Source organism: Mytilus trossulus, chromosome 3 (assembly GCF_036588685.1).
Source record: "Mytilus trossulus isolate FHL-02 chromosome 3, PNRI_Mtr1.1.1.hap1, whole genome shotgun sequence".
NCBI lineage: Eukaryota > Metazoa > Mollusca > Bivalvia > Mytilida > Mytilidae > Mytilus > Mytilus trossulus.
Window position 1 is genome coordinate 17,766,157 of NC_086375.1, and position 72,089 is coordinate 17,838,245.

A 72,089-nucleotide genomic window follows, 5' to 3' on the forward strand; every position below is an offset into this window, starting at 1 on the left:
TTTGACATATTTCCAAACTAATCATTAATGATGGGGAAAAAAATAACCACTGTTAAACTCGTTCAACATCTTGGAGTGCAAGAATAGTATAAACAGCGCAAAATAAGTTTAGTTTTGCATTTATTCAAACAAAAAGAGAAATGCATAGGTATCAAAATTGAATGCTGCTATTAGATCTATATCTAAAATTGGTTTTGAATGAAAGACCCCAGTCTATACTATACTTCGGTAATGTAGTAAAACAGAACTTATGACCTTTGATCATTATGTACGTTCTACAAGTTTCATTCTTCAATGTAACACAAATGTATTCAATATAGCGAATAATGATAGTGACAATTCAAATAATCTATTTTGCTTTATTCATAAAATAGAAATAAAAGAGACAAATATGACAAGAAAACATATCATGTAGACAACTTCATGCCTAAACAAGAAAAAGAAAACAAAATAGAACTTAAGAAAAACTCAGTAAACTAAAGATTTAAACACATAATAAACCAGGGCAGTTGATAGTCTTATGTAGACGAAACGCGCGTCTGGCGTACTAAATTATAATCCTGGTACCTTTGATAACTATTTACACCACTGGGTCGATGCCACTGCTGGTGGACGTTTCGTCCCCGAGGGTATCACCAGCCCAGTAGTCAACATTTTGGTGTTGACATGAATATCGATAATGTGGTAATTTTTATAAATTTCCTGTTTACAAAACTTTGATTTTTTTCGAAAAACTAAGGATTTTCTTATCCCAGGCATACCTTAGCCGTATTTGGCACAACGTTTTGGAATTGGATCCTCAATGCTCTTCAACTTTTTAATTGTTTGGCTTTATAGATATTTGATGTGAGCGTCACTGATGAGTCTTATGTAGACGAAACGCGCGTCTGGCGTACTAAATTATAATCCTGGTACCTTTGATAACTATTGAAAGTAGTTTAGCATTATTTTCGATCGGTAATGAAAACAAATAACATTTCCATGCGCAAACACGTGTTACTTGATTATCCTTTATATTATTTATCATCTTTTACCAAATGTAAGGCCTCAAACTACTAGTTTACACAAGAAATATTATAAAAATGTCTCGCAGTGATTAAGATTATAACTCACTGTTGACTGCTGCACCCCTTTTTTTGGACATTTTTACCTATTATGTCTGTTTGTTTGATAACACATCGTTGACAATATAATGAAAGGAGTAGGTCCGGTAAGGACCAATTTTGGCCTCAAATTTCAGGTTCATCTGACGAAAGATTTTGACCACTTTTCTAACACTTAGGTGTCTATTTCATTTGAATCAATTAGTTGATGTGAAAGATTTTAACTGATTTAGTCATTAAAAGCTATCCGATTCAAGCTCAAATATGAAAAATCTACCAAATATGCCAAAACCTGTCACTTTTCAGATGGTTTTTGTCAAAAATGAATGTGGCCGCATCCGTGTTCATCCTCAACCTTTATACATGTTATGTATTATCATAAAATACAACTTACATTTCAATGTTAAGGATGAACACGAATGCGGCTACTTTCGTTTTACACGAAAACTGTCTAAAATTTAACTAAAATGCTACAAATGTGAAGATTTCAGTAATTTAGCATGACTTAATGGTGCTAGTAACCGATATATATGCATTGTATTGTCAAAATCAGTCCATATTTCTGTAGCAGGTGCATTCTACTGTCCAATAAATAACTAAAAAATTACATTTTAATAATTTTGTAAAACTGCTATATTTTGGGGCCAAAAAGGGGTCTTACTGGACCTACTCCTTTGATGTGACTGTTACTCAAGTTGAGGGTTTAGGTAGCTTTAAAACAGGTTTAATCCCCCATGTTATACATAAGACAATGACTGTACCAAGTCAGGGATATGACAGTTGCAATTCATTTGTTCGATGTGTTTGAACTTTTGATTCTGCCATTTAAAATTAGAGACTTTACTTTAGGAATTTTCCTCAGAGTTCAGTATTTTTGTGAGTTTACATTTTTGCACATTGAAATTGACAGAATACGTATACGTATCAACTCTTTGTCTGTACTTTAATTCGTCCATATGATGCTGACAACCCGTCCGATACTAAAGTCACTTTATTGTTTGGTATGCTTAGTTTTTAGTTTTCTATGTTGTGTCTTGTGTACGATATTTTGTTTGTTTGTCTTTCTTTCTTAGCCATGGCGTTGTCCGTTTATTTTCGATCTATGAGTTTGACTGTCCACTCTTTTTTTGTATAGTAATGAAATTAAAACGTTAGTGTGTGCGATCCTGATGATATTTCAGCTAATAATTTACTTATCGGTGGCAACAAAATGAACATCGAATAAAGGATAAACTCTAATGCACCATCTTGGATCTTTGATAACGATTTGCACAAATGATTGTCACGTGTTTTATAAAAACGAAAGACAAAGAGCATTTGAAGATACTAACTTACTGTACTTTATGTCGTAACAATATCTTAATCCTTTCCAATATAACAACTTGTGGCCAAATATGGGGAATTTACCAAATGTAAACATAAGTTAATATACAGCGAAACAGGAACTGTCTTTTGCTATAATTATGGAATAACTAATCGAAGAATTCAAATATTAAAATACAAAAATTGATTTTTATATTCTACAAGCTACAAGTACAAGTTTAATTCATATTTTATTAACAAATAAATTAAGGCCTTGCGTGGCTTATAGCAAAATGCTCATTTAGAAAATTGGTCTGACATTTGTATAATTTTAAATTATAAAATATGAAATAAGAATCGTTTGTCATCTCAAATTCCCAAGAGTTATGAATAAATAAGCTTCAAATGTGTGTCCAATAAAAGAGTTTGTTTTATAATCAGTAAGATTCACCTATTTATAAAGAACTTTACAAATACTTTAATTACAATATAGTTAAGTGCTCATAACAACACTAATATGAATTGTTATTTTAATGACAATAACATGAATTTTAAAGATACTGTTAAAGAGTGTATCATTTTAATTGAAAATGAAAAATATACCCAGGGAATAATCAGAATCATAAGCTGAAGAAGTGTTAAAAAATGGTCAGAAGCAGAAATGCAATGAAGAACTAAAATACCAACTAAAAAACTCATAAGATAACAGGGGTATTGTTCTCGAATATAGTTATCAAAGGTACCAGAATTATAATTTAATAAACCAGACGCCCCTTTCATCAAATGACGACCAGATCAAAATAGTTATAAAACCAAACAAGTACAAAGTTGAAGAGCATTGAGGACCCAAAACTGAAAAAAAAAAGTTGTGCCAAATACGACTAAGGTCGATGCCACTGCTTGTGGTCGTTTCGTCCCCGAAGGGGTATTACCAGCCCTGTAGTCAACACCAAAATAAATATCAATTATAAAGTCATTTTTATAAATTTCCTGTTTACAAAACTTTGATTTTTATTGAAAAACTAAGGATTTTCTTATCCCAGGCATAGATTACTTAGATGTATTTGGCACAACTTTTTGGAATTTTGGATCCTCAATGCTCTTCAACTTTTTACTTGTTTGGCTTTATATAAAGATTTTGATATGCGCGTCACTGATGAGACTTATGTAGACGAAACGCGCGTCTGGCGTACTAAATTATAATTCTGGTACCTTGTAACTATTTGGTTGGGAAATTGTGCAAAACAATATACTGGAGCCAGGTTTCTTTAAGAAACAAATGGCATCAGACTTTTTCACGCGACTAACTACATCTGAAAAGTTCCAGTTGAAATTCATTTTATGAAAAAGACCCGTGACATGTTGAATCCTGGAAAACTGAAACGAAATTTTACATGACTGCAAATTTTGTTTGATTTATCAACAATGCAATTGGAATACTTTTTTGAAATCTTTTATCAGAAAGTATTCCAGAAATGCTATTTGGGCAGGTAAAATATCAAAGAATTCTATTACTTTTATTATTTATGCTTTTATGCGTGAAGATGAGCATGAAATGAAACGCACCATTGGTTATTAACTCATATATAAAGAAATTGAACATGATTAAAAACTTTCATTTAACTTCGTGTTTCACGATAAACAAATTGTTTTCCAGTTTAGATTACAATCCTTTTGATATCATTTTATAATTACATTTGAAATCATCATATTTTCATTGATACATGAAATCATAAAATTAGTAAACAATTTTATTAATTGGTTTCGTCTTTTACAAAAAAAACACTTTTAATACTTTATCATTTCGCACTTATGATATGTTCCAGACGTCCTAACATAAGAAGCGTCTCAGATAGCTTCGAGTCACAGATAAAGAGTGTCCTAAGATGATCCTTAAACCATCATTAAATTGGTCCTAGGCTGTGACTTAGGACGATTCTTATGATACTTTCGAGAACACAACCCCATATTTATAATTTTACACTCTCTTTCATTCTTAACAACAATTTTTGGTATGAATGAGGTTAACAGAATAGAATTGATTATTGTAAAAAAATAGAAATCAAAGGAAAAAAACATCAATTGAAAACAATAGTGTTCTAAAATAAAAAAAAATAAAAAAGAAGCAAAAAATGGGTCAAATAATAAAGCTAAAGAAACGAGAACACTGAAGCATACACAAATGGTAAGTTCCCTACTGTTCCCAACCAGAACCTCATTTAAACACAAGCTTCAAAACTAAAACACAATCTTGTTCATCATTTGATGTGCTTTAATCTTACTACGATGTTATTTAACCCTTTTATGATGTTGAAACCATCTTATATTTTGTCGAAACGACATATTGTTATTCGCACTCTGTTAAAAAGCTTGCAACTATTCAAAAGCTTGTTACGTTACCTTGTTTTGTGATCTTTTACTTCAACATCTACCTCGATCTTTGTCACACAGCTCTACTTCTGTATCTGATGAAATATATATACAGGTTTGAGTTTTTACATCTCCGTTTATAAATTTGATTCAACTTTTATAACAATATACACATCCGCTAAATAAATTTACTGCAATTGCTCAATTCTGTGTTACCTGTTAGACCACGAATTTCATTAACTGTCGAAATTGAAATTGTTCAGGTGCACCCTACCTAAATCAACTCCATTTAGGAATCAGACGATTTTACTCACGAAACTAAAATTGCTTCATATTTAGATCATCACTTTGTATGACAAAGATAGATAAATAAATTTTTTGACAAAGATAGACAAATTAAAAGTAGAATCAATGACGAACTTGATAATTGATTTTTTTTCTCATTGGCATTTTCAAATTTATAAGCAGACGCAAACTCTCTGGCTCATCGTATTACGTTACATGCTTTCAATTTTACGTGACGCACTTGCATGTTCACAGCAGATGCCTTGCATTTACATTAAATAACTCCTCCACTAAGGGATAACAAAATTAAACAACATTACTCTCCAATTCTACGGTAACCAATTGTTTGACCAAATTTAAGTTTGTTTGTCTCGACTCACAACAGACATATATAATTGCACCATTTGGAGTATATGGGATTATTCACTTAAACATTTTCTCTTGATTTGAATACTAGAAATAGATCTACTTTTTTAAGTACATCGGTTTACTGCTGTTGTCTTATACTATGGACGCTTCCTGAACAGTAATTAGTTGTTCTAGTTATGAAATAATTTCTTTTTACAAATTTCCAGACACGAATTACAAGATATTGATCCAACTTTTGAAAATTTTAATGAGAATGGTCCTCCAAAGACGGCAGAAAACATAACCTGAAGTTTAGTTGAGTTCCCTTATCTTATAAACCTTTATGATATTTTAACTAGTATATAGTTATGTAAATGTGGTATGCTAGCACTTATTATCTTAATGAGACAAAAACTTACCATATAGTAATCTTTAAAATTTATTAAAAAAAACTCCGCTTTCAAAAAAAAATGAAACAGTTCAAAAGAGAAACCAAAGTTCCTCTTCTCTTCATTTTTTTCTTGAATCTACATTGTCAAAGTGAAAAAAATAAAGCTTAGAAAAAAGCAAGTTGACAATATAATTTCACATTTGCCGGAATAAGGCATCCAGCAACTATCCTATCGTTATTCTATAGCTCTTAATGGGTCTAAAATGTTATTTAACGTTAAATTATCTTGAAGTGGTTTCTTACTGACACAAGTAGGCTACCATGCACAAATAGAAGTAGGATATAATAAAAAGGAATGCCAAATAAAGGATGTCATTTAGATAAATAAAATTAGAAAATTTGTTTTTCGATTTTAACTGTACCTAGAAAGTTGCTGTTAAGTATTAACTATCAATAATGCGTAGAACTTGTATAAAACGTCAGATATAACAATACATAATAATAAGTATTTAAATTAATGATAATAACAAAAATAATATGAATAGTAATATTAATAGGAGTAAAACAAAATAGACAGTTTAAGATTGAATTAAGATCAAATGAATGAACACTGAATAAAATAAACAATTAAACAAAGCAAGATGAAATAAACACCGATACTCACAAATAGCGTATAATTCACTCTGATACAATGTTTTGTCAAACTATGTATTTAAAAAAAAGGCTTGGGAAAAACGTTGCATATTTTAATATGCGATTTTTTAAAAGTTTAACCGCAATAGTAAGGGATACTCTAGAGGCCAATGTATATGCCGTTGCATGTTTTACAGGATTATAGTAATGGGAGATTAAGCATATTAAACATTAAGAGAAATAATCATATATGAATCTCCCTTCCCGGTCGTATTGTTTCCTTTTCCGTTGTTTGAGGTTCTCAAATATAGAATTGAGATCATAATTTAATTTTTGTTTGAAATTAGATTTTATAAAATCTCAAATACTTTTAATATCTAACTTACCTAAAGCTGTCGATTCCACATCTCATTATGAAAATATATATTGTAAACTAGAGGTTTGGTGCAACAATACGATTTATATTCACTTTTCATCACGGAATGGAAATGCGAAGGCTTGTTGGAAGTCATAAATACCACGTTCGATAAAATAAATCCCTATGTCTCCAGAGTTCGGTGACTTATTTTTATTTTGCAAATTTTCCATGTTAAATCTTCTTAAAACGATTACTCTTTTATTCCTAGTCGATTAAGCAAATATTTTGTCAATAAAAACTGAGTCTTTATACCCATTTAATTTTATGTTTTGTATGGAAAGATGCCAATAACTTGTAATAAATCTGAACTTATGAATCCACCAAAAACACAACTCATTTATGCATGAGATCTTCAAGAATGAACAGACACAATACCGTGTAGTAAGCATTAAAAAAGACCTGGGTAACAAATTTATAACAATACAACAGAGAAAACAAACAAGCTGATCTATGTTAATAACGCAAAAAAACTTTTGATAGACGGAAACCAACGACTAAAGGTTTTAGGTTTGAACAGGTACATAAACAACTACATTTGTTATTTGAAATATCCCCTTGATGTGTATACTTGATATTTTTTCTTACTTTTCAAAGACTTTGTAAAAATATTCGTCAGATATTTATTGTCACGATCAGACTAAAATAAATATAAGTTAGTTTTATTAAAACGTACCTACTTAGTCTTAAAATGGTAAAGTTAATTGCTGATTACAGATTTTATTCGCTGACATATGCATGTTTTGATGGATTAAAATGAATAGATAAAGGTTATTAAATTGTAAACCAAAGAAAAATAATCATCATGAAACAATAAATTCAACCTTATTTTCGTGTCTAAATTGATTATTGAAAATCCCCAAAAACATGGAGGTGAAGATCAGCGTCAAAGTTGATTTTTCTTTAAAATATGTACACCATTGCCTCTTTTAATGATCTAAGATAATTATAACATTCTAATGGTCTTTTTTTTGTAAAGTAAGCAGATTAACAAAACAGAAATTAGCAACTACTGTTATAAAGCGATATCTTTAAAACGAATTAATTAATTGCAAAACATTATATCGCATTGATAGATAGAAAAAAAGGAAAAATATTGTTCTTAATTGCTGGAAAGATTTCCTAAAATATATGAAACCAGGACGTTATATTTCATTTCATTTTTACTGCTTATATATCAATACTTATCGTTCAACTATATTCAGGTAACTAAACGTGGATTTAATTGAACGAAACTGAAATTAGGGTTTTCTGTATATCAAAGAGAATTTTTTGTCTTGAATTTATCTCAAGATATGAAATAAGGAAAAAAAAGACAACAACCTAATGATACAAATAGACAAGATACCGTTTTGAAATGATATACAGTTTCCATAATATACAGGTGTCTCATAATATTACAGTCTCTCAAATATCCTGCGTATAAACAGAAGTAATGTAATGAAACCAAAATGATCAAAGATCTTTTACTGCGACTGTTATGCAGGTAAGAGGTTAAGCTGGCTGTGCAGTCGGGTTTGGTCCGCCATTTTTTGCGTAAAGGGGTGCATGTAACGGGTCGGAAATTAGACGGTTGTTGTCCGTTTGTTTAATGTGTTGGCTTTTGTGTTTGCCGATTAATTACGACTTTTTGTTTGAGTATTTTGCGGAGATACAGTTATATATAATATGTAGTTATGATAGCACTTGATCACTAAATGAGCAAAAAGGAAACCATGTAATAATCTTTAAAATCTATAATAAAAAAAAACACAAAAAACATGGAACAATTCAAAAGAGAATACCAACGTTCACCTTCTTTTCATGTCTTCCTTGAATCTATTTTCATGTCAAGGTGAAGAAAAAATCAAACTTGATAAAAACCAAGATGTTGATATTCTTTCACCTTTGCCAGAATAAGGCATACATCAACTACACTATCGTTATCCTATAGCTCTTAATGAGTCTAAACTTATATATAACGTTTAATTAGCTGGAAGTGGTTCCTACCTGACAAAATAGGCTACAAAGTACACATAGAAGTAGGATATAATAAAAGGAAAGTCAAATGTTGGTTACTAGTATTTAATAATCAAATTGATAACTAAGATTCATTTTGTTACATCTCGTGATAAGTTTATTTAACAATCGCCATGGTAGTCAGCCAGAATTAAGAACATCAGTTGTTCGACCTTTAAGTCAATTGCGTTTTCTTAAAGTATGCCTTTTCACTGATTTGATCATTTGACAAATGTTGTTTGTGCTATAATTAGACCCCTCTACCAAGGAACTTGTTTTGCATGAACGTGTATACAAAATGCGGTTTTTATCCAAAGTTATCATAGCTTTGAATGCTTTTTTTTAATATATGCTATATGCTTGTATATATATATTTCCTTATATTAAAACTAAATAAAAGTCATCAGTGTCGATCGAATGAAAACTGCTGGATTGCGTTTAAAAAATGAAATTGTTATCACTGTTTATATTCCTGGTATCTCAGATGAGTTTTATAAAACTAATCTTCATAAAGTAATCATTAAAAGCTGGTCTATGTAGATATTGCTGTTATTAAATATCGTTTCTTTATGAACCTACCCAAACCAATAACCTAGAATATTGCATTTGAGGTTGGTTTCTATCTATCATAGCTGTTTTGTATGTTATTAACATAGATCAGCTTTTTATGAGTGTTTTTATGAAGATTAGTTTTAACTAATGGGATTATCCTCTTGAAAGAAATATAATTTATTTATTTGATTTTATTTATTTATTGCCAACAAAACAATAATCAAGGCCATTAATGCCTAGGGATATGAAGTGTTTTGAATCATTTCAACCTGTAATAAGAAGGCAATTTATAGAAATTATTAGATACATCATAGTATGATATTACCACATGAAGACTGACAACTGTTCTTTTGAAATTCTCGTGGTACAAAACGTTCAGCAGGAACAAAATAAACTTAGTGGTAGAAAAAACTCATTTTGAATACCAGGAATATAAAAAACATAACCTAGACCCCAATTCTCACTTTTAAATTACGATTAATGGACTAAACAACGTACAATAAATCTAATCTAATTGAAAAACATTACAAAAAAACAAATTTGACTGTTAAATTAAGACATCATAAATAACAAATAACAATTAACACATATACAAGTATAAAGAAATACTAGTACATATAAACAAAGTAACGAAACACCAATATCTAAATAACTATAACTTCAATTTTTATAGGTGCCCATTGTATTCAGCTTCCTTATAGAACAAGTAAAACCAAAAGGTAAAAAGAGTTATAACTATGCAAAATTCGTAGATTTCATAGGTTTCCATGAACAACGCATAATCATGACAATATCAAGCATTAAACATGCACATGAATACACTTTTGTTTTTCAAAAAATCATTAACACATCAACAAGCATAATATACATACATGTATTCTTAGACTATTTGAATTCAGACCAACACACGTATATCTTCTGGGTACTATAAGCATTTCGAAATTTATAAATCATTTCATCAGGGAACAATACAAAGACCTATAGGATATACGATCAACAGCTATGATGAACAACAACCAATGTCTATGGACAGATTTTTATTTTAATTGCACCTTTGAAATAAGAACTTATTTTTATCCCCGCCTGAAAGCATTATATGATTGTAAATTATAATTTCACATCCAAACACCTGAAAAAACTATTTATGCATAGCGTATTTGCGTATTAACACAAAGTAACACCACAAGAAAAAAATATAAGCACATAAGATATAAACGTTGTTCTTCTTATGTTGGAGAAAACTGATTTCTTAACCCAAGATACCTACCTACAAACATAATAATGATATATAATGATTCAACTTTAAACAATAGAACTACAAAAATATATTTTAACAAAATAGATAGGAACCGCATTCAGAGGACTGCACACATTATATATGTACAGACATATTTCTTTTCCGAGAAACAAAACATACAGAACAATAAGCAGAACAAATATACAGATCGTTTCTTCAAACAAAGTTATAACCTCATTGAACGGCAATTTCATTGTTACCTCCAGAAAACCACAAACCACCTATACAACACAGCCTGAAGAAACTATAAGCAAAGTCAATCTATTGAGCTGGTCTTATTATAAACAAACTGTAAACAAAACTTTGAGTTTTTCTCGAAAAACTAAGGATTTTTCCCAGAATCAATCACCTTAACTTTTCCCTAATCTGATGAGAGAACGAAGTAACATGATACTTAGGTACGTAGATTGTTTCCACTGGTAACAAATACTACACCTTTTAGTTCGAACTAACCCCCCTACCCACAAAAACAATGCTTCTTAAACTAAAAATTAAAAAAAAATGAACTTCGAAGCAACTTTCAAAACCGAAATACAATTTTTTTTTCTTTCTAAAAGGCATACATTATCCATGTCTTTGTTTTGATTCACAGTAAAATAAGATATAACTAGATTTGTCATTGCAAGCAATAGCGGATGACACCCTTCCCCCATTTCTGCTGTTTCCATGATAACAGCAGCCATCTTGAAAGTGCCAACCCCAAATTGCAAATCTTTACATGGTGATTAACATTATGGTATAGTTCCATCAACTTGGGTCCATTTAGTTCTGAGATCCAGAGTGGACAAAAATGTGTGGAAAAAAAAAGAAACGAAGAATAACAATCCATCACTCCAATTCCGTTCAGGATGTCACAATTATCCCAGTCTGTATTTGTTTTCATTAGAAATGATGGACGATTCAGACATTTGTAATTGTTTCCATTTCCGAAAAAATATTTCTATTCCTATTCCTCAATGAGTGTGTCATTTCCCTAATTCAGTATTGTAAAAAAACTCTGATGTTGTGTTGATTACTAAATTCTCAATGATTACAGACCTAGGGTGTTTCCTTTGGAATAATATTACTCATTTCTTCCTGTCTACCTGCCCCCTAGTAAAACTCGTTTAGTTCGCTGTGATACCATCTCTCAATAATAAACACTGCCTATATAAATAGATCGTTGTGTTATTTTTAAAGGACATTAATATCAGATTGAGGACTGGTCAATTTGCGTTAGTTTCTAAAATATGAAAAGACCATATGTTTATGTTTGTTTACGATGATAATTAAAGCACAGATGATGTTACTGTTCCTAGCATTTCTTTCTGTTTGTGTTGTTTTAAACAAAATAAAGTATAGATGCATGTGATAGTGCATTGTTTCTCAAATAAAATTAAACAAATTCTCTTCGTTTGCAAGGAAAATAATTATTAAATTTACGAAATTTCTTTTGTCCTTTTCCCAAAAATTTAGAAACAGAATTATGATGATATGTTTCGGTGCCGATTAAACATGGTCTATTCTAAAAACATGAGAAAAAACTATCAGTAGGACTCTATTATGCGTTTTCCTTAGATAAATATGGTGATATGGTACATAACTTATCAATATGTCTTCGTATTGTTCCTTAATGAAATATTATGCATCTCGACTCATCGGCTTATTGTAGAAATTATGTACTGTCTCATCTCTGTATCATTGTATATTGTTTCTCTGTTTCATGTGATCAAGTCGTTTCTAGATATTGGAGTTCTGGGCTTTGGCAATACCTTTTCACTAAGGAAATGTGATTCGGATCCATTTGTTTCTATTTTTCCTACGGAGAAAATTGATATATATATATATATATATATGAGAATATATATCGTGCTGTTGACATTGTCAATATCACAATATTGTTTAGATTGTATGACCATTCCCTTGGTATACTGTATTCATTGCTTAGTTTGCATTGTTCACTTTGAAAACAATGTATGTGTTTCTGATGCAGTACCGTATTCTCGTGAATAGTTTCGTCTGTTATCTGTTTGTTTATTTAAAGAAATATAATATAAATGTATATATTAGTATTTGTTCTAGGAATTTAAATTATTCAAATCCCTGTGTGTCTTTTAGAAAGATCTTTCTTCTATGAATTAATTTTCTCGTGAAAAAAAACCAGCTTTCATGTTGTAAATAAAGCATTAATTTTTTTTTGTTTCAATGTACAAATCGATGTCTTTAGATTGTTTCTAAATGTTTGTTTCATAGATTAAATTTGTGTGTCCCTTTTCATTAAGTAATTATAAGACAATACTTCTAAATGTTATTCTACTAAAGCTAAATTATGTATGCATCTTTTGTTGTTCCAGAAGGGATATAATGATTAAATCGGTTCCATTTCTTTTCTTTGACAATAATGTGTCGATCTTTGTGCTTTTTATTTTGTTTCCATATTCATAATATAAAAATCCGAGTTGGTCATTGGGATGTTGCATGCATTTTCTGATTATGTGTTCTCTATGTTAAAGATTATTATATGCAAACGTGGTTAATTAAGGAATATTAAAAAATGTCTTGTTTTTGCTTTAATTGCAATAGGACGTGCTGCATAGATTCGTGTGAATGTGTTTGTTAATTATAGACCTTTTTGGGGATATGGTTTCCTTTGGTATAAGGTTTCCCAAAGGAACGTAATACAAACCAATGTGTTTCGGTTCTACTGGAGAAAGATATAATTAAGTATAAATAAAGTATTTTTGTTTAAGCTGTTGTTATCGAGATGATGTGTGTAGGTCCATACGTGTATATTTGGACAAAATCGTGAATAAGTGTGATATTTTAATTCCAATCCAGACGCCTTTTCATACTCAAATTAAGTTTTAATGTTGTCTGTCTAATCATGCCAACATGCAATCAAAAAATTGCAAACGTTTTGACGTATAGAAGTTAAAATGTTTTCAAAGATTTTCACATAAGACCTTTAGAATTATTTTTATCTGATTATAATTTGCAAACAAAGAAATAAAATGTATTGTATGTGTACTGTTTGATATGTATCCGTCGGGAGCTGATTGTGTTTGTTAAAGCAAGAATAGCGATTACGTGAATACCTTATTTGGTTTGTTTTTCTGTTTGGTTCGACAAAGATGAGTCGATAAAGGACTTTGCGTTTTTGATTCCTTTTTTAGAAGTTCTTAAAGTTAAAACTGTTTTGATTTAACTTTGTATATCTTAAATCCAAGCTCGTAGCCCGTTCTGGTTCAGACATTTCATTGTGTACAAAAATTGTTGATTAAATTTGTTTTTATAGTTAGCTCTAACTTGTTTAACAGTCACATACAATTCTTGTATATTTAAAACAATGTTTTATTTAGAAGATTATAATTGACTAATTAAAGTTTTATGATTGCTAATGTTACAATAATCCACCAGAGTCATAATGATGTAGATATAAACTACAGTCAGCGTTATTCTCCTACAATGATACGTACTGCTATACCATCTATAAACGGGTCCGAATTTAAAATTCTCAACAATTCCTTTGGGAAAACTAAAGGCCTAGTTTATAGTTATAATTTGTGTTGCTCACTCTGTAGCTTTAGTGTTAGTTGTATTGTTGTTTGTCCTTCTGTTGTTTTTCGTTTTTTGCCATTATATTGTGATTTCGACTGATGTGTTTCAATATTCTGTTGGCGATTTCCCCATACTTTTATAACAAAACAGTTCACTGAAAATTAATACGACAGACAACCTCAATAGACTAAGCACACAAACAAACAAAATACAAACAATAGACATAATGCACCGATATAAGATTAAGAGTTCTCGCAGTAAAAGCTAGTTACAATGCATATTATATCATTCTTCTACACTTTACAGTCAACCAGAAAACATCCAACGTATACATTGAAAGGACGCCATTATGCCAAAATATAAGTAAAGAGTATTGTTGAAGGATCATGAGTACTCAAAACTGTACAACTATACCTTTGTATTTACTAAAATTAACTGGATCTATTGCTGGCTGTCAGCATCACTAAAGAAATCAACATCAAACCGAGGTTTTGCCGCGATAGTTTGCAATATTTTAACTGAATACAGCGTTGACGGATACATTTGGTAGCCATTTTCAAACAGGCTGATATATTGATCATTTCAGGTAGATCAGATGTCATTCTGATCATCCTTTCAAGGCATTTTGCCAAAAAAAGTTGAGATTTGAAGTATTTGACCAAACATCATTTGAAGCACAACAGAATCATCCAAAACTTGAAATTTGCTGATTGAACTAGCTATATAGTAAAACATAAACTGTTGTAATACTATTTAAAAAAAAGTTAAGTGCAGCTAATTATCATGATTATATTGACAATGTGTGTCTCTTATATTCCTCAAGAGATAAAGCCTGTTATCCATTAATATACATAATAAGTCCCCTATCCTCAGCTCTACAGACTGTTTGATAAATGATCCTTATTTACCTGAATGTGTGATTTTGGGTGGAGTAATTAGTATGTGTGTTTTATCTATATCATTTAAATTTGTAAAGTGTATATTCTCATTCATCAAAAAATCTGAATAAACTTTTCTATTATTACTGTAACTATGAGAATATAAAGAGAAAAGAATTTCATCTTCAATTTTTTAGCATTTTTTGCATAATCTTTCTTCCATTGGTAGATCAAAATATCTTTTTCTATTAATAAATTCCAATAAAATGTTATGAATCATGGAAACTTGTGGATCCTCAATAGTTTAACTTTGCTTTGCTATTTTCTACCATCTCTCTTTATATCCTAAAATGGTTTTTACATTACTATTCACTATTTCAGTTAGGTTATAAATATGAACGAATTCGACATTTCTATGATGAAGCCGTAAAATGAAACCGCAAAACATTACGTTTAACCCTAGCTGGTATTTGTCAGCCTGTTTAAGATAAAAATTAAAACAACAAAAAAATACAAGGAAATTCAATATCTCATCATCAAATATTGAAGTTTCATGATCAAGCGATGCATGACATTTCATCATCAAACAGTGACATTTCATCATCAAACAGTGACATTTCATCATCAGATATTGACATTTCGTCATCAAACAATGACATTTTATCATCAAACAATGACATTTCATCATCACATAATGATTTTTCATCATCAAACAATGACATTTCACAGTCAAACAATGACATTTCATCATGAATAATTGACTTTTCATCATCAAACAATGACATTTCATCATCAAACAATGTTATTCAATCATCAAAACAGTAACATTTCATCATCAAATATTGACTTTTCATCATCAAACAATGACATTTCATCATTAAACAATGACATTTCACTGTCAAACAATGTCATTTCACTGTCAAACAATGACATTTCATCATCAAACAATAACATGTTATCACCAAACAATGACATTGCATCATCAAACAGTGACATTTCATCATCAAATATTGACTTTCATCATCAAACAATGACATTTCACTGTCAAAGAAGACATTTCACTGTCAAAAAAGACATTTCACTGTCAAACAATGACATTTCATCATCAAACAATGACATTACATTATTGAACAATGACATTTCATTATTGAACAATGACATTTCATTATTGAAAAATGACATTTCATCATCAAACAGTAAAATTTCACCATCGAACAATGACATTTCATCATCAATCAGTGACATCCCATCACCATCAAACAATTACATCCAATTACATTTTAAATAGTAACGTCAGAAGATTATATTAGGTATTGCATCATCGTCTATTCCAATCTTCTATTGACGACGAAAATATATTGATAACAGCAAGTAATGTTGCCAAATACATGAAATACTAGTTTAGACAAAATAAATAAAACTCATCAAATATACTAGGCTTATAATAGTGTACGCCTAACGCGTATTTCTAAGATACAAAAGATCACCAGTACAATGTTTTGTTTTGAAGATTGTATGACTTTGGTCAAAACTAGCCAATCAATAGAATATGGAAGTGGAATTGTGAGATTGAAACGTAGAATATATGTTGTTCAGTAAAAAGATGAGTTTGATCTGAATGCATTGATCATTTTTTTTCTAAAATGTCTTACCTTCATTTATCATTTATCATCATGTTATTTAATCATCGGAATTGAATAAAAACTATGTTTAAACATTCTAATAAAGTAAATATCGGTAGGCACCAAGTAGACCTTACCTAGTTATGAAACTCGCGTATTCCAAGCTATCACTAGGAAAAGTCCAGGTCACTTTCGGTATTTAATCATGTCTTAGATAATGGGAAATAGAACAAAATATTTGAACTCTTTATTATTAATTTATGTCACTCGAGATAGACAGTTTAATAGATTATTAGAAATTTCAAATGTTTACAACTTTTTTTTAATCTATCATAAATTCATCGCACAAATAAATAATGGCATCTTCATTAAAGTCGGCTTAATTACCATTTCTGTATTAAACGTCAAGAATGGAAATTATAAAACTTAGCTATATAGAAGGAGCTCATAAAATTCATTTTATTCGACGAAGAGCTCATCAGACCTCGTGTTTAAATACTGTTGAATATGTCTAATCAGGATAACTTTTAACTTACTTATTTTCTTAAAGCTAACAGCACAAGCACATAAAGTAGAAAAGCGGAAAAAAACAATAACAACCTTAGGGAATTAATTGTGTCACACTAAAAGCCACACAAACAATGTTCTTGGATAACTATACATTGGATTCCATTTAATAGGATTTTTTTCAGCTATGGCAGTTTCGCCATTTCAAATTTAAATCAAATATTAAACGACGTATTCTTTAAATATTAGCTATTTTAATCTTATTTTTTTATTACACTTATTTTGTTTTCATAAGGAGGAAAGATTTTGTATTCCCCAAGCTTAAGTTTTGTGCGTAATGTGTTGTTACGTTGTACTAAAGGATTGTTCGCCTTTATTTTGTCATGGTATTGTCCTACCTTCATTGACTGTTCATATTTGATTGTCTTAATGTTTATTTATTTAAAGCTAAGATCAAATGTGGGTAACATTAATGCTCCGATTGTGGTATATAGTTATGAGAAAAGAAGAAACGCATCAAGTTGCAAGACTGAAATGCGTTGGTCCATTGGTTGGGGTGGGGTATGCATATGAGGGAAGGTATGCCAGGTTCTTCCCAAATATGCACTATATGATTCATATCCGGTGACATTTAGGACAATGGTGATACATCTATGTTGTTTTAAGTCTAGGGAGATTATGTGCTGAACTAAAATCTGCTGAAGGTTTGAATTAATGTTGTGGTGCAAGTCAAATATTCGGCGTCCTTAATTTCAGTCAGTCATGAGGTCACAAATATCAAACATGTTTGAATTGATGCTGCTCAACTGGATTAACAATTTTTTCAAGAGAAATTACAAAGAAACAATGAAATAGTAACACTCAAATCTCATTTACTTCTTATTTGTAGCATGTTTAGATATAAAACTCGATGGTTGAACCTCTTAGTATATTAATATACTTATGTCACATGGTTGAACCTCTTTGTATATCAATATACTCATGTCACATGGTTGAACCTCTTTGTATTCCAATGTATGCATGTAACATGGTTGAACCTCATGGTATATCAATATATTCATGTAACATGGTTGAACCTCTTGGTATATATATCAATATACTCATGTCACATAGTTGAACCTCTTGGTATATCAATATCCTTATGTCACATGGCTGAACCTCTTGGTATATTAATATACGCATGTCACATAGTTGAACCTCTTGGTATATCAATATCCTTATGTCACATGGCTGAACCTCTTGGTATATTAATATACGCATGTCACATAGTTGACCGTCTTTGTATATCAATATACTCATGTCACATAGTTGAACGTCTTTGTATATCAATATACTCATGTCACATAGTTGAACCTCATGGTATATCAATATCCTTATGTCACATGGTTGAACGTCTTTGTATATCAATATACTCATGTCACATGGTCGAACCTCTTGGTATATCAAAATACTCGTGTAACATCTATCACCAACGACCTTGCTGAAACACCTGGTTTATCTCCATGACAAGTATGTTGTTGTTTCGCAGATACAGACCCAACTAACATTTCATATGTGTGTGTGTGCGAGTCAAGTTATAACCAGTATAATAACATAATTAGATATCATCACATCATCAATCAAGCCACGCCTCAGTCATAACAACAGAATGGACGTGCTTGGTCGGCTCCTTTTTACCGGCTATCTACGATGTTGGTTTACTGATGGATGGCTAAATGACTTACAACTTTCGATTACAGAAACCATTCCAACGCTGTACAGTTTAAATTCTTGTTTGTGTAAAAACCCGTTATTAAATGGAAGAATGTTATACCGACTGACGTCGGAGGCTGTATACTGAGTGTTAGATAATGGACACCGATTTAAATGTCTTATGACTTTGATAATGCTTCCTATCATCGTTATTACTATGTCCGAGACTCATCGACCAGTACTCCATCATCGTTGTAAGCGGGTTGCACATATGACTTATCTGACCCTGAAAGCAGCCGCTGTAAAGGAATAACACTACTTCAAAATACTAAACAAGACTAAGCATATTACCAAAACAAAATTGGCTACCATTTTTGTCAATTTTTCCAACATGACGTCAAGAAAATATTTAAATGCTCACAAAAACCCTTTCGACATCGATGCGACCTTGCAATGGCTTACTATTTTATAGGTAGCTAAACTTCTCACTTGTCTAAGAGATGCATCAGGTCCATTTTAATTGACAACGCTGTGAGAACAAAACAAACAGACATTATAGGTAAAAATGTCAAAATAGGGATGCATCAGTCAACATTGTGTTATAATCTTAATCACTATATAAACAAACAAATATGTAACAAAGAAACACAAAAAGCATTAAGACACAGCACATAAGCACAAAAGACAGACAAGAATACAGTAAGAAGCCGTGTCAGCTGTTCTTTTTATTGCTAGTTCTGTGGTTTATATTTATGGAACTCATTCAGATTCAGAAAAGTTTGGATTGTTAATGGAAAGAACATCATCAATATATCTGAATGTGAAATTAAATGACATGGCTTCAATGATCTTCTTGTTTTTGACAAGTGTTTGAAGAAACTCCGATTTATATGAAAATAAGAAGTCGGCAAACAGAAGCGTACAGTTCGCTCCCATGGGAATGCTGACAATATGACGACACACTCTACTTCCAAATTCAACAAATACTAGTATGCTCATTTCCTTCTTCCAGAAATTTCATCAGTTTCACTCTCATTTCATTTTCAGTATCTCATAATGGGTATCTTGGCAGCAACATTTCAATGCAGACCATTTTTTATTTTTAGTTGTCAGTGGATTGTATTTTGCCAATTTTTATTTTTTTCCAATTCTTTTTAGCCTTGTTGAATACTTTTCATCGTTTTCTTTTTTTCTTTAAAAAGAAAAAGTTGAATGCGATAATGAATCAAAGAAACAAATCTCTGCCGAGTATCAAGTTATATATAATAAAACATCCCTAGAAACAAGAATCATATTATCAATTTTTACCATGTTACTGTGCCAAAATCTTCACCGTTGTATACCGATTGAAATTGTCCTCGATAATCAAACACCAAGACTCTTTCTGTCATATCTTCATCTTGAACGTCTATAACATACATATTATCATCAAATGTTATGATCTTTAATGGCCACGTGAAAAATTTCTAATTGTTTATATCGCATTCGTATGTATGTTGTATATCGCTGTTTTGGTTAAGAATCACCTTTTTTTCTCCCATGAAAAACTTACAATAAACGCTTTGTTGGTGTTAATCAACAATATGCTAGTTTCAAGTTCATTTTTAGTTGTGTGGATTCTGGCTTGTGTTGAATCGTGTACTTTGTAAAGACATCTTACTTATGCTTATATGACATTTTAGTATATTTCCAGGAATAAACTTGACAGACTTCAATCTGCTCAATATGTGTTTCTGGTAAATTCGAATTAATGATATCCTTTTTCGGGAATATTCTTAAAGCTTTATGAGACATTAACATTTTCTCCATCTTTTCCTTTGTTTCTTCCCCTTCGTGTCTTATATTTGTTGTGCTAAGCATTTTTGCTGTAATCATTGCTCTTGTTGTATGCCATTCTGATTTAGTCTTTGTCAAAAGTTCGTCAGATTATCTTGTTACAGCCTCTTTTATTGCTGTATCTCTCTGGCAAATCTTGATCTTTACCATCTTTGTAATTCCTTGTCCTTTCCGAAAGAGGGACGAAGGATACAAAAGGGACAGTCAAATGAGCCTTGAGAGTTCGTCTTCAAAATTTTGTATTGAATAAATACAAGATTTTTACTTTCATGAAAAAACATTTCTTTTCAAAAATGATATCATTATATAAACATCACTGTGGTCTTTATGGGTCTCGATTAAACAATCCATACAAGCGGGTTTGTCTAGTCGGTGCAATATGCATAACATATTTGTAACGTTGGATTCCACATAGCAAGTTTTCAAGATCCTTTGTCATTATCCTCACTTTCACAGACTTTATCAACCAACAGAATGAATGGAAAACTGTATTTTTGACATGGTATTGGTATTTTCCAATGAAATGTGGGTTATACCTGTATAAGTTATGAATTTGAACTAAAAATACAAAATTGGTAAGGTGAACACAACCCCGCATCCTTATACAAAAATGTGAAGAATTTCATGTTATCAAAAACACATGCAAATAATCGTATATGCGCATCTATAAAAACAATTGTATATATTTTGAAATGTGTTTACAAAATTCACGTAAAGACGCCAATACTAGATGGAGATGAATTATGTTAGAATAAGAAAATTATCAATAAATATGATACAATATGTTATAAGCCGAAAACAAGATTATACAGACAAGAAAACTGTCGTGTCATGTCATCATTTCTTATGTTTGAGGAAGCAGAAGTTCGGTTTATTCGATTATCGATTAACAAAAAACGAACCTTTAGCGTACTCAAAATTTTGTATAGGAAGTTACCAATTTGTTCCAAGACGTGACCCTTAATCTTTTTCTCTTTTTTTTAGTAACTTATTTTAATTTTCTCGGCAGCAATGTTTGAAAGCAAGTCCCTTTATAGATTTGAGGATTATAGTTTGTCCAGTGTACTTTCTTAAAACATTTTGTCCTTCGCGACTACTGTTCATTGACACACGTACATTTGCTTTTAATATGAAACATGACCAGACGTACTTAATATACAAGACAGTGTCGTTTAAATCAAAATCAAGAATCGTATTGTTATCACATTTTTTCCATGTTGTTTGGACAAATATTCGTGAATCTTATTAGCCTGTTGTTCGTTTCTGTTACAAGTTCTCCGATCAGTCAATTTCTTCTATTTCTTTGTAACGACATTTATAGGTGTTGACAGAGGTCTTGAATTTATTTTATACACAAAAGAAATTATAATTTCAATGTTAGAAGTTTGAAAAGGTCACATTTTAAATTATTTATAGTAATAAATCCGATTAACTGCGTAATTTAAAAAGCCCATCTTCTACTTATGATTAAAAAAAACGTTTGACAACACTGTCCTATATTTGCAACTTGTTCTATCATTTGTAAGTGTGACTTTTTGACAAGTAAAATTAACTGCAATATGATAGAATTCTTTATATATGACATCGCTTTCAAAGTATATCGCCGCAATAATAGCTACTTGGTGGGCATGGACTTACCATAATTATGAAAGACGAATTCATGATAAAAAAAAATTGAACATGAAGGTTCAGTCACTTCTGTGAAATTGAAGAAAATGAGTTTTCTACAGAGTTATCGCACAAATATTTTGACAGCAGCCATACTGGTTGCTGAGTTGGAAATTAAAAAAATAGGAATGTGGCCAGTAGACACAGATCCCCACTTGAATATCAAATAAAGTTGTTAAAGTCATGCTACCCAAATTTGTACTTTATCTAAGATTTGTAGTATTAATCATTGTGTGTACGATTTATACCCATTTGTTGAGGCAAGCGTAAGTTATAAAACAAAATGGGAAATACTCTAGAAATGTAAATGTGACACCACCCAGGAACATATATGTTAGATATACTGTTCCCAGCACCACCAAAATTCAAGCTTGATCTGTATTTTGTGTTAGTAAGCAGTGTGTATAAGTTTCATAACATTCGTTTGATGGAAACGAAGTTGGAGAACGGAAAACAATTTTGGATGTATGGAGGGAAGCACAGACGGACAAGGGTAGAACTTAATGCCCCCTTCGCTCAAAGGCGGCTTAAAAACATTGGAAAATATTCTGGCTGTTTGTTTCTCCAAATGTCCTAATGATTTAGATTCTTTCAATGGTTTATGGATGACTAACAACACCAAGAGCCAATAGACAACTCGTCACTTAGAACATTAAGTAATGCTGTTCCATGTAGTTAAATAGTTTTATGTAGAAGAAGTTTAATGAAGTGTAAACATATTTTAAATCTTTATTTTCAATAACAACAATAACGTTTATCACATACACATCATTGCACAAACAATATTTTAATAACAATATATATAGAATAAATGAAGGATAGGTCTCACCTGCTTTCTTACATTATAACAACTATCATTTTTATCAATTACTCTCAAATATAGAAATAACAAGTCTTAATAACAAACCCTTGAACTGTCTCTATAATTCATTTACTATTCTCGAGTTATCATATGCCATAGGTCTAAAACTAAGTGTGCATGGTTTGGTACACTTAAAATCATTTTGATGAAAAATATGAACACAAAAAAGAGGTACATTGCTGAAATTGTATAAAACAAGATATAAGCCATAATTACACTGTAGTTCTTCATTAGTCAAGGTTATGTGTGTGTTTGTAAGTTATGTCCATTCATTTCATGCATTTGTAGCAACTAATTGTAAACACAAATTCTACTTGAAAACCAAATTAAGGTTATGTAATGTCATTATCTTCTGTACAATCACTAATAATTTCACTTAGTCAGTTCACTTGTTTGAGAACTGTTTGTTAATATGAAAATACAATTGATTTGACCCAAACAACACCTGACAACTTACTGTTAACCTTGGTATGTATTGTCAAGGAACACAAAAATACTGGAATGTTTACACTTATATACTGTTTCAAACCATAAAAACCAATACCATAACTTCAACATCATAACTGACACTCATGGTAATGTATGTACAATATTGCAATGATTCAGAAATGATTAAAATTACTGTCATGTTGATTATATTAGCTATAAAATTGCGCAGCATGCAACACTTTTTTCTTTATACAATGTACATTAATATGATCTTGACAAACAAACAAAATATGAGAGAGTGCAATACTTAAACATCTTCATTTTATCTTCCAATATCTCAAATATTTTGTAATGTCATTTTTTCCCTAACCAATGAGAAAAATTTGTAACAACAAAATTTAAACATTGATAAATGATCCAACTTAACCAGTATAATAGAGTTTCTCAACTAGATATAAAGCTTTAAAATAATTGTTAAATTCAATTCTATCTGTTGCAAGTAGCCAGAGCTTCTACATTACATTACATCTGGCTAACCCAGACTTTAATGTCTACCTAGATTTGTGAGATGGACAAATCTAGTTTTAAAATGATTAAATTGGCTAATTATGTTCAAATAATATAGGCAGATAGTTCATATTAGGACTTCTATTGCTAACTGCTTTCATTTCTGTTAAATAAAAATGACACTAAAAATGCCTTTTCTGTTAAGACACTAAAATTGTTTTAGCTTGTGTAAATTAGCGTAATATACAATTTTGATAACACAATATAGCTTACATATATTATAACTCTTTAAGTCCACAAAATGAATAAAAAGTAAATCGGAAACATATTAAAATGCAATTTCCAGTGAAACATTTCTAATCTAATGAGTATTTGCAGGCATGGTCCTAACAAATGTTTAACTTGATGTGCCAGTTCATACATTTTTTTAACTTTTCAAAATGAATATTTTTAAGTGACTTGAATCAAATGACAACAACAAACAACATTGCTTTGATCACAAACCCTACAAGGCCTTTTAAGCTGTTGAGCATACACATATAACACCATTAAAAATATCATTAAAAGTTTATAATCTGATCACAGGTACTAACCACTGTGTTTACACTTTCCAGTACCTGATCCCAATTAAATTGATTTGGTTGATAGGCATTCTATAACCTTCAATGTTAAGTGACACTTTGAAAATTTGTCAATCAGTTAATTAAAGCTCTTTAATCTGTTAAAAAGTTTTCTTGAATCAGATAATAAACTTTCACTGATATTTTCCACTTCATAAAGAAAAAATTTCAGGCATGGATTCGATATTTTATGTTTAATAGGAGGGCACTCCTAAAGGACTATATTTTTACCCAAAAAAATGCTCTAATCTGAATCCACACCTCATTTTGATTATGGTCAGTTTCTAAAAGCTCCTGATAATGCTGCTTTTCTAATGAACTCTTTGAGAATACATTCCTCCAGCTGACTAAATGCTTCAGTTTGTGTTACAGCAGTCATATGATTCAGGGCAAAGCGGAAACAAAAATCTTCCAATTCCTGTAAATACAAATATATCAAATGTACTTCAAATAGCTTCATGCCATATGTTATGACTGGCACTTGCTGAGAAAAAATGTTTCACAAATGTTTTACAGACAGAGGGGCAAAAATAATCAAGTATATCCCATTTTTCTGGGCTGGGAAATTTAAACAAATATAAACTAAAAAGTATTTCCAAATTTTTAAAACAAATGTACAAACCATATAATATTTCTTAGAATAGTTAAAAGTTTCATACAAGGCAATACTTGATTAATTATAGATTATTACATGGCATTTTCCATATGGCTCTGGTATCAGCCCTAGACTCCCATATCAAGCCAGAGGGCTTTAGCCCGAGGGCTTGATATGGGTCGTGGGCTGATACCATGGACTATATGGAAAATGACATGTTATAATCTATTTATCACATATTTTCAAGCAGGAGAAAACAAATAGCTTACACCAAATTATATTTGATATTTCATCAAAAATCAAAAAGATATTTAACGAAAATAATAAATAAATGTATCACTCTGCTGTTGCGTTAAAAAAAATGTTCTTATCACAGTAGGTTAAAAACATTTTGTGAAAAGTTTCAAAAATAAATTAACAATAAATATATTAATTCTAAGAATTGCAAGTATTAAACGATTTTAACATGGTTTAAAGTGTTACATTACAAATTCTTCTACAGCACATTTGTAACTTTCTACATTTCTTTTCATTGTGTTCAACTTGTTTAACAATAGCCTTAGATTGACAGGTTACCTGAAGTTAAACTCGGGGGCTTGATATGGATTTCGAGGGCTGATATCGATATCGGCCCCGAGGGCTGATAACCAACCTTAACTTCCGGCTATTATTATCCATGCAAAAACGTACATATCAGTACAAAATATGTGATAATTTTTGTTACATAATTGTTCTGATTTTTAAAAATGTAAATATTTTGTTTCAACAATAATAAATTTTGAATATGATGGGGAAAATTTCAATCAAATACATATGAATATACAGAAACACAAAAAATCAATGTGTGTGTCTTTTTCTTTATCATGTTTAAATTCATTTTTTTTTTATCTGTGACTAGAGTAAAATTTAGATTCATTGAAATAGTATTCATACCTTAGCTTCAAATTTAATAGCAGCTGCATACAACATTGCTACATTATCTGTTGTCATCCCTTTCTTGATGATTTGTTCACACATTTTCTTCAATATTGGTTCACAGTAGGCATTGGCTAAATCCAACAAACCTAAAATTATAATATTCTCCTATTGTTTGCATAATTCTGTTACTAATGTAATGGTATTGAAATTAAACTAGAGGCTCTTAAGAGCCTGTGTCACTCACCTTGGTCTATGTGCATATTAAACAAAGGACACAGATGAATTTATGACAAAATTGAGTTTTGTTGATGGGGATGTGTTTGTAGAACTTACTTTATTGAACATTTTTGCTACTTACAATATTCTATATCTGTACTGGGCCCTTTAGTTACAGAGGAAAATATTTTGTTAAAACTTAACCAAAATTTACCAAATTGATGAACATTGTTAAAAATTCACTCTAAAGGGCATAACTCCTCCAGTGGTCAGCTGATCATTTTGGTCATGTTATCTAATTTGTAGATCTTACTTCGCTAAACATTATTGCTGTTTACAGTTTTACTCTATCTATAATAACCAAAAACGGCAATATTTCCTTAAATATTATCAATAGGGGAGCAGCAACCCAACAAACAGTTGTCCAATTTCAGGACAGATAGATATTGACCTGATAAACAATTCAACCTCTTGTAAGATTTGCTCTAAATGCTTTGGTTTCAGAGTTAAAAGCCAAAATCTACATTTTACCCCCTATGTTCTATTTTTACCCATGGCAGCCATCTTGGTTGGTTGGCTGGGTCACCGCACACATTTGTTGAACTAGATACCCTAATGATGATTGTGGACAAGTTTGGTTAAATTTGGCCCAGTTTAACAACTTTTTTTCGCACGAACTTTGTGATTAGATTTTACGAAAAAATGAGACGAAAGACACCCATTTTTTATTTGATCATTAGGAAGATGAATGTCACCAGTTTCTAAACAGGTATCACTCAAAGGCATTGAAATTCTAGTTTGATCCAAATTTTTTGGGGGGATATGTGACATGTTCATCCCCTTTTTGCAATATTTTATGGTAAAAAATTGCAGAATGTTGCCATGGATACACATAAAAGGATTTTTTTTCACCCTTTTAACATTTGAAAATCAAATCTATGGAAGATACTGATTACATACATATGCACATGTTCAACACAAACAGTTAGGTTTATGTATTAGAAATACAGGAATAGGAGATGATAAAACATATTGTGGCTCATTTTTTATTTTTTTTTCTAACTGTGGAGTGCTACCTATAATAACATTCAAGATAATAACCGTAAACGACAAAAAAAATCCGTAAAATTACCAATTCAGGGGCAGCAACCCTACACTCAGTTGTCTGATTCATCTGAAAATTTCAGGGCAGATAGATGTTGACTTGATAAACAATTTTACCCCCATGTCAGATTTGCTCTAAATGCTTTGGTTTCAGAGTTATAAGCCAAAATATACATTTTACCCCTATGTTCTATTTTTAGCCATGGCGGCCATCTTGGTTGGTTTGGCGGGTCATCTAATTTATAAACTAGATACCCCAATGATGATTGTGGACAAGTATGGTTAAATTTGGCCTAGTTTTTTTTAGAGAAGATTTTTGTAAAAGTTAACGAATGTTAAATATTTGAATGTCAATATTTAACAATATTGGCACCTTTGGGCCAGGTGAGCTAATAAGGATAAAAGTCAGTCTAAATAGCTATAAAAAAACTGCAGTAAATCATGAATAGCATACTTTTTTTTTGCAAGTTCATTTTGTATATTTTTCAGCCAACAATGTATTATTAATACATAAAACATAGAACTTTCACAGTAAATTTTTTTTTTTTCTCAGACTACAGTTTTGGGTTATCCCCATTATGAAGGGCAAAGGATGGTGGAAGGTTAACTAAGCTTATTTAAAAAACATATCCCATTTGAACTGTTTTAATCTTAAAATATTTGACTATCAAAAGTTGCTTCAAAAGGTTGAAATAAAAAAAATCATTTACACCCAGTGCAAGTTAATGATACTTGCCTGCTAAAAGCTTATTTATAATTATGATTTTTCTTGTACATATTCACAGCGTAAATACAGAGTAAACATAATGACTAACTCACCTATTGCTTCCTCAGGTTTCAGGTCTACTCTGTCTGTATATAGATATCTAAGGAAAGCCTTGTATACTGTATAAGTATACTGACTAATTTCTATAACTCTGTAAACACAAATCAAATACCATTATTTACTGTAAAAAGTTCTGATAAAAACGATGATTGTAAAGAGTAATTAACTAAAGAAGCTGTTAAATATTCACTTAAGTATTTTTAACATTGCAACCTTCTGTCAGCAATAACATATTTGTAAATATAATATTTGTGGCTGGGGATTCACTTTTTTAACTCAATTTTCATGGACCGCGGAAATCTCTTTTCTGAAGGACAGTTGATTCAATAGTTTTAACATATTCTACATACAAGTTATAAAAACTTGTTCGACTACTTGAATTTGTGGTTTACCTTTACCCTCAAAATCCAGGAAATTAATATCCAAAATAGATAATGAATCTACATTTAAAATACATGTAAAACTGATTTAACATTTCTCAACATTGTTGCATTTAATTAAATCAATTATACAGTATACTGATCACTTGACTACCAATTATTATTATAAAAACATCCCAATTTTACATAATCAATCAGACCAGACATGACTATTAGCTTAGGCCAAAACCTGAAGTAAACATGACTACACAGTATAAAGTAAATATACAGTTGTTAGCTGAAACATTTAATCTTCAGTTCATTACTAACACTTTAACTTAGTAAATGTCAATCATCCCGATCCCCTTTATAGGTCAAATTTTAAACCAAATGCTAACATTTATATGACCAAACATTTGTACAACACCGCAGACATTGTCGATGAACCAGTTCATTTAAAGGAGTAACACCACTAATTTGGGCCCAGCCAGAAAGCACATACCAGAAAGAAGTACATATTTAACACAAAATAGTTCCTACGCATCAGTGTAACTTTCAAAATATGTAGAATATTTAGGTATTTTTGGTATCAAATGAAAGTTGAAAGACTGGTGATCATTGTAAAACACTTTTGGACTTTTGATTTTGAATATTCAAATAAATGCACCAAATTTTAAAAAGAGGGTACATTTTGAATGTTTGTCAGATCTGAAGTACCTGTTTTGGTACATCAAAAGTTCCAGAAACCAGTTCTTTCTTACATGCCATTGAAGGTATGTTTATTTTTTCAGTACACCATAAAGTGTTGCTTTGAAATGTAATGATTGCCACTTTATTTGAACTTAAAACAAAAGAGGTGTGCCTGCGCAAAACAGAGAAATTTAACATAGAAAGCAATGGGACCATGAATTAGTGGTGTACTTCCTAAAATGTTTTCATTAGACAAAACTGAATTTAGATTCAAACAATTTATAGCCAGAATTTCACACACTGAGTTGTTTTATATTTATAAGTGAAAGTTGTGAATAGTCAGCAGCAATGTGCTTTGTGTGAACTTAATTTATATGATGCTATGGTTTAAAAGACATAATGTAAATTTTCAAGAGTGTTTGTACCTCATAACATTTAGAAAATAACAATCAATCAATGAAGAGTGTTTCCCTTGTAAAATATTGACATTCAAAGGTCTAATGTCTGGTAATAAGATCATGTTAGAAGCACTTACTGTTTTTCATCTTCTTCCCAGCAAGATTGAAACATTGAACTGAAATGATCACATCTGAAAAACACACACATACAGGAATATAAACGTATATGTAAAGTTGTACCTGTATGTGTACGTTGAAGACACCAATTCTGGCTTTTATTTATGTTGTTGAAATATAATTAAAGGAAATCTTCAGCAATAATCAATGACAAACACTATTATTTCATAAACTTGTTATTTAAGGAATGAATGTAATATTTTTTCTGTCTATGAAGAAATAACATAAAAAATTTGGTGCACACTGAAAAACGTGCATAGCGGGTAGTGTGCACCACATTTTTTATGTTATTTCGAATAAACAGAAAAAATATTAGTCATTTCTTATAATGTAATTCTAAATTCCATTTTAAACCGTAGAAAACCATGAAAAAACGTTGATGACGTCACGGTCACATGACTAAATTATGGGTATGGGCTCATAACAAAATAACGTCAGCCATTCAGAAGACGCCTTACATCCAAAATTAAATTATTGACAATTGGAATACATGAAATCCTATTATAAGTTTGCTAATTCTCATCTAACATACTACTAATCTGATGTATTAAGGTGTTAAATGCTTGTCAACAACATTCATCTGAAAATCTATTCCATGTCTACTTTTGATATTTTCTTTATAAATAGTTTGTCTGTCTAAATTATTTTATCTCACTTCAAATCCTTTACCTGCAATTTATCTATTATGTTGTCTGCATATTAAAGTCACAAATGTGTGTTATAAATGTCACATATGTGTATACTTCAGATTTTTCATGACATTGATCATGAAAGTCAAGCTTACATACATTTATATACAACATAGCAATCATTAAAATTTACCTTATTTTAAGGATTGATTTGTGTACATGAATTAACCTTCCTTCTACTGAAAACTTTAAATCACTAGTCACCTGCAATAATAAAAAAAAGACTTTATGTTAACTTCCAATAATATTTTTGGATCTGGACATTAAGGAAACAACCATCAATCAAAAGTGTTTTTGCTTGTATTAATATTCAAAAGTCTGATATCTAAAAATTAAATGATTCTAACAAAACATTTAATTTGCATCTCAATTTGAAGCTTAGTGCACATGGTAGGTCCAAATTCCATGCAGGCATATTTTTTGCAAACGTCAGGTTATAAAATTTGTAAAGGTGGAGTCTTTTATTGCTGAAAAGGCTGCATGTGTTTTGCTCATTACTGAAGATTGTAAAATTACTATATAGTTGCTTAAATCTACATCACTTGTACTAAAATGGATAGTTGTCAAATTGGCAATCATACCACATTTGCTCATTTTTATACTTATCAGAAATTTAAACAGATCTTTAAAATGTTTATGTGAAGAAAAAAGTGACATGAGAATATGTCAATGAGATAATATGAGCGTAATGAATTTTTGTTGACTTACTGGGTCATCAAATGATCTGGTAATATCATCTAATACACTAGCACCTTTCTGTCGATCTGAAATTAAAAGTTTGTTCTATAGTAATGTCTCCTTTTTGTTTTAAGATATAGATTTTTGTCACTTATCCCATATACTGTCATATTTCCAGAAAGAATGTATTAATAAATGATATTTTTACATAAGATTTCTAATAATATTGCAAAATAAAATAAAAAGAAATAGAACTGTTAATCAGTATAACAAATCAAAGCAAATCAAGCTCAATAATATTATTTCAAATGATATTTAAAGACATTTCGTTAATCTTAAAATATACTCAGTCTAGTAGAGATAATTTGATGGGACATCAAGAAAATCTTATACGAGTCACTGATCTCATGTACAAATTAAAAAAATTGAAATTTTAATAATACTGTCATTTTTATAAAATCATTGTTTATCCTAATTATTCTCAATGTATGCCAAGTATAAAATGCATATTCAGGAAACAGATAAATATATGCCACCATTTCCCAAATATAAAGCCAAGAAATCTAGCATCTACTATATAGGTTTTGTCAATAATAGATTGTGCATTTCTTAAATTTACTTTACATGTATTTTCTCTATAATTGAATATTACATTACATTCAGTGTCTCAATTAAAAGACTTTTTCCAATCACCTATAGTCCTACTGTATATCTGCCTAAATTTTCTCTTGGATCAAACAATTTCAACATGGTAAAACTCTAGCCCTTTTTTTCAGATTTGTTTTTAAAAAAATTCTTTCGAAAAACAACCCAAAACCAATTAATGTCACATTACTATCAATTGATTTATATTCTATCACAAAGTCTTATCAATGAACTATATAAAAATTTTGAAATTCAAAATTCTTTTTTTAACCAAATAACTATAACAGAATATAAATAATTAGAGTCATGTTTTTTAATGATCCTTTCCTCATCATGTTAGTTATGAATAGTTCTGCTGTCAATCCATTAGAAATCTATAATTGTCTTTCCAAGTAATTTTTCTTTCAAAGATCATTTAATGTCGAGAATCAATGGCCTTATATTATATCGACTCCAAATTCATATGAAACTAGAGTTTATTTTCTCTTCAAAATCAATGTTATCGGACAGATCTAGAATGATATGCATTTTGGATTTTGAATAAAAAAAAATTGTAAGGGTTCCGCGGAACCCAGTGTCTCGCCTACTGTTGCTGTAAATCGCAGGCTCAACAAAAATGAGGAAAAAAATCAATAAAAATATTCCTCTTGATACTATCTTCTGATTGTAAGAAGCTTCTGTCCAAGTTTGGTAAAAATCTAGGATAGTTATTGAATCTAATATATGTTTTGAAAACTTTAACGGCAGACTGTATGTAATGTTAACTGGAAGAAAATCTAAGTCCATTTAAAAGTAAAATACAGAAAAAATGGAGTTATCTTTTTACAAAATTTACCCTTGGAAACTATCTTATGATCATAAATAAGCTTCTGTCCAAGTTTGGTACAAACCCAGGAAAGTAAAAGAAAGTTATTAAAATTTAAAAAACTTTAACCACAGAGTGAATGTAATGTTTCCTCGCAGAAAAACTAAGTCCATTTATAAGTAAAATACGGAAAAAATGGAATTTTATTTTTACAAAATCTACTTCTGGATACTATCTTATGATCATAAACAAGCTTCTGTCCAAGTTTGGTACAAACCCAGGATAGTTTAAGAAAGTTATTAAAATTTTGAAATCTTTTAACCACAGAGTGAATGTAATGTTTCCCCGCAGAAAAACTAAGTCCATTTATAAGTAAAATATAGAAAAAATGGAATTTTATTTTTACAAAATTTACTTCTGGATACTATCTTATGATCATAAACAAGCTTTTGTCTAAGTTTGGTACAAACCAAGGATAGTTTAAGAAAATTATTAAAATTCTAAAAACTTTAACCACCGAGTGAATGTAATGTTTCCCCGAAGAAAAAACTAAGTCCATTTATAAGTAAAATACGGAAAAAATGGAATTTTATTTTTTCAAAATTTACTTCTGGATACTATCATATGATCATAAACAAGCTTCTGTCCAAATTTGGTAGAAATCCAGTATAGTTTAAGAAAGTTATTAAATTTTCAAAAACTTTAACCACAGAGTGAAAATTTGTGGACGCCGCCGCCGACGGAAAGTAGGATCGCTTAGTCTGGCTTTTTTGACTAAAGTCAAAGGCTCGACAAAAAGAGGACACAGTGAAAGTATTTAATACAGTAAAAAAAAATGTTTTAATTTTCATTGTTTTAAATTCTGTGATTGTAGCAGAAAAATGATCAATTAATCTTACAATACCACCACCACCCCATGAAATAAAAGGACTGAATTTCCATTGCTTCACAAAAAAAAGATTTTTCAAAATTTTAAAATACTTTGATTGCGCATTTGAAAAGTAGAAGTGCAATTAGCTGATGTGACACACTATAGTGAGTTTATAAAATATACTTAAATCACTTATATATGGTATGGTTTGTAAATACACTAACTAAATACACATTGACATTGACAGAATAAACAATTTTTGTCCTAAATACATGTAAATAATAAAACCATGTTTATTTCAATATAAAAATCTTTTAAGAATTCCTTTTTACAAATTGTAGGATCTCATTTTGGCATTTTTACAAAATATGTTTCAAATTTTAAGAATGGAAAGTTCCACCAAGTTCCATCTGCATCCAAAATCAGACAACAGCCAATGCTGAAAAAATACTTCATTCAAAAATACTTGATTATTGAATATATGAGAGGTTAGCAATGAGAACAAAATTAATATATCTTAATTTTATAAAAACCAAACAAAACTCAAAAGTTGTTAGTTACTTAACAATGTCAATTAATTTGATATATATCCTACCACATAGATCAGGGTTATCTGTAATCAAAGTTTAATTCACATCTTAGGTTACAAATATAGTGTGATCTACAATAACAGACTTTCTTTGTTCCTTCATCTCGAAGCAAAATTGTTATAATAGACAATTAAATAAACCTTTAACTAGATCTGATGTTAGATATTGTCAAGCTGACCTACTTTTTATGGAAGATTTTCACTGTGATATTGTGATTTTTTTAAAACTTATGCTTAAATGTGCAATTGTTCAGACGAAGAAGATTTTCACTAATTGCACCATAAGTGATGTATTTGTGACTTTATAATATAGGGGAATTTCTTTAAACCTGATCATTTGCATAATTTTACATAATTCATGACATTTTTCTGGAAAATTAACATCCATTGACCAAAATACTTTCAAGAGAACATTCTTTATAAACCTATTCTTTACCTTTCAACCAAAATTTCAAAGTGTGAGAGGTTGTACCACATATATGATCATGAAAAAAGAGCCAAAAATATTGTCTTTGAACAACAACTTTAACACCAGTTAATTGGTTAATTAATTAAAAGATTGTTTGGGTACATGTTTAGATAAAAATGTCATATTTGACAACACTTATATGTAGTAATAAAATTATTACAATACATTTCTGCCTGTAAAATCTTACCTATGGAATAAGTTCTCCATGTAACAGGAGGTGATGAGAAAGAGGCAAACACTTCATCAGTACTGGAGAATTTGGTTGGGTATAATGATGTTATCGACTGTCCTCTGCACTGCCCCCACATGTAAACTTGACCTGTTTCTGTCATGGCTGCTGATATATGGGCATAATGACTGGCAGCGATCTCAACTACCCTATTCATGATTAATAGACAAGAATACAGCACATGGCAGATTCAACAGGAGGAAAACAAAAACATTAAGAAAATTACATGAATTAAAATTGTTTTGTCAGCAGTATTTATCTAAATACCAAACAATTTTTTCAAAGTTTGTTATAATTATAGATTTAACTGACCTATGCATGAACAAATGATTTACTCATAAGCTATTACTCATCACTTTTTTATCTGGAGTATTGACTATAGAGAGTGCTCTTAAACCTTACAATTTAGTAAACTTGACTGACACTGTACATGTGGATACCAATAATTTGTGGATTTCATGGGTAAAGTCGAAACCGTGAAATTATATTTAAAATGAATGACATATTTACAATATGTTTGCATGCAGATTTTTAGCAAAACCAGGAAATCATATATCCATAAACAGTTGTGTTTCCATTAATTCACGAAAATATGTACCCATGAAAGTAAATGAATCAACAGTAGTATTAATTGGATACCTCTCATTGGCCATAACTTTTATAGGTGATACTTGATTAGCTTTGTTCCCTGTTCCCAACTGACCATAAGAATTAGCTCCCCAAGTGTATAATGTTCCTTCATCTGACAATGCCAGTGTATGAGCATAGCCACACACAAGCTGAAAATCAAAAAATATCATTCAATGAATGAAATAAAAAATTAGAATCTAGTTGAATCACATCAAACATCATATTCAACATTTATAACTGAGTATTTAAAACAAATTAGTAAAACAGTATCAATGAATTCTAAAATGAAGTCTGAACTACTTAAACAGTGAACTCACATTCAAAATTCTACCAAGTTAAGAAAAAAATAAAAATGTTAAAGTGTGGAAGAAGTTTATGGTTATACTAGATTCTTTAACAATGCATCTCAGCATATAATCTTTTTCTACAGTAGGATTGATTTGATCCTATCTTTTAATCATGACAATATTTGAAACTTGTAAGTACAGTCCTCCGGATATTGAATACTATTTTCTAATTCAGTTTGAGTTTTAAATTGCCTCTTTTTTTTTTCTCACTTTTTCACCTGTGTGTCGTTTGAGTTGTAATAATAATTTGAGTTAACTTGATATTGTTGGATGTGCGTTGGAAGCCTCAGAAATTTAAAAAGACTGTCATACTGTAGAAACATTAATTTTCGGGGTGTTAAAATTTCATGGTTTTATCTCTCTATAAGATTTCATGGGAATTTAATTCCGTGGTCTCCTTAAATGTAAGTGGTATTATATGGAGGTTAAATTTTCGTGTTTTTTAAATTTCATGGATATATTCTTTCCACCAAATAAACAAAATTAAATCCTCCATGAAAATTTCTGCTTTTACAGTATAAGGTCAATATAAGTAAGAAATTTTGTGCTTCGAAGAGTGCCGGATTCAGTAATAAGAAAGTCTCATATATTTCATTCGTTTCCTTGGTTAATGTGAAAAGAGTTTTCTTATTTTGCAACTAACTTTAGACCTTTTGTTTTATACTAACTGAAAGTAGTGTACTTTTTGCTTCCCCATCATATAGGAAGTAACAATAGTTTTGAACAATGAACTGAAGAAGGCAAAATAAAACGCTTCCAGGTTAGATTAAAAGTTACGGTAAACAGAATTAACCTATTTCCAAGTTGACCACAAAGTTGCATAAAGTAAACAAACCTGACTTATTATAATTCCTTGAAGCTGTTGTACTCTACAAGGATTTGGTTGATTGACATTATTACCCAGTCCTAGTTGTCCATTCCCATTATAGCCCCAGCCATATACCTACAATAAAAGATTAAAAATAATTTCAAAAATCTAATAAACAGCTAAAAGGATACTAAAACTACACTTACATGTAGTTCCTTGTCCAAAAGCTCTTTTTTTTTGTGAAGGGTATCATTTGTTTTTTTACTTTAAGGGTAGTACATATGATAAAAAGCAAATATCACATTGAGAGCTTGACAGCATATATTGGATTGAGAATCAAGAATTGTATTGAATATAAAACCAAACTGTTGGCCTTTTAAGCAAACTTGTTTTTATCCATAAATAAATAAATTTTGTGTATTTACTGTCTTCTGATTGGTTAAAATTATTAGTTTTATTTTCAATGTTGTCAATTTGAATGGCGACACGCCCACTCTGACGTTGTGTATTCATACGCCAACATTTGTGTACATTGTTATTGTCAAGATAAATAATATAAAAAGTTCTTTGAGCCTTATTTTTGATAGGAATTTATTTATAATGAATGGCAATAATTTATTTTGAGTTTATTGAACCATAAAACTAATTTTTGACTCTTCACATTTTACATAATCCGCTTCGCGGATTATTCAATATGAAGAGTCAAAAATTAGTTTGATGGTTCAATAAATTCAAAATAAATAAAAGCCATTCATTAAGTGTTTTTCGTAGCTTTTCTTTCATCTAAGCAGATGCTGAAAGGACTTTCATGCACTATTGCAAGCCTTGTGTTTCTATTGTTTGGTTTGTTGATGGATGCAATAAAAACATTTCTATCTCATACATGTATCTTACATTATACTTTTGAGTGAGACTTTACTGACAGCATGGAAAATTATCTATAAGTTAAGTGTACATACCTCACCATTTTCCATTAAACACATTGATGAAGTCTGTCCACAAGCTATAGAAATGGCCATTTTAGAACCTATCAAAAACATCATAATTTTGAATGACTTGAATTAAACATTCTGTGCAAAAGTGAATAAATAAATCTTTCTCACTCATACATACAAAAACCAGTAAATTTCAATCCGTACACATCCAATGGATTTAGTGTAAATACGTCATAAACAGTCAGAGAAAAACATGACCTTGTGCAATGTCAAGTTACAGGTATCGACAGATTGTAGATCCATGAATGTGTATATGTATATAACATACTAGTAATATTTAGTTTGCTTTTAATTTACTGATAACAAAATCAATATTTACACCAATAAAAACAATATTCAATGATCTTATTACAGTGTTGAGTTGGTAACCTTTTAGAATAAGTTTATTTAAAGGAGTGATAAGTTTGAAAGGAAAATTTCTAAATTACGGGCACGGTTAACAACATTTCCGTAAAAATGAGGATGTGCTATCCCGTTTCAAATAAGTTTTCTACAGGTACAACCAAACTTCAAAACCAAATATTTATATCTAGATGGAAAAATTTAGTAAAGGTTTTAAGTAATTTATGGTAAGTCCTACCAATATTTGTATGTACACAAAAGCTTATTAAAACTGAATTCAAACATACTGAAATTCAGTGGTTGACGTTTGTTTATGTGTTACATATTTGTTCTTCGTTCATTTTTTTTATACAAATAAGGCTGTTAGTTTTCTCATTTGAATTATTTCATATTGTCATATCGGGGACTTTTATAGCTGCCTATGTGGTATGGGTTTTACTCATTGTGGAAGGCCATACGGTGACCTATAGTTGTTTATGTCTGTGTCTTTTTTTTTTTTAATCTTTTGTGAATAGTTGTCTCATTGGCAATCATACCACATCTTCTTTTTTATATTAACAAATATAATGAAAATTATTCTGTCAGTTGTAATAATGTTGACTGCTGAATGGTAGAATCATGTTATACAACATTTGCTTCTTTGAATTTTATTTTAATTATAGCATACCAACTTTTCAATGGAATATTTAAATTGAGGTTTACAAAATTTTGTTGGCTAAAAATTATGGTTTATAATCTTTGTGAAAAGGATTCTACCACTTAAAGTAAAGAAATGAAGTTTAAAAAAAAAAGTATTTCAAACTGAAAATTCACATCACACTGTAATACCAATTGTAATATCAGATAAAGATAAAGGATCTGGCTGATTGCAAAGGTGACAAACTTTAACCAGTAGATCTTGACTGTGAAAAACAAACTACAAATTACTATACCTATGACGGCCATGACTTTTTTCGGTGTAGGTTGATTAGTTGTTGTTCCTGATCCAACCTGTCCACAATTATTCTGTCCCCAAGCATATATCTGTAAGAAGAGTAATAATGGTATACAAGTCATATAAAGAAGAGACTTGTAGATAATATAAATAAGAAGATGTAAAGACCCTTTATTAATATTTTCTTGACTTGCCTTAATTTAATTAGATGTTCATTTTTGGATACAAGTGTAAGTAGTCAGTCAACAATGTGCTAACTTTAAGTTTTACTCAGCTACATTGGTGACATTAAGCTGTAATATGTAATTACTCTATGAAAAGGGAACTTTTTTAATTCCATTTCCTGCCTGTATCTCACCTCACCATCCTGTGTTAAAGCCATAGAATGATGACTGCCACACGCCACCTTTGTCACTTTCTTCCCAAGGACATTAGTATTAATCAATGAAGGGCTCAGTCCCTGTGTTGAACCTCCATTACCCAGTTGACAGTACCCATTGTGTCCCCAACTATATATCTCACCATCTGAAAGTACAAAAGACAGAGCAAAGAAATGAATCAAATCAGATGTTATATGTGTCTCAATTCAAATGTAGGCTATCACAATCCTTATCAATTTCTATGAAATGGTAAAATCAATATAAATCATAAAAAAAATTTAATTAAAAACACACAGATATCTCTGCTACACAATAACTAAACATATGTACTGTTTCTAAAAATTACTCCACCATTTTCTACATTTGAAAATGACTGTATCAAGTCAGGAATAAAACAGTTGTTGTTCATTCGTTTGATGTGTTTTATAATTTGATTTTGCCATTTGAATAGGGTCTTTTCATTTTGAATTTTCCTCAGAGTTCATAATTTTGTGATTTTACTTTTTAAATTCAACAAAAAATGATACAAAAGACACCCTAAAGATATTCTATATAACATGTATAACACAAGGATTTACCACTTGAAACTGCTAAAACATGAGGACCACTTCCAAAGGCAATGTCTATGATTTTCTTCTTACATAAAACTTCAATTTTTCTGGGTTCAAAACTGCTGTGTGAATCTCCTGTTATAATATAAAATCAGTAAAACATAAAATTGAGGATGTAAATGGGGAATGTGTCAAAGAAATAATAACCCGACCAAAGAGCAGTATAAATAGTGTCTAAAAAAAATATAATGGGAAGACATACATTTCTATTATTACCAAATGAAAACAAGATCATATATGTAATAAATTTCATAAGATCAATTATCATGATTAAAGTAAAGAAAAGTAGATATTTTTAGGAAGTCTTGCTTCAATAATATGGCTTCTATGTGTTTTAAGTTTTTAAAAACAAACATTGTACAGCATTAACCCTCAAATTGATATGATATAAAATTAAAATTATTGTAAAGAACTACATGTATCAGCTAAGAGCAACTTTAACAATTTATTGTTTTCACTCTCTTTAACTAGTGTTATATTATGACATAAAATGTATTATAAGTTAAATAATGACAACGTACAGCTACATGTAAATGTATATAAGCTGCATATCTCTAAAGATCAAGAAAACTAACCTAGACCAAGACAGCTACTACAGTTAGATCCAATAGCATATACATCATCATCTTCATTGATATAAACAGCTTCATTTCCAGAACTACCAAACACACAGATTTTCTTTATAGCCTGAACTTCACTTTGATCTAGCACACTAAACATTGGCCATTTACTAACATCTAGCATGGTGAAGGAATTTGTTTGGAATTAGCCTTATACTGTTGTGTGCATGGAATGTTCAGCCATCTACATTTTGAAGTCAATAACTACATCTGAAATATTAATAGAAAACAATAAATAAGCTGATCAATATTTTTGAAAGAACGATTGGATATGTATATGGATTAATGCAAATCCTATTAAGGTATGTAGTGGACAAAAAAACTTTAATTATAGATCTATTGCAGATATACATTTTGTACATACATTCTTCGATGCTTGCTCTTCAGATAGAACTGTAGTCCGAGATTACTCTGATGTCTAACGGCTGTTTTGCCAGATAAGCTGGGGTTGTGGGACGGCCCAAGCTTGTCTGGCAAAACAGCCGTTAGAATTTCAGAGTAATCTCGGACTAATAGAACTGAAATTGTTCACAATTTATCTGTCCAAAAACAAGTTAAAACAAGGCACAAGAGGTTAAAATGACGAGTGTGTTAATAGACAACTTTCGAGTTCGATGCATTTCCATCAAAAACTCTGGTTTAAATGAACGTCATTTGTTCGTTTAGGGGTGTCGTCACTTCCATTTCAATGTTGAGCGAGTGGTTGGAAAACTATAATTCTATATTGTATGAATTATTCAGCAAATTGAATTCTCAAAATTGACAATCAACACTGCTGTCATTTGGAAATTGTCATTTAGTACCTACAGAACAACCATTATTTCTAGTTTATCCTGCACAATGACGATCACTAAGACGCTTGATGAACGTTAATAGTGCAGGGATACAGGCGACCCACTCCATCTGGTAAATGACGTCATAAAGGGGCATATAATTGACGAGTTTTTTCCGGTGAAGGATGAACTGAGTCTAGGCAAACCAATGTAATTTATAAAATTTAATTTATATTTTCAATAATTTTCTTCTTCTGTCTGACCAAATACATGTTTATAAAAGTAAACATGTAATTTCTAAGATAGAAACACACCAAATGTCACACATGTACCTACATCAGGCGAAATCATTAATTATTGATAAAGTTCAAGGCATTCATGAGTGAGTGCTTATAAATGTAAACAAACTAAATTTCATATTAGTCTGGTACACTTTTTGATTTTTAAACTGGGTACCAGATAAATGGTAGGTTTTTGTTATGTGTGTGTTCATTGGATGTTCTAAAAATACCATCGAATCAGAATTTATGTATTACTGGAATGTAGGCAATGATCACAACATGGCTACAGGTGGATTGAAAAGAAAAAACGACTCTGATAATGACGTTAAAGCAAAGAAACCAAATAATTTTTGGAAAGGAGGGCTTCTCAGTTCCATGAATGACCCCGATCTCCAAGTTTTTTCGGACGAAAAAATAACTGTCATCAAAGATAAATATCCAAAAGTACATTTTTTTTTATTACAACTGTCTGAACTGTATACTTTATACTTACTTTATCTTCGGGTCGTTACATAAGCCAACGGCTTCTACTGACCCCTCATCTTGGATTGTTGTATATGATTTCTCATCTTATAATTAATATATTTATATATAGATTCTTACATTGATACCAGTGGATTATCGGATTTATCCAATAGACGTATTTACACTTATATGCAAATTTGTCCGCCATTACATAACATCACACAGGTTCCCGTAAACTTTGACTTCATAATTCAAAACATATGACGTCACAACTAAAAAGTGATTGTTGCTTGACGTCAAAAGGTTATTTGGAGGTGATGTAAGGTCATTCGGAGGCAAGATACAGCTAAATACCAAAAGTGTAAATACGTTTATTGAGATAGTTAAATTATCAATTTTAAAGTCCGATAATCCACTGGTATCAACGAAGAATCTGTTTCTCTAATGATTAAAAAGACATTTTCTTTTTTTGTTAACCGAAAATCCCCTTCGAGTGCCTTTCACATTGCACGAAGTTGTCAATTTCATTAACATCTGTTATCATATTTTGATTCATCCAGTTAGCTAAAAAGGTCATGACCCTTAAAATCCTCCAATGATCTTTTGAGATCAACCGCAACCACACGTTGATTAAATTTTTTTATACAATGGGTTCGGAAAGGGATAAATTCCCATAGAGTTAGAGAAATATAATATATTAAATTTATAAAAAAAAACACACTTATTAAGGTGTGCGCAGCTGAACACTTGACACGAACATATGAATTTATATGGGTTCCAATTTTCGCCATTTAGTGCAGATTTAAAACTATTCAGAGTCTTTGCCGTCACCGTTAAATCTGACAGGTTATTCCAATGATCCACTACTCTAATTATTGTAAAAGTATTTAGTCTATGTGTGGTCTTACACTGTTTTTTAAAAAGTTTAAATGAGTGACCTCTAGTATTATGAGATGGTGCTAAAGTAAATAGGTTCATCCAGTGGATGTCATCTATACCATGCAAAGCTTTGTAGACTTGTATCATATCATTCCTATCCCTACAATATTCCAAGGTTGGCAAACCCAATGAACGTAGCCTGTCTTCATAATTAAGATGACAAATATTTTTTACCAGTTTAATGGCCCTTCTTTGTACAGATTCCTGTTTGCAGATGTCTTTTTTAAGATACGGTGACCAGACACATGTCGCATATATTCAAGCAGGGGACGCACTATTGATTTATAAATAGTAAGAAACATATCTTGATCCATGTAATCAAAAGAATGATGAATAATGAGAAAACACTCTCTGCGCTTTGTTATAAATATCACTTATATGTTTTTCAAATTTCAAATTAGACTTTAAAGTTACTCCCAGATCCTTTTCTTCGTTCACTGTAGATAATGCAATTAAATTTCCGGATTCATCCAACATGGTATAACGATATTGCAGGTCATTGTCAGGATTAATATGCAATACTTTAAATTTACATTTAGCAGCATTAAATTTTAATTTCCACATATCTGACCATTCACATAATCTGTCCAAATTTTCCTGTAACTCACTAACTTACTTCGCTCATAATCTGACGAGACTTTAGAATAAACTTTACAATCATCAGCAAAAACTTTCACTATGCCCTCTACTACATCAGGAAGATCATTTATAAATGTTAAGAAGAGAACTGTGCTTAGTATTTAACATTGTATTTATAATTAACAGTTATGGCCCACTGAGGAGGTGTTTATCCAAATTGTACATGCACATAAAGAGTGTGGCTAAAAAAATAATATTTGTTTAATAATGAGATAATTATTCACCATGTCAATGAATTTTAAGAGTCGATTATATGTTGGAAAATGTAAATTCATTACAAATGTAGTAAAAATGTAGTAATTTTTATTTTGACTCAATTCATTTGCAGGCAAAGTATCATTTCCTTATTATGTCAAAAAAGAACATTCCTAATTTAAAAAGTCTAAAGAAAGAAGATATTGATTTATTGAAATATATGGAAGAGAAAGGAAGAGAATTAGCAAAAAGGTATTTGTTTGGTTTAGGATCTTTTGAAAAGTAATGTCAAGATTCCACAAATTAATATTCTGTATCCCTCTGGATCAAGGTATTCTACTGGTGCAGGTTTTTATGTTTACAAAATTACACTGTAACACAGTCTAAAAGGTGAATAATATGAGAGCATGTCTTGTTTGTTTATTTCTTAGCTTAACACATTTATATTTCAATTATGAAAAAGGCTGATTAACATATATATTCTTCATACATTTTTCATCTGATTTGTTCATTTTCAAATTAACAACTTTCAACGTCTGTTTCAAATTGTATAATATTGTGTTTTACAATTTTAGTTCTGATGCAGAAAGACAGTTTAGATATGGATACCATAGTATACCCAGTATGAGGTATGCATAAATATAATGCTGTTGATTTTAAAGGTAAAGTTTATTTTAGAAATACTAAAATATAAATAAATTTCATGATGTACAAAAAATTATAAAATAAAACTTATGGTCAATTACAAAATTGTAACTTCATTCAAGATTCAAGATTTCAAGATTTATTGATAACGCTCAGACACATAAATGTGTAACATGAGGTCAAAGTATAATACATAAACAATTGAATGACGAAATGAGCATGCAGTACTTTCTAAACACATAGAAATACAATAATAATGGTAAATATTTTAGAATAAACAAGCGATTTTCTTAATAAAAAATGACAATCGTTTGTAGACCTCCATATTACATATGGACAATAATCCTTCCATTTTAATATATTGAGGATTAATAGTATAATATTTAGGTAAGTATTTGTTTCTATAATTAACAATAGAATCATGTTGACATACAAATAAAACATGAAATTCATCACCAATAAATTTATGACATAAAGTACATATTCTCTCTGGTCTAGGTATATTTTGCCAACGGCCTGTCTCAATTGGAATACGTAAGTTCGATGTCCTTAATTTAGTTATCCACCCTCTATTCTGTTCAGATAGTCTGATCAGATATTTTTCTAGTCCAAATTCCTTTTTAAATGACCCATAAAATTGTCCCCGGGATGAATTTTCTATATCGCCAAACCATGAGGTAATAAACTGATCACTCAATATACGATCGAGATAAATTTTATCACAAAAGCCAATTTGGTTCATGAAAATATATCCTAGACCAGTGTTGTTAAATATTGATTCGACAGAATCAATCCATTTGAAAACATAATGGCCATTTTTCTTCAATGATAACATCAGCCTGTACAAAGAACTACTGAGTTTACTGCTATTGTTTACAACTTTACACCAATACGAAATCATTCTACATTTAGCTCGAATTTGCAGAGGGAATCTTCCCAATTCTCCATACACCATAAAATTGGGTGTAGTATTTCTAACTTTTAAAATTCTTTTGCAAAATTTCAAATGCATCTGTTCAATAATTTTCAAATTCTCAAAACCCCAAACTTCAGAACCATATAAAAGAATGGGTTCTATCATGGAATCAAATAATTTCAGTTGTAAATCTATAGGAATGTTTTCGTTTGTAACAATTCTATGGATAAAATGCATCGATTTATGTGCTTGATCAATTAGTTTCTTTTTGGTATCTTAAAAAGTACCGTTATATTTAAAGATAACACCTAAATAAGAAAATTTTTCGACAATTTCAAGTTCTTTGTCTTGTAATAAAAAATTAAATTTCTTCTTACTTTTTCTCTTTCTAAAAATCATCACCTTTGTTTTATTTAAATTGACTTCTAATTTCCATTTTTCACAATATGATTGAAAAATATTTAATGATCTCTGCATACCTTCTTCTGTTTCAGATAAAATTACAGTATCATCGGCATATAATATAACAAATAATTCAAAAAATATGTGCAATTCACTTTGAAACTTCTCTTTAACAGTTTCTAGTGGAATCCCATCTAGATTCTTAAAGTAATCTTCTAAGTCATTAAGAAAAATTGAAAACAAAAACGGCGATAAATTCTCCCCCTGTCTTACACCTGCTAAACAGGGGAAAAAATCTGACTGACATCCATTATATTTTACACATGATTTGATTCCTTGGTACATATTAAAAATAACTTTAAAGCACTTCCCTTTAATATTACTCAATTGAAGTTTTTCCCATAAATCAGATCTTGATACAGTATCGAATGCTTTCCGAAAGTCTACAAAAGTACAAAAAAGTTTTTTTCCAAATGAGAAATACAGCTCTATGAGTGCATGAAGCACAAAAATATTGTCTACAGTTGAATACCCCTTTCTAAAGCCAGCCTGATTTTCATGTATAAGTGAAATTTCATTTGCAAAAAAATTCAATCAGAGTATTGATAATGGAAGTAAATAATTTCCCTATACAGCTAATTAATGTTATAGCTCTATAGTTATCTGGATCCTTTGGACTACCCTTATTTTTAAAAACTGGTATAATTATTCCTGCTGTCCAAGTTTCAGGAATTATACCTGTATCCAATATCACATTAAATAGTTTAGTGTAAATACAAATAAAAAATGGTGGCGAGTTTTTCAAAAACTCATTCAGTATCTTGTCAGTACCAGATGTTTTACCATGTTTCAAGTTCTTAACGGCATCCACAACCTCTTGCTCTGTAATGACTCCATTTAAAATTTCATTATAAATGGGGTCACTACACAGCGCGTTGATGTCGATGCCGTCAAGATCTTCTTCGTCATTTGCATTCATGTTTTTAAAATATTCATGAAATGCTTCAATACTGATAGAGGGGTTGTCTTTTTTGTAGCCAGAATATTTTTTAAGTGTCTTCCAAAATCCCTTAGAGTCATTTTTTGAGAGTGCCCTCAGTTCATCCGAACATTTTTCTTTATACTGCTGATAGTTAATGTTAAGTGTCTTGCGGTATTCCTTGGCCTTGCTATTCATTGCCAGTTTATTACCACCTGATTTCGCTCTGCTATATAAGTTTCTAGCCTTGTGAAACTCATTACGTTTGTCTTGGCAATTTTTATCAAACCATGGTTTATTTTTGCGGTCGGGATAAACCGGTCTTTTTTTAGTCTTGCCTAGAATTCCTTCTGCCGTATCTAACAGTACATTGCCAAGGTCATCAACTAGACCGTTTATATTTTCAGGTGTAAAATAATTTGTGTCAATAGTACTCAAAACGTGATCAATGTGTTGTAAATTACCTGAGACACTGTCACTGGATAACGCTTGAAAATATTCGTCTGCTTTTCTACAGTCCCATTTAATGTGAGTGTCTGTGTTACCTGTATTTTTTTCTGTGTTTACCTTATCAGTGTTGTTACTATCAGTATTGAGTGACAATGTAAAAAATATACTGTTATGGACATCTGAAAACATGGGATTAAACTCATATACTCTAAATTCAGAGATATAATCAAACATGTGAGGAGATACAATTAAATAATCTACTACGCTGGAGTCTTTACATGTAGTATGACCTATAAATTTGTCTGAGAAAATACGACCATTACATATAAAAATTCCACATCTTTTACATAGTTCTAAAAGAAGAGTACCATATTTATTCACTCTACCTTGATCATAACTGTATCTTTGTAGAGGAATATTTTTACTTTCTAACAAGAGATAAGAAAAAATATCTTTATTTATAACATCGTCTTCTACCTGTAAAATTTCTAGTAAACTTTCATCAGGTATAACATGATCACTATCAATAGAGGTTCTAGAATTAAAATCACCAATCAGTGCTACTTCTTTTGAAGTATTTGAAAATCGAATAAGTTCATCTTCAATCTCTGAAAAAGATTCATCAGATGAATATCTGGAGAATTCTGGAGGTATATAAACACACCCAAGTAAGATATCTTTACCCGTATCAAAATTTCCATGTAAAATTTCTACCCACTGAACGAACTCAGATTCTGAGTTAATAAATTTAAGAATATGTGACAGTTTCTTTTTATAAATGATAATAATACCTCATGATTTCTTTTTGAATTTTTGTCTATTCTTAGTAAATAGAGTATAATCTTTTGGTAATTTAATTTCGTCATAATCATCAGTTTTTGTTTCTACAAACACCAGAATATCATGTTTTTTGATAAAATTATCAAAGTCAGGGTTCAACAATTTTGATTTTAAACCACAAACATTAAGGTAAGCGATATTGAGTTTATTCACATTGTTATTTAACGATCTACGACTGTCTGATGCGTTATCCTAACGGTGTCCCGTCTGATTACTGTGTATTGGGTTGCGATGCTCTTCACGGGCTGGTTCAAACGGTTGACCGTCTACAAAAATCTGATCATACACTAATGATGCCCGGATATTACGCCTATGGAGTTCCTTTAGCTTTGGTAACAGTTTTTGACGACGGTTGCTAATCTCAGTGGGATATTGCTGGTTAACTGTAAATTTTGGTTTTAGTTTAAGTTTCTGCGGAACGACTTTTTTCACTCTTTCATGGTCTTTATAGTGAGTAAATCGAGCAATAATATTACGCGGTTTTCCGTCCCGTCGTGGTCGTAATCTATGGACGTTTTGGAAATCTATTTCATCCGCTTCAGGAATATCAAGTTCTGTTTTAATAAAGTTTTTGAGTACAGTTTCAGTATTTTCCTCCTCATCAGTTTGTACAATACCGCCGAATATAAGGTTGTATTCATGCACATTTTTTGTCTCAATTCATTTAAAAAGGAGGCATCTTGGTCAATGGATATAAAGACCCTTTTTCATATTCACCTGTATTAAGGACTGTGTTATCATCAATAGATAAAGGCAACAGTAGTATACCGCTGTTGGAAATTCATAAATCGATTGAGAAAAAAGCAGGGTTACAAACTAAAACTTAGGGAAACACATAAAATATAACAGGAGAACTACATCAAAACAGAAACACCACAGAATAGAATGAATGCCTCAACAGATATGTTTTGAAAATTTTCCTGGCAAATTGTTTGTTGTCAAAGGTATGCACATTTAAATGATTAATAAAACCTTCAAAACTATTTAACAATCAAATTGAAATAAAGGATACCACAGATACAGTTAAAGTAAGTCTGCTTTAAATCTTGACTTACATTTTTTTTACAATTGACAATGTGGTTCAGTTGAGAACAAACCCAATAGCCATGTATTTTATTTCGTTTGAAATAGGGTTTTTCCCATTTGCTATTTGTAGTTAATATTTACAGATGGGAACTAGTATTACTATTTGGGATACTGGTTTTTGTAACAGTATGTACTATTTATCAGTTTGATGTTAGGAGGCACGAGGAAAGTTTTGGCGGTTTTTATGGGTGGGGGTTTAAAGGTACTTTATAAAGTTTGGGATTTAAATGTATTAGTATCGAAGGTGCTCGCAGTTACGTCGGATTGAAGTTGGTCACATAGGTATATGTGCAGTTGCTGCTATGTGTATTGTACGCACAGGCGTTGGAGGCATTAGCCGGGGGAAAAGAAACGATGCGAAAGAGGAACAATGTTATATGTCATGTGTTTATATAATGTTTCGATTGAAGAAATATGTACAATTCAGTAAAATAAAATATTGTATCGCAAGAGAAAATAAGATGTTACTGCGAGCAACTAATCCTATATCTGTGTTTGTCTTGTTTATAGCCTATTGAATTAGAGATTAAATGCTTTAAATTCGGACGAGCAGGGCGAGGGAGAATTTAATTTGTCTGTTTCTCTTCCATTTATGAGATTTTATTGTTGCTTTGGTTTCTCCCGTCTATCTGAACATTTTGAATGAAAGAAAAAAAAATCACGGACAAAAAATTATTATCATGTGCATGTAGTTCTGGTTATTTAATTGTCACATACAATCTCATTAAAATCCGATGTTCTAATACGCTACACTCCCCTAGTTAGTTTTAGTGAAATTTGATTGTCAAATACATAACCCATTAAAGATTTAAATACAAGAAATTTCTTTTCTTTGAAGTATTTATATTTTTTCCAGCCATTTACATCTACATGTGATAAGTCAAGATTTTGATAGCCCTTGCCTGAAGAATAAGAAACATTGGAACTCTTTTACTACAGAATATTTTGTAGATTCAAAAGGTAACTTTTTATCAATATAGAAAATGGTGAACTGTTTTCATGCTAATAACAAAGTTGTTTGTATTATTAATCATGTTTATGTAAATATTTCCTTAATTAAGGTATATATGAAGTATAAGCTTTAAAAAGATCATTGATTATTATACAAATATTCAACAGCAAAATTGCAATGCCAGGTGAATGGTGGGCAGTAGATTGGTAAAAAGGTGGTATTCCTGTTATGTGCAAACTCGTGACGTTTTTAACATATGAGCATCAATGCAATGATTCTAGAATGATTGTATGTTTATGGAAAATGTACACAAGTGTACCACCTTTACTTTTTTCGTAAGATGATGAAAACTTTGTCATCATTCAGCAACATTCAAGATGGATGCTACCCATTATTTTTTATCTAACAGTTTCAAATCTGAATGATAAGTCTTAATTTTGAAATATGGTGGTATTTGATGTTCATCTCTGACAACGATTTAGAAAGTTTTTTTAAGTGTATGAAACTTGGTCAAATTTCAGCAGCATTCTCCATCAAATTTATTCATTTTGTAATCAATTTTTTCAACATATTTTATTCATTAGCCTAAAACTTTATAAATATTTGTAAATACAACTTTTTAAATATTTGCAGTTCATTTTGATAATTTCTGCTGATTTTTCAAATGATCGAACTTGGAAAAATTAGCAACATTAAATATAGAGTTCTCATTGTAGATATAATAAAAACTCTAGAGAAGACTGGAAAGGTAGAACATGAATCCTCACACTTTACATCCCTGCTGAAATCTGAACTCAGGTAAGATATGCATCACAGTATCAAAAATTCTATAAAGATGAGTAATATTTTGTAGTGCAGCTTAGAATAACGATCATTGGTTTATTTATAAAATAAGACATAGATATGATCTACATTTTTATGCCCGACCTACAGGCATGGGGCCATTACATTGCAATTTAATGCATTACATTACAATAACTTTTTGATTCTTCCATTACAATTACAATTACAATTACATTTTTACTAACATGTAATGCATTACATTACAATTACTTTGCCTATGTAATGCATTACATTACACATTACTTTTTCAATATAAAAATAAAAGCATTTTACAAGAAATTGATAAATATTACAGAGGTATATGTACATATATAATTATACAGTGTTTATAGTGACATAGACTTCAAATACTGGTTAACTAATATGTCCATTGCACTAAATCATCATAAGTGGTTTAAATGTGATGCCATTAAGAGAACAGCATTCAGTTCTGTACACCTTTCTGGCAATACTTAAAAGCCTTTCTGCAGGTGCTTATGTGTGGTAACTGGCTAAATACTTGATAGCTGTATAAGACAAAGAAGAAAGGCACACTGAATTTGACTTCCATTTTTCCAGTGCATTGATTGAAATTTCTTCACTTGGCTCAGACAAGTAGATGTCAACAGCATGTACTGCACCCTACCTGTGTCTATACTTTTGATGGAGTAGTAGGAGGCATGAAATTGAATAAGTCACTTTAAAATAAATAAATCATCATAGAATTTTGTTTCTTACATTGGTCACTTAATCGGGCAATATCTTTTTGCGCCAAAAAGTAACTCATTTGCGCCACAACTTAATTGCGCCAATACTTCTTTTGCACCACTTTATTTTCAAAACTATAGGTATCATTTACGCCAATAAAATAATCATTTAATTGCACCAATTTTATTTATTTTTGAGGTTGAGTCGGATGCAATTTTCTTTTTTCTATATAAATTTACTGACGCACATATCTTAAACAGTTAAATCTTTCTTTTCTGAATATTCTTCAATTAAGAAGAGCTCTGAATTTATTAATTTTGAAGGTCCCTCTGACAACATATCGGTTGCTTTTCTTTTGCATTTGTTTCATGAATATGATCTTATTCTCCATTCAAAATAATTGTAAAAAATTCATCTGTGAATAACCTAGCACTACACGGCTTAACTGTACATCTCTACCTTATATCCATTTATCTTTACATGATGACCGGTTTTCCTCTATCAGACTCTCTTTTCTTGAATGGTTTCTTAGCAGACATCTTGACTCGTGAATTTTTTTTCTATTTCTTAACAATTTATTTTATGGTGAGTTTTCTTTAATTTGATGATCGAGTGTATAGTTAAATCATAAGTGGAAAAGTTAATTATAGTACATGTATGATATAGGTAAAACATGTGCAGGTATGATATAACTGAGGAAAAAATATTTACATGTAAATGTGGCGCAATTTCATTTCATTTATTGGCGCAATTAATACCATCAAAATAAAAGAGAGTGGCGCAATTAATACCTTTTCAAAACTGCAATTGGCGCAAATTGACTCTGCCCACTTAATCATTAGGACATCATTAAGGGATTTCAAAGGGATATAATAAATGTGTCATTAAAGGATTATCTTGTGAAATGCCTAAGGGCTCTATGAGGAAAAACATAAGTTGAGACGATTTGATTGCAATAAAAACATTGTGATATTAATTAGGTGAAATATCAACACAGACAGGACCCTGACTACAGTTTTGTTTAAAAATGTTGTTTCATATATTCAATCTTTCATTGAAATACATGTCAGGTGTGTATAGAATTATGAAATTTTCATCTTCATATTTTTTCCATTCATCTACTAGTATATAGTTTTGTTTGATAATTTCTTTTATAAGATTTTTCATAGACCACCAAACACCAAAATATTTCCAATATCATTTTTAAAAATATATCAGAAACAAAGATCAAAGACTTGATAATTTTTACCATTTTATATTTCTTACCTAATGTGTGTTTTAAAGATTAATGTAATTTATCTAATAACAGTAATTAACTGTGACAAAAAATTTATACAATACTTTCTTTTGTTTTTGTTTATATCTTATTTTTATTATACAATATCCTTCAATTTTATCTATGTTACCAAATTGTAATGAAAAGTAATGTACTGTAATGGAGGCATTACATCAATTTTTAACTCAAGTAATCATTACATTACATGTAATTGTAATGCAGAAAATGTGCATTACAAATTACTTTGCATTACATCCAAAAAATGTAATATTACAATGCATTACAATTACAAATTACCGTTACCCCAGGCCTGCCGACCTACAATATATGCCCCACCTATAATAGTAGAGGGGCATAATGTTTTCTGGTCTGTGCCTCCGTTTGTCCCGTCCCTTCGTCCCTCCATGCGTTCGTTCGCTTCAGGTGAAACTTTTTGGTCAAGGTAGTGTTTGAAGAAGTTGAAGTCCAATCAACTTGAAACTTAGTACACATGTTCCCCATGATGTGATCTTTCTAATTTTAATGCCAAATTATAGTTTTGACCCCCAATTTTATGGTCCACTGAACATAGAAAATGGAAGTAGGAAGTTAAGGTTAAAGTTTTTGGTCAAGGTTGTTTTTGTTGAAGTTAAAGTTACATCAACTTGAAACTTAGTTCACATTTTCCCTATGATATGATCTTTCTAATTTTAATTCCAAATTAAAGTTTTGACCCCAATTTCATGGTCCACTAAACATAGAAAATGGAAGTGTGAGTGGGGCATCTGTGTACTATGGACACATTCTTGTTTTATTTTTCATGGGAATATTAAATGCTTTTGTCATAGAATTATACTGAATTTAAACATATAAACATTGAATATTTATTATTTTATTTTATGTGTATGCATGATTGCGATTAAACAAGTTCCTATTGTCTGACATTCATTTAAAAAAATAAAATAACAAAAATACCGAACTCCAAGGGAAATTAAAAAGGAAAGTCCCTTAACAAATTGCAAAACCAACAACTCAAACACATAAAAAAATGGAAAACAATTGTTATATTCCTGACTTGATACAGGCTTTTTCTTATGTAGAAAATAGTGGATTTAACCTTGTTTTATAGGTAACTAAACTTCTCACGTGCATGAATGATAATCACATAAAACTCCCTTATATTCCATGATAGATAGTCTGTGGGAAAATCAAACATAAAAAAAACATCTAAAGTAAAAGTTTCTCACACTATTATTTACCTTCTTTTTTATTTGCACATGATAGGTATATCACAAACTAGTCAAAACATTTACTAAATTTTATCATCGGTATAAGGACATCGTTTGTAAACATAGCTCAACATGCAGACCTCTTATATGTTCAGGTATTTCAAATCCAATTTTTTATGGAAATATTCTTTATAAAGCACAAAAATGTCAGTTTTCACCTCAGAAACTAACAAAACCTTTTAATAGACTTATTAAGAAGGGATATATTTACAATACTGTTGTCAGGTCATTAAAGATTGCATATTTTGGTGTTAATATTGATTCACTTACAGGGTCCTTGCATCTGAACCAAACACTTTTATTCAAAAACCAGTTGTTGGCATAACACAGGTTATGTTTTTCTCATATATGTTATGATGGTATGATTCTAAACGGGACATAATGCACAATCCTTCCCGTTAGGGGTTTAGTATCATATCATCATAACATATATGAGAAGAACATAACCTGTGTCATGCCAACAACTGGTTTTGTTTAGGGGCCAGCTGAAGTACACCTCTGGGTGCGGGAATTTCTCACTTCATTGAAGACCTGTTGGTGATCTTCTGCTGTTGTTTTTATATTGTTCGGATTGTTGTCTCTTTGACACATTCCCCATTTCCATTCTCAATTTTATACTTAAGAATGTGTTCTTTTTATTTTAGATGCCATGTTTGTAAGAAAGAGATAAAGACAATACCTGCACTAAAAACCCATATACAGCAGCATAGTTACAAAACAAGAGATACATAACATTAATTTTCATGTGGCATAATGAATGAGATAATTTGATACATGTGCATTGAAATTCATAATCATTATCTAAAAAAATGAGAGTTCTTTGCAGTAGTATTACTTTCTTTACACATGTGCAGATTATAGGTGTGGCTGTATCAAACTTATGTTAATAAGAAATGAAGACATCATTTTACATCAGGACTGTCAGTCAAGCTTGCATTTGAATGCACTTTAAGAAAGAAAACACATTTTGCTAAATATCTATGACCTTTTTTTCTTTGTCATCTAGATTTTTCTTACAAATGAGAAATAAGTTCTGGACAATGTTTTAAAAGAATACCATATATACAATGAAGGATATATACATAAAAAATGTTTATATATTCTTGTACCATATTTATTGATATTTGTTTTGTAAATAAAGAAAAAAATTAATGTAACTTGATTACTATTCTCATTGGTATTTTTTTGCCCCATACATTAAGCAAGTAGGACACCATAAATTTTGAAAGTCAATACTATATATGAACCACCTTATACTATGATACCTGCACATTCTTCCATCATATTGTATCAGATATTCCAGTACCAATGCCATGAGACATGATTTCAATACGTTTGTATCTCTATCTTCTGTATAACTTATATTAAACAGTTCGTTGAATTATTTCTGACCTGATGTTTTAGTGGATGTTCTTCTTTGTACATTTGTTATTTCAGAGAAGGAACTATAGATTGGTTTAACCTGCTATATATTTTAATATACCTGGCCTAAATCTAAAATCTTACTAGTCATGGTTTGTTCTTATATATTTTGCTGTGTAAATACGTTATGTGTGGACTCCAGTTCACATTTTCCATAATCTTTGCCTTTTAGATTCTAATGTATGGTATATACACGTGTCTACTGTAGATGACATTATGGTATTCCCTAGATGTTTTTTTTGTTCGCTCATGTTGCTCTCTTATTAACATCAATATTTCTTATATTTATTGATTAAACTTGTTTTTATGTCCCACTCTTATTTTCAAATCTCAGAAGCCTATACAAAGATATCTATAAGTCAATTTTTTTCCTTCAAAAGTTAATCATATATGGGTGATATTTACTGTTAAATTTTGTTTATTGATTGCTGTTTTTTATTTAATTATCTGCAATGTAAGTCTAAGAATTTGAGACATAGGGAATACAATCTGGTGGCATTGCATTCTATATGTCTTAAGCTTTATATTTTAAAGTGAAGAAGACTTGAGGCTTCATACCTTGTATACACATGCCTATGTTGAAAGTCATTGGCCTTATTTTTATGAGTAATATATCGTTGATCAAGATTAAAGTTACATTATTAGGTCAACTACATGGTACATGTTCATGATTTATTGGTCAATGTTAAGGTCTGGTATTTTTTCCCCTGCTTTTTATACCATGAGCAATTATATGTCAACTTTATTTGGTGCATGGAATGATTGTAAAGTGTACATATAAAAAAGAAGATTTGGTATGATTGCCAATGAGACAACTACCCACAAAAAGACCAAAATGACACAAACATTAACAACTATAGGTCACCGTACAGCTTTCAACAATGAGCAAAGCCCATACCGCAAAGTCAGCTATAAGACAATGTAAAACAATTCAAACGAGAAAACTAACGGCCTTATTTATTTAAAAAAAAAGAATGAACGAAAAACAAATATGTAACACATAAACAAACGACAACCACTGAATTACAGGCTCCTGACTTGGGACATGTTTAATTTATCCTTGACATTATTTTTCATGGTTCATTGGTTAATGTTAAGTTTCGGTATTTTGGTCCTCATCTAAAATACAAAGGTCCACTATGAACAGGTGTTTAAATGGATTGCAAGGTGATCAAGCTTGCCTGGCAGGGTTATCTGATCTTGATTTGTATGGTTCATTGGTCAATATAAAGTTTTCGTAATTTGGTCTGTTTCTTGTACACTAAATATTAACATATAGAATCATATTCAAAACAGTGTGGTCCTGGCCATTGATTGACGACCTAAATTATCCTATTGACTGTGACGGATTAGGTGAACGTTTGCCTGTAACGACCATTGCTCACTTCTTACTTATTATAGAATTTAAACTGTGGGGTCACCAAAGGTTCTTAACGCCTTTAATAATAAAATAATTCGAAAAATTATTCAGGAATAACCTTTATGTTTTGATTTATATTATTGAAATAAATCAACACATCGTTTTATTCCGGATTCGTTTTTCGAATTGCTTTATTTAGGTGTTGAGAACCTTTGGTGACCCCACAGATTCAGTGTCTTTAAAAAGTACATAGTGAGCAGTGATTGTTACCGACAAACGTTCACCTTATCTGTCCCAGTCAATGGGATAATTTAGGTCGTCAATCAATGGCCAGGACCACACTGTTTTGAATATGATTCTATTAACAATATTTGGTGTCTGGAATGACTGTCAGTTATCATTTATTTTCATGATTCATGTTAAATCTAAAGTTGTTATATTTTGTAAATCTTTAAATGAATTTTTAAAAAAACTTTTGCCAGATCGTATTATTAGCTCAGTAGTAAGTGCTTTGACACTGACATGCTTTATAACATACCTTTTGTAATTATCTGTTGCTTTATTCCGAAATAAGAAAAAAACAGGTTTTTTTCTAACTTTCTTTTTCCTGGAGTTCCTTTTTAGCTCACCTGACCCAAATGTCCAAGTGAGCTTTTCTCATCACTTTGCATCTGTCGTCCGTCGTCATTAACTTTTACAAAAATCTTCTTCCTCGAAATTACTGTGCCAAATTAAACCAAAATCATTATTTGGGTATCTTGTTTAAAAAATGTGTCTGGTGACCCGGCCAACCAACCAAGATGGCCGCCATGGCTAAAAATAGAACATAGGGGGGAAAATGTAGATTTTGGCTTATATCTCTGCAACCAAAGCAATTAGAGAAAATCTAAATTGTGTATCAGGTCAAGATCTATCTGCTCTGAAATTTTCAGATGAGTAGGAGAACCCGTTGTTGGGTTGCTGCCCCTAAATCGGTAATTTAAAGGAAATTTTGCCGATTTTGGTTATTATCTTGAATATTATTATAGATATAGATAAACTGTAAACAGCAACAATGTTCACCAAAGTAAGATTTACAAATAAATCAACATTACCAAAATGGTCAGTTGAACCCTTAAGGAGTAGTTACCCTTTAAAGACAATTCTTAACAATTTTTGGTAAATTTTGTAATCTTTTACAAAAAATCTCCTCTAAAGCTACAAAGACAAATTTAACCAAACTTGTCCACAGTCATCATTAGGGTATCTAGTTTAAAAAATGTGTCCAATGACCCGGCCTGTGAATCAAGATGGCCGCCATGGCTTAAAATAGTACATGGAGTAAAATGCAGTGAAACCAAAGCATTTAGATAAATTCTGTTGGGGATAAAATTGTTCATTAGGGCAAGATCTAGCTGCCCTGAAATTTTAAATTGCCAATCTGGCAACTTGTTGTTGGACTTGTCCCTTAATTGGTAATTTTAAGAAAACTTTACAGCTTTTGGTTATTATCTTGAATATTATTATAGATAGATTTAAACTTAATAGCAATTATGTACAGCAAAGCAAGAGCTACAAATAAGTCAACTTGACCAAAGTAGTAAATTGACCCCTTAAGGAGTTATTGTCCTTTACAGTCTATTTTTTACAATTTTCATAAATTATGTAAGTTTTTGTGATTTTTTTTCAAAATATTTTCCACTGTGACTCCTGGGCCAAGTTCATTATAGAGAGAGATAACTGTAAGCAGCAAGATTTTCCAATAAAGTAAGATGTAAAAACACATCACCAACACCAAAACACAATTTTGTCATGAATGCATCTGTGTTCATTGTTTAATATGCACATAGATCAAGGTGTGCGACACAGGCTCTTTAGAGCCTCTAGTAAAGAATGAGATACGATGGTAAACTCGATGTTAGTCTGCGAATATTATGCTATTTACAAATCTGATCTTACTATGTCAATAACAATATTGTTAATATGGAGTGCATGGGGAAAATATAGGAGTGTGAAAGTCGTCTATAGTTGTAGTAATAACATTTAAGAGGAAGAATCAATGACACTGAAACTCTACAAACACAATACAACAGAACGGCATTCAAACATAATGTAGCAGGTTCTGTTGGAAAACTTTTATTAAACTAAACTCCAAAAAACGCTTTATATAAATATTACTTTTAACAAATAAAATATGAGGACGATACTGACATTAAAAAACTCAGAAGTGGGCAGAAACTGGCAACGCCATGAAACAGAAGAAAAGAAAACGAAAACAAACAAGCAACTTGAAAGAACCACACCTTGGAAATCAACTTCTTCTATAGGCAACGTTAACTTGAAATGAAAGCATAAAAGTTAGTTTATTTTTAAAGCAATTCAATTTGGACTTATTCATATTTTTGGAAGAGACTGTTTCTATTTCTTGACTAGGAAAATATTTTCTCTTCCGTATATAAGTGCCCATATTTTTTAATATATGTAAAAAGCAAAACAACTACTTCAATAATATAATTTTAATTTGTTGTATCTGTCTATCCATCTGTTTTCTGCAGGTTTGTTAGTAGATCTGCAATAAATATAATCAATTAGAATTAAAAAAAAATATGAAGCATATAAGTTGTCTTGCAAATATGAACAATATACGAAATATGTAAACTATAATTTACTTTAACCATCTGGTTCTCTTTATTAGTTCTTCTGTTACCATCCCGAATTACCTGAGCGAGATAGGTTTACATTTAAAAAAAAAGTTTTACTGGTTTATAGATTAATTTTTGTTTCCTCATGCCAATATAGTAACATTAATACCGTTTATTTCATTTGCTTTGCTTTGATACTACTGGAGATCACCTTTGATTTGAAACGATAATGCATGTCCGGCTGAAGATTTTCTTATTCCAAGCATAGATTACCTAAGCCATATTTGGCACAACTTATTGGAATTTTGGATCCTCAATGCCCTTCAATTTTGCACTTGTTTGGCTTTATAAATATTTCGAATCGAGCGTCATTGATGAATCTTATGCAGACGAAACGCGCGATTGGCGTACTAAATTATAATCCTGGTACTTTTAATAACTATTTAAACCACTAGGTCGATGCCACTGCTGGTAAAAGTTTCGTCCCCGACGGTATCAACAGCCCAGTAGTCAACATTTCGGTGTTGACATGAATATCAATCATGTGGTCATTTTTTTTTTATAAATTTCCTGTTTACAAAACTTTGAATATTTCGAAAAACTAAGGATTTTCTTATTTCAGGTATAGATTACCTTAGCCATATTTGGTACAACTTTATGGAATTTTGGATCCTCAATGCTCTTCAACTTTGCACTTGTTTGGCTTTATAAATATTTCGATTTGAACGTCACTGATGAGTCTTATGTAGACGAAACGCGCGTCTTACATACTAAATTATAATCCTGGTACTTTTGATAATTAATTATTTCCTGTATGGTTGATGATATCTGATGTTTATATTAGCATAAGGGAAATTTCTGAAAGATTGGTTTTTATTTCACTGCATAGTTTTTGAAACGAAAACGGGCTTTTTTTAATTTCCGATTTACACATTATAACAAAAAAAGATAGAACCATCACTTTGTAAAGTTTGATTTCAGTTTATTTAATTATTAATTGATTTAACCTTTTTTCTAAGTCAGCCTTGATTTCAGATAGTTAAGTTATTCAGTGATTTAACAGTAGTCAACACTTCGGTGTTGACAAGAATATCATTAATGTGGTCATTGTTATAAATTTCCTGTTTACAAAACTTTGAATTTTTCGAAAAAGTAAGGGTTTTCTTATCCCAGGCATAGATTACCTTAGCCGTATTTGGCACAAATTTTGGAATTTTGGATCCTCAATGCTCTTCAACTTTGTACTTGATTGGTTTTATAAATATTTTGATATGAGCGTCAATGATGAGTCTTATGTAGACGAAAAGCGCGTCTGGCGTACTAAATTATAATCCTTGTACCTTTGATAACTATTAACATTACTTCTTAAGTCAGCCAATGGGATATAAAAAAAGTTACACTGCGGATTTTTTAGTTGACAAATCGGCAATTAGATGGACATTGAATGATACGTTTGGTTTTAAGTAAAAACGCTAACAGACGATTACGTTAAAATTGATTCAAAATAAAGGCAACAGTAGTATACCGACGTTCGAAATTCATAAACCGATTAAAAAAAAATCCGGATTACAAAATTTATTTTGGCTCTTTGATTAAAGAGCTAAATCAAGTGTTACCTGTTGCTCCGTTGGCTGCCAACTGTGTGCCTTGTTGCAGGGCTTGGTTAAGTAGATCTGTTCCTTGTTGTGCAGCAGCTTGTCCAACCTGTTTGAAAGTTTCTCCAAAGGTTTCACCCAAAGCATGGAGTTGTACCTTCAGTTGATCCAGGACACCTTGGAATGTATCTTTTAAGAACCTTTTTCTGTAAATTTGTAAATCTATTTATCTTTAGACGACATTGGGAAAAAGAATATCTGCTAAACAAAAATGTACGATATAGATTTATGTTTGCAATGAAAAAACTTCAAGTTTAAATTTCATCTGATACTGTAAACAAAGATTGGATTGGGAATTAAGAAAATAAGATTCATTGTTCAGATTACAAAAACCAACTTTGAATGCTACTCCATATGTGACACCCTTATGTGTTTCCTACGATGAAATCTGATAATTTGAAGTCAAAGCTAGGGATTCATACCAAAGTGAGGATTTGTAATTGTTTATTTATTATATATATCTTAAATCCTAAGTCTTGTCAAGATAATGTTCCTTATACATTCTATATAAAAACAAAATAAGGATTCATTTTTTTACATAAATAAGGCCGTTAGTTTTCTCGTTTGAATTGTTTTACATTGTCTTATCGGGGTCTTTTATAGCTGACTATGCGGTATGGGCTTTGCTCATTGTTTAAGGCCGTACGGTGACCTATAGTTGTTAATGTTTGTGTCATTTTGGTCTTTAGTGGATAGTTGTCTCATTGGCAATCATACCACATCATCTTTTTTATATCTAATTTTATTGTTTTATTGCCAATGAGACAACTATTCATCCGACCAAACAACGAAGTTGCATGTTTAAAACATCAAAGCCTTTAAATTTTTGTCTTCGTTCATTTTATGGTATATTCATGTTGGCCAAAACGAACAAATTCATTGTTCATATTCCTAACGTAGTCATTAATAAGTCCTGATATAATTTTTATAAAAACGTTAATATTTTACCTTGTTGCATCGGGGTTTTGGAGATTCGTTAAAAGATCTAAAATAAAATAAAATTTGTGATAACATTTGCAACATTTTTTGTCACATAATATATTAAAGCGGAGCTTAAGGTTAGTAAGATTATATATGTTGATGTGTTCCCTTGTAAATATAATGATTTAAAACAATTTCCACAAACGATCGTTTTATGTACTACAAATGTTGCAAGTCAATTCATGGTTTGAAGCGATTTATATACATATTTTTTTCTGCATACCATTACCATATTCTATTATAATTTATAATGGCTACCGACACGATAGTGCAATATATAGGTAACACAAATAAAAATAGTTTAAACACAATTGTAAAATTCATTATATTGAAATGGCATTAAAAAAACAAACAAAAAACATGCTGTCATTATAGCAAACACAAAGAGTTTAAAAACAGTATCGTGACACAGTTCATATTTTAGCTGCCGCAATAGCCAATAAAAGGATGTGGTTCACTTTTCGCATCGTTTTGATACGTAACGATGACAGATGATTTCTCAATAACAAGAGATACTACAACATTCACAGAAGTCTATAATTCTGTTTACAGGAAGACTATCACTTCAATCTCTACGACACAATCTACCTACATTGTGAGGTTTTAATTACATTTCGTTATTGCGCGAACTTAAATCATATTAATGGATAAGTTGACACTACAATTTCATATTAAACCGCAGCAGATGAGATGTTGAATTACTCTCAATTCAAACCAGAAACAGTATTATATCGTTAGCCTACAACTAAATTTGCATTTTTCTTCGAGTAATGAAAACCTCTGATTGATACGACCAAACATTCTTATTTTTGTTTAATTATCTACAACAAATTTATACATGTAGTAATGCTACTTGAATATTTAAACGTTTTCTTATGTTTTTAACTGTATGAGTAATTTTGATGACCAAATTTAATGCTGACTCTTACTTGTTGCCCCATTAGCAGCTACTTGTGCTCCTTGTTGTAAAGCTTGGTTCAACAGATCAGTTCCTTGTTGAGCAGCAGCTTGTCCTACTTGTTTAAATGTTTCTTTGAAGGTTGCCCCGAGAGCATTCAGCTGTTCATTTAGTTTATCAAGAACTCCTTGAAATGTGTCCTTCAAGAATCTTTTCCTTTATTAAAAAAAAACAAAGAAACTTTTTTGTTTAACTATATATTTCTCACAAAGACACATGAATGACCGGATTGAAAAAAATACAATCCGCTTAGATCCGAGGGCACCATAAGTTATAGAACATAAAATTAAAGCTCATAGAACCTTTTCTGTCCAGAACAGTTAATGATAAATCTGTCAAAGACAATAGATTCTTTGAAAATTATGGAAACATATATTTTGTATTGTACTAACTGTAAATAGTTAGAAAATATAATTTAGTACGCCAGACACGCATTTCGTCTACATAAGACTCATCAGTGACGCTCATGTCAAAATATTCATAAAGACAAACAAATTTGAAGTACAAAGTTAAAGAGCATTGATAATCCAAAATTCCAAAATGTTGTGCAAAATACGGCTAAGGTAATCTATGCCTGGGATAAGAAAATCCTTAGTTTTACGTACGTCTGCTATCTAAACTTTCTAATCGAATCTAACCCTTAAAATTATACATTTGTAATATTATCTTTTTATGTATTTGTATGTGCTGAGTGTCCCTGCGTTTGTTTGTACTGTATTCCTGTCGTGAAGTGTTGTCATTTGAGCGGGATTTTTAACATAAAGACGATTTGACTAGCCATACAATTAGGTTCAACCCACTTTTTTTTCTACAAATATGCTAAACCCACCCTGGAATATGGCAGATGTTTTCTAAAGTCCGTTTCTCTATATGTTGGCATTTGCTTTTTGATGTAGTTCAGTGTTTCTGTTGTTCTGTTGCTTTCCACTTACAGTTGATCGGTTTTCCTTGGTTTTAGTGTGTTACCAAGATTTATTTGCCTAATCGAATTGTAACTATTGAACAGCAGTAAACTACTGTAAACTTTATTTACTTCGTTTATTTTATGACGATATTTATTTTTTTTATTTTTACCTTGCTCCATCAGGATGTTGAAGATTTGTCAATAGATCTGAAATAATAAAAGGTGCCGATTTAATATTTGTTATGTGTTTTCGAACATATTTAACCGCCTTATTACATTTCCGAAAAAGTTTAGCAAACATTAAAGGACATTTGAATATTAGGTCTCACATTATTCGAGTCAATTTGCTTACTTTTTCATCAAATTTGTCTGTGTTCCTTTAAAAAGTTATGTATTATTTGTTTAGGCACCTTTCCGAATTTGTTTTACTTGTTACAATATTACAATGTAAGTTTATTTACTTCATGGTAAGACACAATGTTTGATGATTTTATAATAAACATTTTAAACAAACACAAATCTTCGACTTCAATAATGCAAACAATGTTGAACATGTTGAATTTTTTAGATTCCTTGTTTGTAAGATATTTTTAGAAAAGTGGGTGTTCTCACAGAAATATTTTTTGTTATCCTATTTCGATTATAAGATTCTCACAAGTACATGTATGATAAAATACCGAACTACAAGAAGGTAAATCCAAGAAGTTTTTAATTGTTTTTTTGTTTATTTTTTTTCTAAATAATAATCTTTTCGAATTACAAGATTCTTACATTGTCACGGAGGTGGTAAATCTTTTTTTAAATCGATAAATCCATAAATAAAGTCATTTAATAGAAGAGTGTATATGATATATAAAGAAGATGTGGTATGATTGCCAATGAGACACAAAAAACAAAATGACACAGACATTAACAACTATAGGTCACCGTACGGCCTTCAACAATGAGCAAAGCCTATACGGCATAGTCAGCTATAAAAGGCCCCGATAAGACAATGTAAAACAATTCAAACGAGAAAAACAAACGGCCTTATTTATGTATAAAAAATGAACGAAAAAAAAATATGGAACACATCAACAAACGACAACCACTGAATTACAGGCCCCTGACTTGGGACAGGCACCTGCATAAATAATGTGGAGGGGTTAAACATGTTAGAGGGATCTCAACCCCCCCCCCCGCTCCTGACTTGGGACAGGCACATACATAAATACTGTGGCGGGGTTAAACATGTTAGCGGGATCCCAACCCTCACCTAACCTGTGACAGTGGTTTAACAGTACAACATAAGAACTAACTATGAAAATTATTTGAAAAAGGCTTAATTAATCAGATGGACAAAAATACAAGTGGACGTGGCCGGGTACTTATACATCCCGACACAAAAAGACAAAATGAACAGATCTGAGAGTACTCGCAGTTATCTGACAGCTAGTTCAAGCCACCAACATCCAATGGATTTAGTGTAAAGACGTCAGAGAAAAACATGACCTTGTGCAATGCCAAGTTACAGGTATCGACAGATTGAAGAAACATACTAGTAATATTTAGACAGCTTTTAATTTACTGATAACAAAATCAATATTTATACCAATAAAAACAATATTCAATGATCTAATTAGTGTTGAATAGGTAACCTTTTAGAATAAGTTTATTTAAAGGAGCGACAAGTTTACATTGATCTTTTCTAAATTTCCGGGCACGGTTAACAACATTTCCGTAAAAGTTAAGATGTGCTATCCCGTTTGAAATAAGTTTTCTACAGGTACAACCAAACTTCAAACCCAAATCTTTATATCTATGGAAAAATTAAGTACAGTTTTTAAGTAAAAAGTAAAATTTTAAGTAATTTATGGTAACGATATCCCTGGTTTAATGAGCTTACTTGCATTTTATTTCAAGGGGTAAACTTTTTGTTTGATATAAAACCACTAATACCCTTATTTCAATATTATACTGTCTAGTATTACAAAATATTAACAGATTCTTACTTGTTGCTCCATTAGCAGCTACTTGTGCTCCTTGTTGTAAAGCTTGATTCAAAAGATCTGTTCCTTGTTGAGCAGCAACTTGTCCTACTTGTTTAAAGGTTTCTGAAAATGTGTTCCCGAGAGCTTTGAGCTGTTCATTAAGTTTATCAAGAACTCCTTGAAATGTGTCCTTTAAAAATCTTTTCCTGCAATGAAACGTTATATAACAGTAGATATGTGTTACGGACAAAAATGTACTGCTGTTATTGAATTAAAATCTAAGACATTATCAGCCGAATAATGCAGATTTTTTTAAAAGTTTTTATAGAGAGTCTATTATTCTAACCCCCTCCCCCCAACGACAAACAAAAAAAAACAGGAGAAAAGAATGGAACAGAAAATTGAGTAATACAGTGACTGATACAACAATTTATAATTAGTAATAACGTTTTCATCAATAAGTCAACTTATTTCTATCTACTCCCACCACTTGAAGAAGTAGTGCATGTACAACGTATCGAATTATTCAAACAGGTTCTGTCAGCATACTGTCATCATATTGTAATTTGACAAAAGCTGCTCACTAATATAACTTTTCTAGAAAATAGTCTCGGTATGTATTTACAATATTTTAACTATTTATTATTAAGCATGTAATGCATACTATTATCTGCAGCTTGTGATGTTTTCAGAATTCATGAGCTTTGGAACAGGGTTTATATATATAAAAAAAAATCAATATTTACACTAGATATCATTTTTTTATGTTTATTCTACTGACTTAACGTTACTATGCTTGTCTTACTGTGCTTTATGTGAACGAATCAACCCTGGTTCGAGCCATTATGATACTAGTATATTAAAATATATTTTATTTCGTATGATAGTAAAATGACGATTTTTATTTTAAAAACAACAAACCTCTACGAAATTTCATGCTCTTGGCTTATTACACAATATAACAAATTTGTCGTAGTTTATTATCTTTGAAAATATCCAAAATCCTCTCAGATGAGACAATGGCGCAACTGCACAACAACAACGCAAGAACAAACCACAAAAATCATTAAAAACCTGTCCCAAATAGATTGGAACTACACACACAAAAAAATCCATGACAGTTAACGGACTAAACCACAGCGCACCGATTTAAGAGTACTCATAGATGTTAAAACTTGCTCACAGCTAATGATTTAATTACTATGTACATACTTGCAAAACCAAATATGCTTTCCTATTTGCATATAATGCATCTTTCTAATAAAAGACAGCTAACTTTTATGATAAAAGATGAACAGTCACATGACTATGTATGAAATGATGCGAATCAATAATAATATAAAGTCACCTTCCTTTACTTGCCAGATATCAATATCCTTTCTAACAAAATTTACTTTTCAGTATCTATACAATACTGACAAAATTTAATGTTTACCTTGTTCCATCAGGATTTTGGAGATTTGTTAGGAGATCTGAAAAAAAACCAATTTGAGCTAATAAAACGCTCTTAGAAGTAGCTCACAGGAAACCTATTAACGGGAGCCACATGTTGAGCAGGATATGTTACCCTTCCGGATTACATGAGATCACCCCAGTTTTTGGTGGGGTTCGTGTTGCTTAGTCTTTAGTTTGCTATGTTGTATCTTGTATACTATTACTTGTTTGTTTGTCTTTTTATTTTTTAGCCATGACATTTTCAGTTTATTTTCGATCTATGAGTTTTACTGTCCCTCTGGTATCTTTCACCCCTCTTTTAGGTAACTTGTTTCGTTGAAAGTTTGAACGGCGATGGAGGATTAGTAAATTTCTGTTAGGTAATTTACCGTGTTGATTTTTGTGTACTTTTGGTGTATTTTTATAATTGTAAATATGATCAAATGTAACAATTTAAAAATGTAACAATTTATTATTAATTAATTGGTTTTTTTTACTTTTGAAAATTGAATAGAAAAATTTAAAACGAACAATAATAATAAAATGTTTCCAACAGAAAATTTCTACCAGTCAAGTTAAACAAAGCGGAGAAAATATGCCCACTTTCATATTGTTAGATGCAACTTGAATTGAATAACATTAGCAATAAAAAAATCCTAATATGTTGTTTAGGTTTAAAGTGTTAGATGTTAATAGCAGCTCAAAGCTGCATGGAGTTTCTCATAAATGCCTTCGAAACCCTACGTTTTCTTAAAGATAATTTTAATACACAATATGCTACTGCTTATTGCCTAGGGCGCATGTTTCAAGCATCAAGATACGTTTAGGAAAAATATTAGAACAGATATTTGAACAACTTATTAAAGTGTTAAATGTTATCTAAGCATAACGAGTGTATGAAACATTGTAATATCCAAAGTTGTTATTAGAGCCTAAGTATGTCTCTGGTATTGAGTTTTTGATAAAATAAGATATTTACTTGTTGCTCCATTAGCAGCAAGCTGTGCTCCTTGTTGTAAAGCTTGGTTCAACAGATCGGTTCCTGATTGTGCAGCAACTTGTCCAACTTGTTTAAATGTATCCTTAAATGTTTGTCCAAGAGCATTTAGTTGTTCATTAAGCTTGTCTAAAACGCCTTGGAATGTGTCTTTTAAAAATCTTTTCCTATTGAGAAAATACAAATGTTTTTATAGCCATCATTAACATCTGTATCGGCGAACAATTGTTTGCATTCGAGATATTCTTTCAATAAAAGAATGTAAAATATTCATCCATGAAAAAGCTTTATTTCTTGTAAAGATTGGCTGTGTACTTGACTTGACCCTTCCTTTCAATATCATCTCTGCAGCAATTTTTTTAAAAATAATTTGCTTGAGAATTGCCCAAATAATGAACGAAAAACTACCTTGTTTCGTCCGTAACTGCTGCGTGTTGAAGGTTAGTAAGAAGATCTGAAAGAAGTAAATTAAAATAATTAAATCTGCAATTTCATCTGATTATGTTTATGATGTGAACAAGCCCTATGCATCCATCTTATAAACTCTTATAATGCTTTTTCAAGTACATGAGGTATGTGAATATTATTAAGATAAAAACATAATATTTGTAATATTTAGGGCTCATAAAACGGCCACAACACATATGTTCAGTCCTGTGAATTAATGTTAATCAAAGTATTCACTGTCCCAGGTTAGGGGAGGGTTGGGATCCCGCTAACATGTTTAATCCCGCCACATTATTTATGTATGTGCCTGCCCCAAGTCAGGAGCCTGTAATTCAGTGGTTGTCGTTTGCTTATGTGTTACATATCTGTTTTTCGTTCATCTTTTGTGGATAGTTATCTCATTGGCAATCATACCACATCTTCTTTTTTATATTTACTTGTTGCTCCATTTGCTGCTAACTGTGTTCCTTGGTGCAGAGCTTGGTTAAGTAGATCTGTTCCTTGTTGTGCAGCAGCCTGTCCCACCTGTTTAAAAGTTTCTCCAAAGGTTTCACCCAAAGCATGGAGTTGAACCTTCAGTTGATCCAGGACACCTTGGAATGTATCTTTCAAGAACCTTTTTCTGTAATTTAAAACAAAAAAAATATTATTAGAAGACATTTGCAAAACAAATCTATACAATAGAGATTTGTATGTGCACTGATTTAGAACCTGATACTGTAAATTAAATCAGAACGGGAAAATAAACATCATTCGAGATTACAAAAGCCAAAAGTTGGATGCTACTCCACGAGTGACACCAATTACGTGTTTCCTAAAGTAAAATAAGATACGTTAGAGTCAATAATAAGGATTTATACCACAGCGCAGAATAAGAATTGTTTGTCTAATATAAATCTGATATTAAAACCCTAATTAAGAAAATGCACCTAACGCATTCAAAACAATATGAAATGGGGACATATGTTTTGATTACCATTTAATAAGATGTACCTTTCAAAAATGATGAAATAGACAAAATCCAGTTCCGTGAAATATACATTACCTTGATCCGTCGGGATTTTGAAGGTTAGTCAGAAGATCTAAATGGTGAAAAAAGAAATCGGTAATTACATCTTTTAAAATATCTTATATTTCCATTTTCATATCGGTTTCATAATGTAAGTAAATAACCTATTATAAAAGTTTATTTGATATGCTTCGGGTAAAAAAAAGTTCACTAGATAAACATTTACGCTAGAAGGACATATTATATAAGTAGACATATTGATGTTAGTAATTATTTACTGTTTTGTATGCCATAATGTAGTTGCGACAGATGCAAGACAGTTGCAGTTCGTTAGTGCTTGTATCAACTGAGAAAAAACCTGAATGGGTTTTAAATGTTTCTTATATTCTAAAACTATTTTATTTTAATCTGGATGATGTACAGCGCAGTTGTTCTCTTTTTTGCCATCTCTCATAGATAGTTTGTTTGTTTTGCATTCAAAATTGGTTTAAACAGAGATGCAACGTTACTTTTTAATTATGCTACATGGATATTAAAACGTTTTCTTATGTTGTTAACAGTATGATAAATCTAATGACAATTTAATGCTGACTCTTACTTGTTGCCCCATTAGCAGCTACTTGTGCTCCTTGTTGTAAAGCTTGGTTCAACAGATCTGTTCCTTGTTGAGCAGCAGCTTGTCCAACTTGTTTAAATGTTTCTTTAAATGTTTGTCCAAGAGCAGTTAGTTGTTCGTTAAGCTTATCCAAAACGCCTTGGAATGTATCTTTCAAGAATCTTTTGCTGGAAAAAGTAATCCATAACCTCTAGTTAATAGCAATGAAATACTAAGAAGCATTGAAATATCTTATTGAACATCTAATGACGAAGAAAAAACAGACAAAACGGCAACAGTTCACAAAACCAATGAATAGAAAACGATAAAAAAAAGTACAATATAAAGTATAGGTTAATTCAACAAAAATTCGTTTAAAATAACTTAGTTTCTGAAGTATTTATTTAATCGTGATAAAGATTTGATTAATTTGTAATTTGGAATAGAAAAAAAGCATGTGCTTGTTTAAATAGTTATAAAAGGTACGCCAGACGCGCGTTTCGTCTACATAAGACTCATCAATGACGCTCATATCAAAATATTTATAAAGCTAAACAAGTACAAAGTTGAAGAGCATTGAGGATCCAAAATTCCAAAACGTTGTGCCAAATACGGCTATGGTAATCTATGCCTAGGATAAGAAAATCCTTAGTTTTTCGAAAAAATCAAAGTTTTATAAACAGGAAATTTATAAAAATGACCACATCATTGATATTCATATCAACACCGAAGTGTTGACTACTGGGCTGGTGATACCCTCGGGGACGAAACGTCCATCAGCAGTGGCATCGACCCAGTGGAGTAAATAGTTATCAAAGGTACCAGGATTATAATTTAGTACGACACGTCCACCAGCAGGGGCAAACGTTAACATGGCAGCACAAAATATCTACATTTTACGTTTGCGTACGGATATCTTAAGTTTATTCTACAATATAAAAATCAGAAGATGTTGTTCGATTGAGACTATTGTCCACCAAATTTGAGAGGTGAGTAGCCGTACAGCTTTCATTGATAACAAAAACGTCTTTCGTATAATTTCTTGTGATTAAACTAAATTTGATTCCTACCACTTTTTAAAACATTGAAACAATTGCCCGTACATCAAGTAGGTTGCACTTATAATACCTTGAGAGATGAAAAAAATATGTTTCACAGAAAATAAGTCTTCTCATGCAAAACACAAAGACGGCCTTCTATGATTTAGTGTTTTTAAAGCTACTACGTTATGTTGCTATAAAAGCGAAATATACAAGTGTTGAAGATTTGGTAACAGGAGCGTATTACCTTGCTTTTGTGCCATCTGGGTGGGCAAGATTAGTC

The 72,089-nt window shown here is 30.9% G+C and overlaps 4 protein-coding genes across 10 annotated transcripts in view; 1 reads left to right on the forward strand and 3 right to left on the reverse strand.

Moving 5' to 3' along the window:
* Positions 1-16,888, reverse strand: part of LOC134709267 (uncharacterized) — a 20,883-nt gene extending 3,995 nt beyond the window's left edge. Inside the window, exons 1-2 of one of the 3 annotated variants that reach the window (XR_010105938.1) lie at positions 16,762-16,888; positions 4,806-4,870 (exon numbers count right to left, since the gene is read on the reverse strand). Coding sequence is in view for 1 of the 3 variants with exons in the window: in XM_063569436.1 (XP_063425506.1) it covers positions 16,762-16,774 (13 nt within the window). In the remaining 2 variants the exon portion in view is untranslated. Of the gene's footprint in view, positions 1-4,805; positions 4,871-6,818; positions 6,941-16,761 lie in introns of those variants that run through there. The other 2 variants (XR_010105939.1, XM_063569436.1) reach the window with 2 other exon arrangements.
* An 8,149-nt stretch (positions 16,889-25,037) lies between these two features.
* LOC134710286 (RCC1 and BTB domain-containing protein 1-like) lies at positions 25,038-42,021 on the reverse strand. 5 transcript variants are annotated; one of them, XM_063570581.1, is made up of 16 exons: positions 41,887-42,021; positions 40,733-40,987; positions 40,125-40,232; positions 39,525-39,691; positions 39,165-39,255; positions 37,855-37,922; positions 36,923-37,030; positions 35,750-35,889; positions 35,069-35,259; positions 34,419-34,436; positions 31,533-31,588; positions 30,958-31,028; positions 30,096-30,149; positions 28,505-28,602; positions 26,381-26,511; positions 25,038-25,270 (listed from the first exon to the last, which is right to left on the reverse strand). In XM_063570581.1, exons 2-16 carry the CDS (start codon positions 40,899-40,901, stop codon positions 25,130-25,132), a joined length of 1,611 nt encoding a protein of 536 aa, XP_063426651.1. In that variant the 5' UTR covers positions 40,902-40,987; positions 41,887-42,021; the 3' UTR covers positions 25,038-25,129. The 5 variants fall into 5 exon arrangements, with proteins under 5 accessions (XP_063426651.1, XP_063426652.1, XP_063426653.1 ...); XM_063570582.1 differs by having other exon boundaries at positions 41,883-42,011; XM_063570583.1 differs by having other exon boundaries at positions 41,865-41,979.
* Positions 42,022-42,075: 54 nt separating this feature from the next.
* On the forward strand, positions 42,076-55,878 carry LOC134710287 (aprataxin-like). The gene is made up of 6 exons (XM_063570587.1): positions 42,076-42,275; positions 44,203-44,321; positions 44,645-44,698; positions 50,244-50,347; positions 51,056-51,137; positions 55,058-55,878. Exons 1-6 carry the CDS (start codon positions 42,078-42,080, stop codon positions 55,143-55,145), a joined length of 645 nt encoding a protein of 214 aa, XP_063426657.1. The 5' UTR covers positions 42,076-42,077; the 3' UTR covers positions 55,146-55,878.
* A 3,797-nt stretch (positions 55,879-59,675) lies between these two features.
* LOC134710288 (uncharacterized) overlaps positions 59,676-72,089 on the reverse strand; it is a 16,523-nt gene continuing 4,109 nt past the window's right edge. The window contains exons 6-18 of the mRNA XM_063570588.1: positions 72,054-72,089; positions 70,770-70,954; positions 70,208-70,244; positions 69,600-69,784; positions 69,124-69,169; positions 68,698-68,882; positions 67,720-67,756; positions 66,306-66,490; positions 64,485-64,521; positions 63,382-63,566; positions 62,420-62,456; positions 61,433-61,617; positions 59,676-59,743 (exon numbers count right to left, since the gene is read on the reverse strand). The exon at positions 72,054-72,089 is cut by the window's right edge and continues 7 nt beyond it. Coding sequence (XP_063426658.1) covers positions 59,709-59,743; positions 61,433-61,617; positions 62,420-62,456; positions 63,382-63,566; positions 64,485-64,521; positions 66,306-66,490; positions 67,720-67,756; positions 68,698-68,882; positions 69,124-69,169; positions 69,600-69,784; positions 70,208-70,244; positions 70,770-70,954; positions 72,054-72,089 — 1,375 coding nt within the window. The 3' untranslated portion in view covers positions 59,676-59,708. The remainder of the gene's footprint in view (positions 59,744-61,432; positions 61,618-62,419; positions 62,457-63,381; positions 63,567-64,484; positions 64,522-66,305; positions 66,491-67,719; positions 67,757-68,697; positions 68,883-69,123; positions 69,170-69,599; positions 69,785-70,207; positions 70,245-70,769; positions 70,955-72,053) is intronic.

Excerpts from the sequence above, each read along its gene's own strand:
- LOC134710286 (XM_063570581.1), bottom strand. The coding sequence starts at position 40,901 with ATGCTAGATGTTAGTAAATGGCCAATGTTTAGTGTGCTAGATCAAAGT. Across the intron at positions 39,692-40,124 it reads TGTTTTAGCAGTTTCAAGTG|ATGGTGAGATATATAGTTGG; the intron begins GTAAATCCTTGT and ends TTGTACTTTCAG. Across the intron at positions 26,512-28,504 it reads GAAACCTGAGGAAGCAATAG|GTTTGTTGGATTTAGCCAAT; the intron begins GTGAGTTAGTCA and ends TTATAATTTTAG.
- LOC134710287 (XM_063570587.1), top strand. The coding sequence starts at position 42,078 with ATGTATTACTGGAATGTAGGCAATGATCACAACATGGCTACAGGTGGA. Across the intron at positions 44,699-50,243 it reads CATAGTATACCCAGTATGAG|CCATTTACATCTACATGTGA; the intron begins GTATGCATAAAT and ends TATTTTTTCCAG. Across the intron at positions 51,138-55,057 it reads CTGCTGAAATCTGAACTCAG|ATGCCATGTTTGTAAGAAAG; the intron begins GTAAGATATGCA and ends TTTTTATTTTAG.